The sequence below is a fragment of the Nicotiana tabacum genome, chromosome 1, assembly GCF_000715075.1.
Source record: "Nicotiana tabacum cultivar K326 chromosome 1, ASM71507v2, whole genome shotgun sequence".
NCBI lineage: Eukaryota > Viridiplantae > Streptophyta > Magnoliopsida > Solanales > Solanaceae > Nicotiana > Nicotiana tabacum.
Genome location: NC_134080.1, coordinates 46,253,096 through 46,325,184, shown reverse-complemented (window position 1 = coordinate 46,325,184; position 72,089 = coordinate 46,253,096). Strand labels below are relative to the sequence as shown.

Genomic DNA, 72,089 nt, shown 5'->3' with positions numbered 1-72,089 from the left:
ATATCAAAACAAGTAAAGAAAGGAAAAAGAAAAACAGACCTGAAATTAAAACTTCGATTAATGGAAATTTTCAGCAATTACACAAGCAACGTAAGCCAACTACTAACGCCGAAATTGGAGACGGACGGAGCTCGAACAAAACGACTTCGAATAGCACCCCAATCGATCGACCTCGGATCTTCAATGAACTCGGTTCAACAATGGCAACGAAAAAGAAACCCGCTGGATTTTTTAAAGGAGACAGGAAAATCCGAGATGAAGACCAGATCTGAAGGTTTTAAAAAGTGACGCTAGATCTGAAGATTTTGATACTGTTAGTCCCCATTTCAGGCGAGATTTACTATTTCCGGTGTGATTCCATTATCCTATCTACAAATCTCGACCGGAATCGACCTTGGCTAACTCAAAAACTCATTGAAAACACTGGTTCGCCGGATTTTATGCAGGTCTAAGGTTGTTCCGGCGATTTCATCGTTAGGGGTCTTCGATGGGTGTCGAAGAAGATGAAGTTGCAGGGGAATCGTTTGGTATTTTTTGTGTTCTCTGTTGTTTCTTTGTGCTTAGGGTGTATTCAGGAAGAAGGAACGTTAGGGAGTGTCATTTTTTGAGCAAAACCCATTTTCTTCCTTAGGCGTCTAGGTATTTTTTTTGTTCCCCTTCTTGATTGTAGGCGTTAGGTTTCTATTGTAAAGAAACGGTTGCTTGTGATATTCAGTGTATCTCCCTATGTTTAGGTGTTAGGTATTATTATACGGGTTAGGGATTAGGTTAGGGGTATGGGCCTAGGAATTATGGGCTAGGTCCAAAATTAGGCCTAAAAATGGGTTGCTCGAGCTCAAGTTTTATTCTTTCCCCGCAAACGAGACTAAAAATGCTGCCCTATTTATTAATTAATTTTACTTAAATAAAATAACTATTGAAATAAGACTAACCGTTAGAACAAAACTATTTTTCGTATTTTCCAAGATTAAAAATGACTACAAAATATTAATGAAACTATTTTTTGTAATTTTCGTTTTCTTGTAATAAAATAAAGTAAAAGAGTAAAAATGAGTTGAAATAGCTATATTAGGCCTAAATTAAATATTTACGTGCTAAAATATAAAAAATCTTGGGGAGGGTCAAAAATCACATGTCTACACTATGTTGCGCAATATTTCCTGCAAAGCTTAACAACGCTAAAAACAATTGTTAGGAAATAAGATGCAATATGTCATAAAAGTAATCTTATGAAAGTAATATTTAGGCATCAATTCATAAGAAATGCGAATTTAAAACATAAAAATATAATTTCATGGTGACATATTTCATGGTCGGCAACGGCACATGAAAATTAGTTTATAAAGGTAAATGCATTTGGCAATGATTTATGAAAGATATATTTTGGCAATGTTTATGCAAGCGGGACCACTCGGGTCGAAATAAATTAAATGTCCTTTTGAGGAAGGATTAACTTCAATATCCAATTTGAGGGCGTATTGACCTGATATATCCTATTTGAGGGCGGATAGACTCGATATATCCTATTTGAGGGCGGATAGACCCGATATATCCTATTTGAGGGCGGATTGACCCGATATATCCTATTCGAGGGCGGATGGACCCGATACATCCTATTTGAGGGCGGATGGACCCGATATATCCTATTCGAGGGTGGATAAACCCGATATATCCTATTATCATGTGGACAACCTTGTGTCCAATTAATCAGGCGGACAACCTAATGTCCTATTAATCAGGTGGACTACCTCATATCCTATTATCAGGCGGACTGCCTTATCTCCTATTATCAGGCGAACGACCTCATGTCCTATTAATTAGGAGGACTACCTCATGTCCTATTATCAGGTGGACAACCTCATGTCCAATTATCAGGCGAACGGCCGCATGTCCTATTAAGGCGGACTACCTCATGTCCTATTATCAGGCGGACGACCTCATGTCCTATTATCAGGTGGACAACCTCATGTCCTATTATCAGGCGGACTACCTTATGTCCGATTATCAGGTGGACAACCTCATGTCCTATTAATTAGGCGGACGACCTTTTGTCCTATTATTAGGTGGGCGAACCTAGATGCATGGCTCTTGATTTGCAATTTCAAATATTGGTGCGGTGCAGAAGCTTGGTGTGATGCTTCATTTGTAGTCTTGGAATTCGTAATGCGGTGTAAAGAGCTTGGTATAATTTCTTCGAAGTAACACATATTGATGGTGCAATGCAGAGGGATTGATGCGACGCTTTTGCAATAGCGAATGGTGCGGTCCAGAGCACTTGATGCAATGCCTTCGTAGTAAAGAAATTCCTGGTGCAATGCTAACAGTTGTTGGAGCTTCAAAATGAAGTTTTTCCATTAATAAAATTCCTCCGCTCAAAGAAAAATTATAAGTTTCAACGTTTGATTTGTGCTTGCTTGGCTTCATCCATTGTTTTGCATGAACTTTGCGACTTTTGACTTGACATTGAGCTTTGCGATAGCATGTAATGTTCGAGAATAGCTAAAATATGCCCCTGCATTACTCAAAGCAAATTCGTTAGTATAAAATAAAGCGGTTGCCTTGCATTGAACGTCAAAGTTTGGTTGTGAATCTGCAACTTGTTGCCATGTCATTCTAGAATTTGTTGTTGTGCTTGTAATAAATATGTAGATCGAGATTTCATTTTCTGCTTTGCCGAATGATGAGGATCCTTCTGCAAAATCTACCCCAGTTTGGCTTTTGGGGTAAATAGGATTTCTATTATGATGAGACCGAATCCATAGGGCTGCCTACGTATCCCCTCTTAAACGGGAATCAGGTCGAAACGTAGTTCGTTTACAAAAGCAAGGCATGATTACAAAAATAGTTATTCATATGATGATTGTGAGCACGTGATTTTTGCTTCACGAAAACTACTCCAAAAGAAATCAAAAAATAAAATAAATTGCCTTTGGGTACAATTTTGAGAATTTTGCGTGACATTTTGGATAATTATTTCTGTCTGTGAATGTTTACCTTGTTTTAATTAATTGAAAAATATCAAAATACCTGTTGCATGCATATTTAGGATTTAATTATGCATTCTTGAATTAATTGAACCATGTTTTGTTTTCAAGAGAAAGAAAATCACAAAATAATGTATTTTTTGCATTTTTAGCATTTCATGTCCAAGTTATGTGATTTTATTTAATTGTGTGTGTTAATTGTTATTAAAATTTAATTAGTACTTTTATAAATTAATCTAGTCCTATAAGTTAATTTAAGATTTTTGGAATTTTTAGTTTTATTAGTTTAAGGAAAAGAAAGGCAAAATAAAAGAGTGTTAAGTCATATTTGGGCCAAATTAATTTAAAGTCCATCATCCCAAATAATTTTTCTTCCCCTTTGAAATTGAAACCAGTCCAAGACAGCCCAAATACCCAGCCCATACCCCATCCCCGACCCGGTCTGCCCCATAGCCCAAACGGTCACCCCCCCACTTTTTCCATTTTCATTCTCATTTCCAATCCCTAACAAAAAAAACCTAAACTACCTGCCCCCTCTTCTCTTCATCTTCTCCAAACGACCCTTCCTTCTCCCTCGACATCCATGGCTGCCCTCCTTCTTCTTCTTCGAACCAACGACCACCGTCGACTCCATCAACCCGTCGACAACCTACAGCCCAACGACCCTCCAGTCGCGAGCCCCAGCCAAGTCAGCCCGTCGCTGCACTGCTGACCACTGGCCAGCCTTCTCCATCGACGTCCAACGACCACCGCAGACTCCATCACTCGTCGACAGCCCGCCTTACGCCCACCACGACCACGTCCAGCAGCCACTGCCAGCTTCTCCAAACGACCACCTCCCTTCACGCCAGCCCCACTACCAACGACCACCGTCGACTCCATCAGCTCGTCGACCACCTGAAACAACCTGCCTCACCTTCTCCATAGCCACCCTCTAGTCCAAAACGAGACCAGCCATCCGAGGTCGTGCTCAGACATACGTCGAGGTAGTGCATCGAGTTTCCGTCTGAGTCTGTGTTTGTTAGTCAAGCGTCGAAATAGTGTTGTGAACGAATCTGTGTTTCATCGGAAGTTCAGCATTGTTCGACGTCGGATCGTCAGTATAAAGGTCAGCCATAGCTCGTTCACGGATTTTTTGCTTTTTCTTTGGAGTTTCGTTTTCACTATGTGTAACGGAGCAAGAAAGTGCAGTAGTAAAGGTCATATCTTTTACCTCGAATCTATGCTATTCACGGATCTATTTGTGGTTTCGTTTTAATGTGGTTTCATTTTGATGAAGTTTTCGCATGAAGTATCCTACTGCATATTCGTTGAAATTATATGTGTATGCGTTTTGACGACTTTCCTACTGTTTTGAGTTCAATTGATGATTGTGTTTAGTGATTTGGATATACTTGTTTGTTCTGTTAAGTTTGTTCTGATATGAATCTGGCCTTGTTGAATTGTCCTAATGTTGTTGATTGGGAGTTAGTTTCATGTGTTTAATTAGTCAATTGTTAGGATTTCTCACTTAAGATTGGTTATAGCTGCTATAGTTGGGTTAATTGATTAGGAGGATTGGATATAGCTGATGAGGTAGAATGGTAATTTCAGTAGTTTCTGGGGTATTTTGGGATTTAAAGTTTCAGAAAATGATTAATTTGGGTGCTCTGTCCACTAAGCACTAATAATATTAAAATAAGGGCATTATTTAATACATAGTAGGGGACAAGACATTTGCTAATGGGGAACATAACATGATAGTATGGGAGTCAATAGGAATATTATAATAGCCCATAGTTTTGATTGAAACAATAGGGAACAAGGCATGCAAGTGTGGGGAACAAAATAACTTTAAACAAGAAGACATTAAGTAGTAGGATTCAAAGGGGGATGGGCAGTTAGAATCTGATGGTTTCAAGGCAGAGATAACAGGCCTGTTTTTGGGTTATAAAAAGGATCATTCAAGATAGAAAAGGGGCTGGTTTTTTGAAGGAAAAAACCAGTTCTCTTTCAGTTTTTTTTAGAGAGTCTAGGTTGGATTTTTAACATTTAAAAGTTCAGTAATTTGAAAGTAAAAAAGAGGGCTGGTTTTTTTAATCCTAAAAGGTTCAGTGTGTGAGAGCTAAGAAACTGAAAAGTGAGGTCTTTTCTTTCACTGCTGAATATCAGAACTAGTACTGTTGCTGTTTCATTGGTGTTGATGGTTGGTATTTCTGGAGTTTCAATTGGTTCTTCCTGAGTTTGCTATTGGTTATTTGCTACTATTTCATTGGGTGTTGCTGGAATTCTGTTGGTTCCTTTTTTTTTAATCTGTTACTGGGTTGTTCTGTCACTGTGTTGCTGTGTTATTACTGTTGCTGACTGCTCCTTCATCTTCTTGTATTTCCATTATCCAGGTACACGTTCTAAAGCTCTCAAATTTAATGGAAAGGAAGTAAAGAGTTGTTGGAATGGATTTCTGAACTTCCCCTTTTCTTTGTGTTTACTTTAATGTATAAGCAGTAGTTCACTTGATATTTAATAACATGTATTAGAATGACTTGGGAATGCATAAACTGGACTGATTGAATCTATTTCTACAAACATGTGAATATCAATTGTAATTAATCTTAGTTGGTGATTATTAGTTATGAAATATACTGTACTTAATTCTTCTTCAGTAGTCGTGAAATAGTTTCAAATAGTTTATGTCACAAAACAGGTTCAAATTGTTTATATGTTGGTTTAATAGGTCTAATTCTGAAATTTCGATTTCACTTGTGTAAATAACATCCTTTTAAATAGCAATGTAAATAATGTTAGTAACTAATGCTAGTTCTCAAACATTAGTGATTAATGTTAGCTTGATGTCAGTTTTTAGGCATTGATGCATTTTTCAACAAGTTGTAAAAAGAGTTCAAAAAATGGCTTTGTATTACACATAGTTAATTCCAATAGTCCAGTTCATATAATAAAGCTAGAGTTGAACGGGATCGAAATGATAGCTGGTTTGTTAATATTTACAACAGCATGCGGCGAATCTTAAGTTAGGTAGTGGGTTCAAACTAGAAGGTGTTTCCTTTTGTTTGGACCCGGACTTGAACTTGAAGCCCGAACTTTTAATACTAATTGATTAGGATTTTCCTTTATTCATAGATACAAATAAATAGAAAATCATAGTCGCTTTAGGATATTCTTGAATAAAAATGAGATGAGCTTCGCCAAATAAAACGCATAGATTGCGGGGCCCTCACAAATGTACGTATTAATTACTTAGAACTCGGGATCGGCCGCTTAGCGAACTTCACGGCCATTTCCCAAAATAACCCCGTAGTCTCTTTAGGCGCATACTTTAAATAACATTACCTTCTTATACCCGGGTGCACATTTATGTGACCCAAATCCAAATCTCAACGAAGTCGAAATGTGTCGTTAATCACGGGTACATTGATTGTGACGTGGTTCGAGATGCATTTCCACAACGTTGCAAATTCCTTTTAAAAATAATGAATGAGACGAGCCTCGACAAACAGAAATACACAAGATGCGGGGCCCTCTATACGTGTTGGTAAAATTACTTAGACCTCGGGATGGGCCATTTAGCAAAAGTTCACGGCCTTACCCAAAATAATGATACGCTAGTCGCTTTAGGCGCGCCTTTAATAATTTACTTTCTCAAACTCGAGTGCACATTTATGTGACCCAAATCCAAATCTCAACAGAGTTGAAATGTGTCAATAACCACGGGTGCATTGATGTGACGTGGTTCAAGATGTATTTTCACGACGTTGCAATGCTCGTTAAAAATAATAATAATAAAAGCAGTAAATAGTTAAAATTTCCGCATAGGTTCAACATGTATAAAAATTAGATAAATAAGCCGAATACGACAGTTGAGCGACCGTGCTAGAACCACGGAACTCGGGAATGCCTAACACCTTCTCCCGGGTTAACAGAATTCCCTATCCGGATTTCTTGTTCGCAGACTGTAATATAGAGTCAATTTTTTCCTCGATTCAGGATTCAACCGGTGACTTGGGACACCATAAATCTCCTAAGTGGCGACTCTGAATCTTTAAATAAAATCCAATTTCGATTGTCCTTTAATTGGAAAAAACTCTCCTACGCCCCTGCGGGCGCGGGCCAAAAGGAGGTGTGATAGCTCTGGCGACTCTGCTGGGGAGAGAACCCAGAATCTCTGGTTCAGGGTTCAGAATTCGAGCTTAGATGAATTGATATATTTGGCTTTATTTATTATCTGATTTTATTACATGTTTTGTCCTAATGTGCTAAAATGTTGCTTTTACCGCTTTGATATTATCTGAACTGTATATATAAACTGCTACGAAATCCCTCTCTTCTCTCTCTTGAGGAGTGCACGTTGGTCGTGACTTCTTTCTGTTAGTGTCATATCCCAAAATAGAACGAGGATTCGGAGGAGTTGCAAAACCGGATGATCTTTTGGTTACCGGTACGCAGTTCCCATCCTCGGCTCGAGTGGTCCGCTCGGGTAAGCCAGGTCTAGAACAAACACCCAGGATAAACCTAGTATAACAAAACCTCATGTCGGATCCCTAGTATGAACGCTTATTTGCATCATGTGCACTTGACTTAGGGGACTCAACACAGGGGTTGGGTCCGTCTAGGACAAGCAACCTGAAATGAAAAAGACCATCCTGCTGCATCATGTTTGTTTTACGCATTTATTTGTTGCAGACTTGCATGCTGACCGGCTTCTGAAAATACTGGAATATCGGGGAAAAAAAGAAAAAAAAAGAAAAAAAATGAAAAAGATGTTTTTTAGTGTAATTTATTTAAACAAGTCTTGTTTTCAGAATTAGGTTATTTTCGTTGTCCGAACTGCGCTAGTTTGATTCTCACCGGATGTGAGATACGTAGGCAGCCCTCATCGGGTCCAACCTCCCTTTTTGCAAAAATAGCCAAAAATGTCAAATTTTCAAATCTTTCATCATAAATAAGTCGGGTGATTCCATTCTTGTAAAAAATAGCCGAATGTCCCTGAAAAGACGCCGGAAGGCTATTTTTGCGAGAACAACCATTGTTGGTCATTTTCAAGGTTTTTGTCCGGTTGGTAAAACACAGCCTTTAAATCTTCTTCGAAGTGCTGAAAGGCCATATTGACAAGACTGGAGTTTTATTTAAATGTGTGTCAATTTTAGTTTATTCTTTCTTTGAGTCCAATGAGTTTTAATCACCCCAAACAAACATGCAGAATGAGCACGGGTCCAAGTTTGTCGGTAACAGTTAGGAGCAAGATCCCTTTGGAGTTACGCTTGTGGTGGGAGGATTTGGAAAAGTCAGAGCGAGATAAGATCAAACCACATCTAGGAGGTCTCACCAAAATGTTGAACGTCAGACCCAGATGTGACATCATAAAAGCTTTGGTTACATTTTGGGACCCGTCCCACAGCGTATTCCACTTCTCAGATTTTGAACTCACCCCAACCTTAGAAGAGGTAGCAGGTTATATGGACCTTACTAATGGGCTAAGGCACAAATATATGATTGCTCCAAGAGTCGTCAATTTGCACAAGTTCATGGATCTACTGAAGATAAGCAAGGGAGTCCCGTACTCTGAGTTGGATAGGGGTTTTTCTACTCTGCAGTTCATATACCAGAGGTATGGGCACATAGGAGGGTTCTACAATCTGGAAAGCGGGGTTTGCAGCAGAGGGAATCGGACAAAATGGGATGAACATAGGCGGTTCGCCTTCATGGTAGCATTCTTGGGCATTGTGGTGTTTCCTCGGAAAGACAAAAATATTGATTTGAAGGTGGTTGGAGTCGTCAGGGTCCTGATTACCAACAACAAAAGCACGCAATAGTGTCCGAGATATACGAGCTCTCACAGCCTGTAAAGTTGGGGCAGATTTTTTTGAAGGATGCAATTTGTTATTACAGATGTGGATGATCGAGCACTTGTGTCATCATTCTCAGTATATGAGCTATAGATCTACAAACGAAGGCTGCATTGAAGGATATAACACGAGGGTTTCAGGGCTCAAATTGCCAGAAGGGTCTGAAGACTGGGTATCTTGCCTTCGCGCCATCACTGCAGAACAAATAGGGTGGACCTTGGGTTGGCTTCCTGTTGAAGAAATTGTGTATATGCCCGCCACTGGGCCTTACTTCCTCTTAATAGGACTCCGAGGTATTCAACCTTATGCGCCCTACCGGGTGATGAGACAGTTAGGAAGGTGTCAGGTGGTACACCCAGATGAAGATCTCAGTGTTTATACAGTCGAGATAAGCACCGACGGCCAATTTCATGAAGAAACCGTCCGTTATATATGGAATGAATGTCAGTATTTGACGGTAAACACTTGAGTGCGCGACCTATCCAGAGGCGAAGTCTCACCAGCTTATCTCGCATAGAAAGAAGGGCATTATAAGAGACGAACCAGAACGGCCAACCAAAAAACCTCACATTTAAGAGTTCGTTGAGGCGTCACAAGAACCGTGGGACTGGTTGGCCAAAGAGCGCGAATACCAGGCCGAAGTAGGCAAGCTGAGGCAAAAGTTGATGACGATCGGGGAGAAAAGAGAAAATTGGCCCAAGAAAATGAGGCGCTGAAAGCCCAAATCCGACAAATGAGGAGAGATGCTGACAAATAACAAAGGAGTCGGTCGGATGAGCGGTTAATAAAAGGGTTGAAAAAGGAAATCGGTGAGTGCCGGGATGATTTGAAGAAATCTGAGGATACCATAGCACAACTCCGGGCACAATGGGCAAAGAGAACGAAAGAGCGCACACAGTACTTACAGCAGACAAGGAAAGATCATGAAAAGACCATTGTCAGTCTAAAAAGGAAGGTGACCACCCTAGAGAGCGAGGCGGCTAAACAAGCCAAGGCTTTTGAAACCGAGAGTAAACACTGCTATAATCTGATGGCCTCGATGGAAGATGAAATACAGCAGTTACGAAAATAACATCTGCATGATTCTCGGGTTTTGAAGGCTAGAGGGGATCAAATAGAACGCCTACTCCTAGGGAAAGACCGAACCAGGAACAAGATTTTGACTATTGCTCGTGCTATTACCAGGAAATGTCGGGAGTGTGAAAACATGACTCGTACTACCTTCTTCTCGGCGGTGATGATATTTGTGAAGCAAATCATGTATGAATTGGAACAGCTAGAAAGGAACCTTACACCTAAACCCGCGGCGAGGCCGAATGACGCCCCCCGGGCACCCAAATTTAAAACTTTAATGTGTTCATAGTTTGAATTTGCATTTTCTTTTTCTTAGAGTCTGTTGACTTTTAGAGTCTGTCTTTATTTCGCATCAGAGTATGTTAGTAGTTATTGAGTTCGTACTTGGTTGGGTTTCGACTCTGTTATTTTCCTTTCCAAAAAGCGTCTGGTTTGTAATAGAATGTTTAATAATGAAAAATCGAAAATTTCCAAAAATTATCTATTTGCTTTTCGCACTTATAGCACAGAACTACGCGCGGTCTGATTCATGCGGGGACATCATACGCAGGCAATCCACATAATATTCTACCACCACTAAAAAGAAAAAGAGAAAGGCAAAGTGAACATAAGAAAGGAAAAGAAAGAAATAAAAAGAGAGATAAAGAAAATTTCAGAAACACTTAAACGAGGCACAAACAAAGTAAGCCGAAATGACGCATGCGGTCGAAGCAAAGACATGTTAGAAATGGTTAAACTGCCTAGGAACATTGCATCCCCCAACGTGAAATTGCAATATGTGTTAAAGTCTAACGCTAACAAGTTTGTTGTCCTTCCAGAGATTCGAACCAGTTAGTTTGTTAGAACGTTCTGGCAGATTACCATTACCAAACAAGATCCAAAGGGCCCATACTAAAAGGCATGAATAGTTCAGACCAAAGTGTCGAGGATGAAAGGACGGAGAATCAAATGCTGAAGGAGGAAATGGATAAGATGAGACAGGAGATGAAAGAAATGCAGCTGGCCTTAGCTAGGGTACAAAAAGTGCCTAACCCTCCCGTTACTCCCACTCTCCCACCAGGGCACTCACTGGAATACCCTCCCCCCGGACCATCGACAAGCTTCCCCAGTCACCAATACTATCAGGGAAGAAATGCCTATGATCCCCAAGCTTCACAACCCAATCAAAACCCTCCTCTACCAAATGTTCCTGTTTTCGTGGCACCCCCACCAGCCACGCTGCAAAGATCATCCAGTGAGCCGTTGTTTCAGGCTCACGATAACCAATATTACCCTCCTGAACCAACCTTCAAAGCATCCGAGCCTCATATTTATAATACTCACTTCGAGATCCCGGTAGAGACTAAAAAGCCGGCTAAGAGCCCAGAGCAAGACGAAGTGCTTCGAAAGTTTAAAAGCCTGGAGCAGTCCTTTAAGAATATCCATGGGTTAGGCAACCAAGTCAGTGTGGCCTAGAAAGATCTGTGCCCATTCCCCGACATTCAATTGCCGGTAGGATTTAAGATGCCAAAGTTTAATCTATACGAGGGGCACGGTGACCCAACGACACATCTGCGAGGTTTTTGCAGTAAGATGAGAGGGGCCGGGGGAAAAGACGAGCTGTTGATAGCTCATTTTGGTCAAAGTCTAAGCGGGTCTGCACTGGAATGGTACACAAGACAGGATCCTAGCAGGTGGTACACCTGGGACGATCTGGCACAAGCCTTTGCAGGCCACTTCCAGTACAACCTTGAGATCGTCCCTCACCATCTGACATTGCTGAAACTTGAGAAGAAGCCCGGGGAAAGCTTCCGAGAATTTGGGTTCCGCTGGAGAGAGCAGGCGGCAAGAGTTGATCCTCCGATGAGAGAGGGGGAAATGGTGAACTATTTTCTGCAAACTCTGGAGCCAACTTACTTCGGTCACTTGGTGACGTCAGTTGGCAAATCTTTCAACGAAGTAGTAAAAATGGGCGGTATAATTGAAAAGGGACTTAAGTCCAACAAAATCCTGAGCTATTCGGCGATTAAAGCAACCACTCAGGCCATCCAGAGCGGCACGGGAGGTGCGCTCGGAAAGAAGAAAAGGGAAGATGTTGCAACAGTCGAGACAGGTACTTGGTCCAGATCTAGAGGTCACCCCCCCTCACTACCAACCTAGACCCCATCACTCAAATTACCCACACATTCCATACGTCCCTCCACAACCCTACTACCTACCACAAAAGCCACATTTCTCTGTCCATCACGCCTAAACTTACACCCAGCCTCCGGCTCGCCCGCAATGGCGTGCGCTAGCTCCCCAGAATACATATCCACCTTCACAAAACACATATCCACCTCCACAAAACACATATCCACCACCGCAAAACACATATCCACCACCAAGGGCCTACAGGATTCCTTCGGGACCAGGTTTTCGTGGGAATCAGACTTTCAAGAATGAAAGGGCGTAGAGACAGAGAACATTCACTCCGCTGGGAGAAACCTATACTACTCTGTTCCACAAATTGAGGCAGTTAGGCTTATTGAGTCCTGTGGAGCCCAAATTGCCAAATCCCCTTCCCAAAAATCTGGACCACTCGGTAAGCTGTGAATATTGCTCGGGGGCTCCCGGGCATGATAGTGAGAAGTGTTGGAAGTTAAAGACTGCCGTACAAGATCTTATTGACACAAATAGGATCGAGATCCAGGAGCCAGAGGCACCTAACATCAATCAGAACCCGTTGTCGGCACACCATGCAACCCACATGATCGAACTAGTGCACGAAGGAGGGAAGCTCAAGAATCCCTCACAAACGGTAATGATGATCCGTGCCAGTCCGAAAGAAAAGTCGATCAGTGGAAAAGCGGTAGTACAGTCGGAAAGGGTAGAAGGCAAGCCAGTGGTGGTGATGGGGAAGAGTTCGTCTGATGTTGCCAAGAATCCAGAGCCAGTCAAAGTAACGGTGCAAGGGATATCAAGCAAGCCAGTAGCCGTAAAGGGGGCATGCACAGGGCCAGTTGTTATCAGGCCAGTAATGCAGTTACCAATAATCAGCGAGAAAGTTGTGCCATAGAGTTACAGTCAAGTAATGGTAATGCATAAGGGGAAGGAAGTTGTGGAGGAAATATGTGAGGCACAGGGGTTAACTCGTTCGGGAAGGTGTTTTGCTCCCGCAAAGTTAAGAAGGGCCAATCCAGTAGCGACAAAGAATACAGTTACCGAGGAAGAGGCGGAAGAATTTTTAAAGAAAATGAAGGCGCAAGACTACTCCATTGTGGAGCAGTTGAGGAAGACCCCGACACAGATCTCATTGTTATCATTGTTAATCCATTCAGACGAGCACCGCCGGGTATTGATGAAAATTCTGAATGAAGCCCATGTTCCGGATAAGATCTCTATGAACCATCTGGAGAAAATAGCAAACAAGATTTTCGAGGTCAACAGGGTCACTTTTTCAGACGATGAGTTTCCCGTGGAGGGTACAGAACATAATAGAGCCCTTTATTTGACTGTGAAGTGTGAAGACTCGGTAGTCACTCGAGTACTGATTGATAATGGGTCCAGTGCCAATATCTGTCCTTTGGCCACATTGAACAAACTAAAGGTCGATTGTGACAGAATTCACAAGAACAACATCTATGTTCGAGGATTTGATAGGGGTGGTACAGACACAGTGGGTGACATCATACTTGAATTAACAATTGGTCCGGTTGAGTTCACTATGGAGTTTCAAGTGTTAGATGTGGCAGTGTCATATAATTTTCTGTTGGGGCGACCTTGGATCCACGCCGCCAAAGCAGTGCCTTATACATTACATCAGATGGTCAAATTCGAGTGGGATAGGCAAGAGATGGTAGTACATGGGGAAGACAATGCAAGCGCTGTAAGTGATGCCATCATACCCTTCATAGAGACTGATGATGATAAGGGGTCGTGGGTTTACCAGGTTTTCGAAGCGGTTTTAGTAGACAAAGTTCCCGAAGGTGAAAGCATCCCACTTCCCAAAATAGCAGCTGCAACTATCATGGTAGCCTTGGAGATGTTGAAGAACAGGTTTGTGCCAGGCAAAGGTTTAGGGGTTGATCTTCAGAGTATTGTTCAGCCGGTTTCTTTGCCCAAAAATCTGGATACCTTTGGGTTGGGGTTCAAGCCTACAGCAGCGGATGTGAGACGGGCCCGCAAGTTGAAGAAAAGAGTCTGGGTCCTTCCCAAGCCAATCCCGCGCCTATCCAGATCATTTGCCAGGGCAGGTATAAGAAAGTTGTCAGTCCCGAAAGTTCTCGGACCACTGATTGGCTAGATGGAGATTTGAATGAGGGCTTTGAAAGGCTGTTCGCCGATGTCAACATGATAGAAGCTGGAGAAGGGTCCAGTAGGTTAGATGTACAGTTTGTGGGGCCTAGGGCAAATATAAACAATTGGATGGCTACTCCCTTTCCTACCCGGAGGGAGTCTTGGTAGTGGGCTCTGATTTTTCTTTCTTGTCCTTTTGGATTATTCCAGGGTTGTAATCCAATTTTGTTTTGTATTCGGCAAAGTGTGAAACTTTGTTATCCCGCAGTTTAATAAAGTGAAAGTTTTCTCTCTTTATTTTGTTTTAATTCTATTTTCTTCTTTTCTCTTTCTGAACAGTTCCCTTCATACTGGTTCTAATGACATGGCATGCACAATGGATCTTCAACCTAGTCTAAAAAATTAATCTGATTCCGAACTAATTGTACAAGAGGTCGATTATGATGATGAATCGGAATACGATGAGGATGAAGCCTTTGAAGAGATAAACATAGAATTAAGCCAGTTCGAAGAGAAACCCAAGCCCAACTTAAATGACACAGAAGCCATCAATTTAGGGGATACAGACGATATCAGGGAAACTAAAATAAGCATCCACATTGAACCAAATTTCAGGGAAGAACTAGTCAAAGCACTCATTGAATTCAAAGACGTTTTTGCATGGTTGTACGATAACATGCCGGGATTAAGCACTGATTTAGTGGTTCATAAATTGCCCACTGACCCGGCATGCCCTCCCGTCAAGCAGAAATTGAGGAAGTTGAAAACAGATATGAGTGTGAAGATTAAAGAAGAAGTAACCAAGCAGCTGCAGGCAAAGGTTATTCGGGTCACTCGATATCCAGATTGGTTGGCTAATGTGGTGCCAGTGCCGAAGAAAGATGGTAAGATCAGGGTATGTGTTGATTACCGCAATCTAAACAGGGCAAGCCCAAAGGATAACTTTCTATTACCCAACATCCATAACTTGATCGATAATTGTGTCGGACGTGAGATCGGGTCTTTTGTGGATTGCTATGCTGGGTATCATCAGATTCTGATGGATGAAGAAGATGCGGAAAAGACGGCTTTCATTACGCCGTGGGGGACTTATTGCTACCGGGTAATGCCATTTGGTTTGAAGAATGCTGGGGAAACGTACATGAGAGCAATGACTACTGTGTTTCATGACATGATACACAAAGAGATTGAGGTATACGTGGACGATATGATCATAAAATCCAAGCATCAGGAAGACCACGTAGCAAACCTGAGGAAGTTTTTCCAAAGACTTCGAAGGTAAGATATTAAGCTCAACCCGACCAAATGTGCATTTGGTGTTCCATCTGGAAAATTATTGGGATTCATCGTCAGTCGGCGAGGCATTGAGTTGGACCCGTCAATGATCAAATCCATCCAAGATTTTCCACCGCCAAAGAACAAGATAGAAGTAATAAGTCTATTGGGAAGGTTGAATTATATCAGCAGGTTTATTGCTCAACTCACAGCAACTTGTGAACCTATTTTTCAGCTACTGAAGAAATATGTTGCGGTAGAATGTACGGCAGAATGTCAGGAAGCATTTGACCAAATCAAAAGATATTTATCAAATCCACCTGTGTTGGTTCCACCTGAGCCAGGAAGACCGTTATTTCTTTATCTAACGGTCCTGGAGAATTCGCTTGGCTGCGTACTGGTGCAACACGACATTACGGAAAGGAAGGAGCAAGCCATCTATTATCTCAGCAAGAATTTTACATGCTATGAGGTTAAGTACACTCAACTCGAGAAGATATGTTGCGCCCTAACTTGGGTGGCCCAGAAATTGAAGCATTATTTGTCATCATATACTACTTATCTCATTTCCCGCTTGGATCCACTGAAGTATATTTTCCAGAAGCCTATGCCCACAGGGAGATTGGCGAAATGGCAGATATTACTCACATAATTCGACATCGTCTATGTGATGAGGATGGCCATGAAGGCGCAAGCATTGGCTGATCACTTGGCTGAGAATCCTGTTGATGAAGAATACGAGCCCTTGAGGACGTATTTTCCCGATGAAGAAGTGATACATATAGATGAGTTGGAAATGACTAAGGAACCAGGATGGAAGCTTTTTTCGATGGAGCTACAAATGCGAAGGGAGTTGGAATAGGAGCGGTACTTATTTCTGAAACAGGACATCATTATCCTGTTACGGCTCAGTTGCGTTTCTATTGTACCAACAACATGGCTGAGTATGAGGCATGCATTTTGGGTCTATGGCTAGCTGCAGACATGGATGTCCAGGACGTCTTGGTCTTGGGAGACTCGGACCTCCTGGTGCATCAGATTCAGGGTGAATGGGAAACGAGGGATTTGAAGCTCATACCATATCGACAATGTTTGCACGATCTGAGCAAGCAATTTCGATCAGTGGAGTTCAGACACATCCCAAGAGTTCATAATGAGATTGTCGATGCTTTGGCCACCTTAGCATCAATATTGCACCACCCAGACAAAATTCATGTTGACCTGTTGCATATCTAGGTTCGTGATCAGCATGCTTATTGCAACATGTTGGAGGAAGAATTGGATGGTGAACCATGGTTCTATGGTGTCAAGGAATACCTCAGGATGGGGATATACCCGGAGCAGGCCACCGGAGATCAAAAGAGAGCCATTCGGCGACTGGCAAATGGATTTTTCCTCAGTGGAGGAGTGTTGTACAAAAGAACACCAGATTTGGGATTGCTGAGATATATAGATGCTAGTCAAGCCACAATAGTTATGACAGAGGTACACGCTGGAGTTTGTGGGCCACATATGAGCGGATATGTATTGGCGAAGAAGATTCTTCGATCAGGGTACTATTGGCTCACTATGGAGCGTGATTGTATCAGTTTCGTGTGGAAATGCCATCAGTGTCAGCTACACGGAGCTCTGATTCATTCTCCGCCGACAGAATTGCATACGATGTCAGCACCATGGCCATTTGTTGCCTGGGGAATGGATATCATTGGACCTATTGAGCCGGCGGCTACCAACGGTCATAGGTTCATTCTGGTGACCATCGATTATTTCACTAAGTGGGTTAAAGCTAAAACTTTCAAGTCAGTAACTAAGAAAGCAGTGGTCGATTTTGTTTACTCAAATGTCATCTGTCGATTTGGAATCCCAAAGGTTATCATCACGGATAATGGTGCTAATCTTAACAGCAATATGATGAAAGAGGTATGTCAACAGTTTAAGATTACACACCGCAATTCCACCCCATATCGTCCCAAGGCGAATGGAGCAGTTGAGGCAGCCAACAAAAACATAAAGAAGATATTTCGGAAGATGGTAGAAGGGTCGATACAATGGCATGAGAAGTTACCATTGGCATTGTTGGGTTATCGCACTACTGTTCGTACTTCAGTAGGTGCAACTCCTTATTTGTTGGTATACGGAACTGAAGCAGTAATACCGGCGAAAGTTGAAATCCCGTCCCTTCGGATTGTCGTTGAGGCTGAGATTGATGATGACGAGTGGGTCAAAACCCGTTTGGAGCAGTTGAGCTTGATTGATGAAAAGAGATTGGCTGCAGTATGCCATGGCCAGTTGTATCAAAAGAGGATGGAAAGAGCATATAATAAGAAGGTGTGTCCCAGGAAATTTGAAGTAGGACAGCAGGTGCTGAAACGAATCCTGCCACATCAGGCCGAAACAAAGGGCAAGTTCGCCCCGAATTGGCAAGGGCCATTCATTGTAACCAGAGTGTTGTCCAATGGCGCTTTATATTTAACAGATATCGAAAGGAAATGCGTCGACATGGCTATCAATTCTGACGCAGTTAAGAGATATTATGTATGATTTCTTTTAATTGTAATTGTTGTTTGTTTGCACTTGGCATGGTTTCGGAGAGTGAAATGACGGAGGCAATTTGTTCTTCCATCCAAACACTTCAACCTTTGCTTCCGCTTTTGAGCCTTATTTATTCTTTTATACCCCTCTTTTGGAATCAGTAATGGAAAAGAAAAAAAAGAAAGAAAGAAAAAATAATGATGATAATTAAGACAAAAGAAAAATCGCAAGAAAAAAACAAAGGAATTGGGAACTACGTTTGACCTGATTCCTCAAAAAGGATATGTAGGCGCCTCACGGCTCGGTCATAGTGTAACAAAAATAAAAATCCTCAAGCAAGAAACTGGGGCAGAAGTTGTGTTTGTAATTTTGGGAAGGAAGTTTGATTCCAAGATTTGTAATGTTTACCCATAAAAATTATTTTGAACCTTTTGACACCCCTTTTCTTTTAGCCATACACAAAAACCCATATTGATGTCCAAAAAAGACCTCCCGATCAGTATCCGAGAAGTGCCAAGTCATGCAAACGGAAGTCGGGAATAACACTCTGATCTCCAGCAGAGAAGAGGATCATAAGCTGGAAATGAATTGGTAGCCGAAAGAATCCCCAGCAGAGAGAATCATATCGGTAACACTCCAATCCCCAGCTGAAAAAAATAAAATAAAATGAGAGAGTCTTATCGGTGAAAACCTCCACAGGCACCATAAGGCGACGTAAGTTGAGAGAAATAAAACGAGAGAGTTTTATCGGTGAAAACCTTCACAGGAACCATAAGGCGACGGGAGTTGAGAGAAATGAGAGAGTCTTATTAGTGAAAACCCCTCGAAGGGCACTATGAGGCGACAAGACAAGATTGGCGGAAAGGATCCGCATTTGGCAAAGAGTTGAGTGCCTGTTTATCCCCAGCAAGAGGAGGCCGTCCACAAGATTGATTGATATAAGTAGACTGGGTTGATTAATCCAGAATGCACGACATGATCGTTGGGATCGGTTATATAATTCAGATAAGTTCTTTTCTTTCTTTTTCCCCAGTATTTGTTCAGAAAGACTTCTTCTTTTTTCTATCTTTTGAAATCATCACTTTTTATTTCTTGGTTTAAAGTCTTTATCTCCCTAGCAGTTTGTTTTTGAAAAGGATTTTCAGAGCTTATTACCAGTTGCCAAGATGGTGCAAAAACACAATGTGGATAGGACGGGCCAAAGATAATGCAATGGAACGAGAAAGACGTTCGTTGCAAGACCAAATAATGGATTGGTCTAGGATTTCGGGGAGGGTATGGAGAAAAGTGGAAAGCAAAAATTGGTGAATAAAGAATCGTCAAGAAACAAGAGCATCCCTGGAAGATTATCGACCAAATCCCAAGAGGGTCGGACAACACGGAGCAGGGAAAGAAGAGGGGGAAAACCATCCCTAGCAGGAATATGACCGCCAGCATGAATATCATCCCCAATAAATAATCTCATCCCCAGCAAGCTTTGGTAATGTAATGGAACACAAAGCTAGTAAAGGAGAAAGAGAAAACCATCCCCAGTAGGAGTGACACGACCATTCACCACGTTTTAAACTAACAAAATTTTTGTCTTTGATTTGAAGCAGGGACAGGAAATGTTATAGATGATGAAAAGACATCATGATACAGGAAAGATTGTCAAATTGGGGCAGAAAATTTTCTTTCATTTTGAAAATTTTCTGGAAGTCCGGTACCCACTTGGGGAAGAAGCAAGATAACACAAGTTTGGGGGAAAATGGTATCCCCAGCAGTTTTCGGAAGAAGGCCAAACAAGTTTTAAAGGAAGCAATTTCAGAAGGAAGATAACACAAGTCTTAAGGGAAGTAGTTCCAGTGGAAGGAAAGCACCAGCTTTAAGGGAAGTAGTCTTTGAATGAGGAAAATAACATATTTTTGAATAAAACACTGGTGTTATCCCCAACAGTTTTCAGAGGAATGAAACACCAATTTTGAGGGAAGCAGTTTTGAAAGAAGATAATTTCAAGTTAGAAGGAAAATGGTCCAGGAGGCAGGAAGGAGCAACAGCAATAAAATGCATTTTTTAAGAAGTTGTTGAAGTTAGGAGCCCGCCTGGAGAATGGAGGTATTATCTTTGAGTTGTTGTTGAAGTCAGGAGCCCGCCTGGAGAATGGAGGTGTTGTATCTTTAAGTTGTTGAAGTCAGGAGCCCGCCTGGAGAATAGAGGTGTTATATTTTTAAGAAGAAGTTGAAGTTAGGAACCCGCCTGGAGAATGGAGGTTTTATATTTTTTAAGTCATAATTGAAGTCAGAAGCCCGCCTGAAAAATAGAGGTGTTATATTTCTTGAGAAGGTTGAAGTCAGGAGCCCGCCTGGAGAATGGAGGTATTATGTTTTTAAGAAATTGTCGAAGTCAGGAGCCCGCCTGGAAAATGGAGGTATTATCTCTAAATTGTTTATTGAAGTCAGGAGCCCGCCTGGAGAATGGAGGTATTATATTTTTAAGAAGTTGTTGAAGTCAGGAGCCCGCCTGGAGAATGGAGGTGTTATGTCTTTAAGAAATAGTCGATGTCAAGAGCCCGCCTGAAAAATGGAGGTGTTATATTTCTTGAGAAGGTTGAAGTCAGGAGCCCGCCTGGAGAATGGAGGTATTATGTTTTTAAGAAATTGTCGAAGTCAGGAGCCCGCCTGGAAAATGGAGGTATTATCTCTAAATTGTTTATTGAAGTCAGGAGCCTGCCTGGAGAATGGAGGTATTATATTTTTAAGAAGTTGTTGAAGTCAGGAGCCCTCCTGGAGAATGGAGGTGTTATGTCTTTAAGAAATAGTCGATGTCAGGAGCCCGCCTGAAACATGGAGGTGTTATATTTTTGAGTTGTAGTCGAAGACAGGAGCCCGCCTGGAGAATGGAGGTGCTATATTTTAAGAAGTAGTTGAAGTCAGGAGCCCGCCTGGAGAATGGAGGTATTATGTTTTGGGAAGTAGTGAAGTCAGGAGCCCGCCTGGAGAATGGAGGTATTACATTCTGAGTTGTAGTTGAAGTCAGGAGCCCGCCTGTAGAACGGAGGTTGTTATATTTTAAGTTGAAGAAGTCAGGAGCCCGACTGTTAGAACGGAGGTTGTTATATTTGAAGTTGATGAAGTCAGGAGCCCGCCTAGAGAATGGAGGTGTTATATTTTTAAGTCATTGTTGAAGTCTGGAGCCCGCCGGGAGAATGGAGGTGTTATATTTTTAAGTTGTGTTGGAAGTCAGGAGCCCGCCTGAAGAATGGAGGTTGTTATCATTACAAGTTGCAGACGAAGTCAGGAGCCCGCCTGGAGAATGGAGGTATTATATTTTTAAGAAGTAGCTGAAGTCAGGAGCCCGCCTGTAGAACGGAGGTTGTCATATTTTAAGTTGAAGGAGTCAGGAGCCCGCCTGTTAGAGCGGAGGTTGTTATATTTGAAGTTGATAAAGTCAGGAGCCCGCCTGTAGAACGGAGGTTGTCATATTTTAAGTTGAAGGGGTCAGGAGCCCGCCTGTAGAATGGAGGTGTTTACTTTAAAGTTGTTGTTGAAGTCAGGAGCCCGCCTGGAGAATAGAGGCTGATTTATTTGCAAAGTCGCTATTGGAGTCAGGAGCCCGCCTGCAGAACAGAGGAATACATTTCAAGATCAAGTCAGAAGTCAGTAATGCGGAGGGTTACAACAAAAATACCCCTAGCATGAATCTCATTTCAGAAATCAGAAAGAAGACTACAAGAGCAAGTCGAAGATAGATAAGATTTTGTAATTCCTAGTTTAAGTCTAGCTTCTTATTTTCTTTTGGCACGGTGTAATAAGGAAATCGAAAAGCAGTAGTAACAGCATGCAATAGCAGTAACAGCAACGTTGCAGTCCCATGGTAGTCCCAGCTACCAAAACTTCCTGAACTACATTAACCTGATTCCCTTTTAGCCAGGGATATGTAGGAAACCTGTGAAGCAAAGGTTCGGTTAAATCTTTTAAAAAATGCTTCACATGGAGTATTCCAACGGGCAAAAATCGCTCGTATCCGCTCACTTTATCTTTGCACGAAAACTCTTTGTGCTTTCGGACAAAGAGGGGCAACTGTGAGCACGTGATTTTTGTTTCACGAAAACTACTCCAAAAGAAATCGAAAAATAAAACAAATAGCCTTTGTGTACAATTTTGAGAATTTTGCGTGACATTTTGGATAATTATTTCTATCTGTGAATGTTTACCTTATTTTAATTAATTGAAAAATACCAAAATACCTGTTGCATGCATATTTAGGATTTAATTATGCATTCTTGAATTAATTGAACCATGTTTTGTTTTCAAGAGAAAGAAAATCACAAAATAATGTATTTTTTGCATTTTTAGCATTTCATGTCCAAGTTATGTGATTTTATTTAATTGTGTGTGTTAATTGTTATTAAAATTTAATTAGTACTTTTATAAATTAATCTAGTCCTATAAGTTAATTTAAGATTTTTGAAATTTTTAGTTTTATTAGTTTAAGGAAAAGAAAGGCAAAATAAAAGAGTGTTAAGTCATATTTGGGCCAAATTAATTTAAAGTCCATCATCCCAAACAATTTTTCTTCCCCTTTGAAATTGAAACCCATCCAAGATAGCCCAGATACCCACCCCATACCCCATACCCGACCCGGTCTGCCCCATAGCCCAAACGACCCCCCCCCCCTTTTTCCATTTTCATTCTCATTTCCAATCCCTAACAAAAAAAACCTAAACCACCCGCCCCCTCTTCTCTTCATCTTCTCCAAACGACCCCTCCTTTTCCCTCAACATCAATGGCTGCCCTTCTTCTTCTTCGAACCAACGACCACCGTCGACTCCATCAGCCCAACGACCCTCCAGTCGCGAGCCCCAGCCAAGTCCGCTCGTCGTTGCACTGCTGACCACTGGCCAGCTTTCTCCATCGACGTCCAACGACCACCGGCGACTCCATCACTCGTCGACAGCCCGCCTCACGCCCACCACGACCACGTCCAGCAACCACCGCCAGCTTCTCCAAACGACCACCTCCCTTCACGCCAGCCCCACTACCAACGACCACCGTCGACCACCTGAAACAGCCCGCCTCACCTTCTCCATAGCCACCCTCTAGTCCAAAACGAGACCAGCCACCCTCCAGTCCAAAATGAAACCAGCCATCTGAGGTCGTGCTCAGTCGTACGTCGAGGCAGTGTGTCGAGGTTCCGTCCGAGTCCGTGTTTGTTAGTCAAGCGTCGAAACAGTGTTGTGAATGAAGCTGTGTTTCATCGGAAGTTCAGCATTGTTCGACGTCGGATCGTCAGCATACAGGTCAGCCATAGCCCGTTCACGGATTTTTTGCTTTTTCTTTGGAGTTTCGTTTTCACTGTGCGTAATAGAGCAAGAAAGTGCAGTAGTAAATGTCATATCTTTTACCTCGAATCTATGCTATTCACGGATCTATTTGTGGTTTCGTTTTAATGTGGTTTCATATTGATAAAGTTTTCGCATGAAGTATCCTACTGCATATTCGTTGAAATTATATGTGTATGCGTTTTGACGACTTTCCTACTGTTTTGAGTTCAATTGATGATTGTGTTTAGTGATTGGATATACTTGTTTGTTCTGTTAAGTTTGTTCTAATATGAATCTGGCCTTGTTGAATTGTCCTAATGTTGTTGATTGGGAGTTAGTTTCATGTGTTTAATTAGTCAATTGTTAGGATTTCTCACTTAAGATTGGTTATAGCTGCTATAGTTTGGTTAATTGATTAGGAAGATTGGATATAGCTGATGAGGTAGAATGGTAATTTCAGTAGTTTCAGGGGTATTTTGGGATTTAAAGTTTCAAAAAATGATTAATTTGTGTGCTTTGTATACTAAGCACTAATAATATTAAAATAAGACATTGTTTAATACATAGTGGGGGACAAGACATTTGTTAATGGGGAACATAACATGATAGTATGGGAGTCAATAGGAATATTATAATAACCCATAGTTTTGATTGAAACAATAGGGAACAAGGCATGCAAGTGTGGGGAACAAAATAACTTTAAACAAGAAGACATTAAGTAGTGAGATTCAAAGGGGAATGGGCAGTTAGAATCTGATGGTTTCAAGGCAGAGATAACAGGCCTATTTTTGGGTTATAAATAGGGTCATTCAAGACAGAAAAAGGGCTGGTTTTTTGAAGGAAAAAATTAGTTCTCTTTCAGTTTTTTTTAGAGAGTCTAGGCTGGATTTTTAACATTTAAAAGTTCAGTAATTTGAAAGTAAAAAAGAGGCTGGTTTTTTTTTAATCCTAAAAGGTTCAGTGTGTGAGAGCTAAGAAACTGAAAAGTGAGGTCTTTTCTTTCACTGCTGAATATCAGAACTAGTACTGTTGCTGTTTCATTGGTGTTGCTGGTTGGTATTTCTGGAGTTTCAATTGGTTCTTCCTGAGTTTGCTATTGGTTATTTGCTACTGTTTCATTGGGTGTTGCTGGAATTCTGCTGGTTCCTTTTTTTTTAATCTGTTACTGGGTTGTTCTGTCACTGTGTTGCTGTGTTATTACTGTTGCTGACTGCTCCTTCATCTTCTTGTATTTCCATTATCCAGGTACACGTTCTAAAGCTCTCAAATTTAATGGAAAGGAAGTAAAGAGTTGTTGGAATGGATTTCTGAACTTTCCCTTTTCTTTGTTTTTACTTTAATGTATAAGCAGTAGTTCACTTGATATTTAATAGCATGTATTAGAATGACTTGGGAATACATAAACTGGACTGATTAAATCTATTTCTACAAACATGTGAATATCAATTGTAATTAATCTTAGTTGGCTATTATTAGTTATGAAATATATTGTACTTAATTTTTCTTCAGTAGTCGTGAAATAGTTTCAAATAGTTTATGTCACAAAAGAGGTTCAAATAGTTTATATGTTGGTTTAAAAGGTCTAATTCTGAAATTGCGAGTTCACTTGAGTAAATAACATCCTTTTAAATAGCAATGTAAATAATTTTAGTAACTAATGCTAGTTCTCAAACGTTAGTGATTAATGTTAGCTTGATGTCAGTTTTTAGGCATTGATGCATTTTTCAACAAGTTGCAAAAAGAGTTCAAAAAATGGCTTTGTTATTACACATAGTTAATTCCAATAGTCCAGTTCATATAATAAAGCTAGAGTTGAACGGGAACGAAATGGTAGCTGGTTTGTTAATATTTACAATGGCAGGCGGCGGATCTTAAGTTAGGTAGCAGGTTCAAACTAGAAGGTGTTTCCTTTTGTTTGGACCCGGACTTGAACTTGAAGCCCGAACTTTTAATACTAATTGATTAGGATTTTCCTTTATTCATAGAGACAAATAAATAGAAAATCATAGTCGCTTTAGGATATCCTTGAATAAAAATGAGATGAGCTTCGCCAAATAAAACACATAGATTGCGGGGCCCTCACAAATGTATGTATTAATTACTTAGAACTCGGGATCGGCCGCTTAGCGAACTTCACGACCATTTCCCAAAATAACCCCGCGTTAGTCTCTTTAGGCGCGTACTTTAAATAACATTACCTTCTTAAACCCGGGTGCACATTTATGTGACCCAAATCCAAATCTCAATGAAGTCGAAATGTGTCGCTAATCACAGGTATATTGATTGTGACGTGGTTCGAGATGCATTTTCACAACGTTGCAAATTCCTTTTAAAAATAATGAATGAGACGAGCCTCGACGTGTTGGTAAAATTACTTAGACCTCGGGATGGGCCGTTTAGCAAAAGTTCACGGCCTTACCCAAAATAATGATACGCTAGTCGCTTTAGGCGCGCCTTTAATAATTTACTTTCTCAAACTCGGGTGAACATTTATGTGACCCAAATCCAAATCTCAATAGAGTTGAAATGTGTCAATAACCACCGGGTGCATTGATGTGACGTGGTTCAAGATGTATTTTCACGACGTTGCAATGCTTGTTACAAATAATAATAATAAAAGCAGTAAACAGTTAAAATTTGTGCATAGGTTCAACATGTATAAAAATCAGATAAATAAGCCGAGTACGACAGTTGAGCGGCCGTGCTAGAACTACGGAACTCGGGAATGCCTAACACCTTCTCCCGGGTTAACAGAATTCCCTATCCGGATTTCTGGTTCGCAGAATGTAATATAGAGTCAATTTTTTTCTTGATTCGGGATTCAACCGGTGACTTGGGACACCATAAATCTCCTAAGTGGCGACTCTGAATCTTTAAATAAAATCCCATTTCGATTGTCTTTTTATTGGAAAAAAACTCCCCTACGCCCCTGCAGGCGCGGGCCAAAAGGAGGTGTGACAATGATAGTTGCAAAATGACAATGCCGACAATGCAAGGTGAACTAGTCCAAACGACGTATCTTCTTCGGACGCCCAACCACGCTCGGTATATTGCTTGTGCTGCGGCTAATTGCATTTGAGATATTTGTTCCAACTGGTAGGTGCACTTGCAGTTTGTTAGCATCAATTAAATTTTGAATCTTATGTTTTAATGCTAGGCATTCTTTTGTATCATGACCTTGAGAGTTTGAATGATAAGCACAATACTTTGACGGGTCGAATAATGGATGCGAAAGGTCAAAAATCCTTCCTTTTCTTGGTTGCATAATTCCTGAGACATTCAATCGAGCGAATATGCTAGAGATTGGTTCACTCAGAGGTGTGAAGTTGTGAGGCTTTCTTTTCTTTGATTGGTGATAAACGACTTGTGCTTGATGATGTTGATGTTGATGTTGAATGCTTTGTTGACGAGGAGGCTGGAGATGCATGTTACGGGCATTAGAGATGGCATGATTTTGTAGGAGCTGGTGATCATGATGGCATTGCGGTTGATGCAGAGTCATGGAAACTATGGCATTTTTCTTCTCTTTGCCTTTCCAATTTTCTAACATATCAAATTGTAAAGCATGATTGATAGTTTGCATGATAACCTTTCCTTCTTTGATGCCGCTTTCTAGGAAGTCCCCGACTCTAATCAAGTCTGAGAAATTGCGTACGTTTGCAGTAGCCAGCTTTTCATAATATATGTCATTTTGAATGTCAATGAAGATTGAAATTAATTCTTTCTTGGATAGCGGAGGGTGCACCTTTGAAGCTTCAACTCTCCACCGGATTGCATAATCCTGAAAAAATTCATGTGGCATTTTCTCTATTTTGTACAACTATGCATGTCTGGATCGACTCCAAAGTTGAACTCATATTGCTTTACAAAATCATGAGACATATCATCCCACGTGTGCCATTTGCTAAATCTTGTTTTGTGTACCAAATAAGTGCAGGTCCTGATAAGCTTTGGATAAATAACTTCATTCGAATGGCCTCATTGTGCCCAATACCAAGTAACCTGCTACAATAGTCCTTTAAATAAGCGATGGGATTTCCTTTCTCACTGAAAGTATTGAACTTTGGTAGTTGATACCCTAGTGCCAGTTTAATATCTGTCTGCAAGCACAAGTCTTCATATCGTAGACTTTGATAATTTCTCGACTGCAATTCTTCTCCAATGACTTTCTTCAAATTATGGAGTTCATTCTCTAATTTTTTGCGGCAAATCTGCTGGGTTAATTTTTCAGGTCTCTTATACGGGCATATTGCTAGTCGTTTTTGCTTGTCCTCCTTAAATGGAGTTGTGGTTATAGGAAGTTGGGTATTAGGAATCATCATGACTTGATTGGGATTGCAGGTTATTGGCATTTGTGGAGAGATTGTATAAGTAGGAGTTGGGTAAGGAGATATGGTTAAGCAAATATTTTGGATGGAGCTGGAGGTGGAGGTTGTATTTGGAAGAAGGTTGAAAGTACTTCCCAAACTAACCAATACTTTTATTTGCACCACATTCGCCTTGGTGTCATCATTCTGTGATTGCAATAGTCCCATACCGGTACTGAATTCTTCAAAATGATCTGCCATTATAGCCCGTCCTTTATGCAGATTCGCAGCCAAAATAGTGTTCAATGATAGGCAACCTTTAAAGGAAAAATAAAACTTTACAAAATAAAAGTAAAGTGTTAGCATATTTTTCAGAATCAAATAAATGCACAAAGTAATAAAGTATGTAATTAGATAGATTAATTCATGATATGGTTAAGCAGGAGCCCTAAACGGGAAATGATGACCTAAGTTGCAAAATGGATGGACGAGAATGAATTGTAATCTAGGGGCTCTAATGCTCGAAACTTGTTGACATGGAAGCGAGTTAATTTGAAATTTTTGTGAAAGGTTGACTCATGTCGAACATCAAAGTTTTAGCTCTAGCATAGGTCCTTGTCCTTGCATGGCTCTGGAATTTTCAAAAATTGCCCCAATCTTTGGGAAGGTTTTGATTATTATTCCATGTCATGATGTCCCTTTCGAGCACGCTCAACCTGCGTGCCAATATTTGCCCCAGTTTCTTTGCTATAATGAAGCTAACCCTTACATAGGTTGCATGCGCATCCTAAATAAGGGAAGGTGGGTGGGGAATAATAATCTTTCAAATTTTGTGATCTTTTTAATCATGCTTCTTCTACATAAATATTGTTGGCAGCTTAGCACCCTTTCTAGCAAGAAAGAGTGCAGATTTGAAAAAATTAGGCATTACACTCATAAGTGGTAGATGCAGTTGTATGAAATGGAGAGTAGCCTTTTTCGTTGAACGAGTTCTTAATATCAGCTATCACTTCCTTGACGCCATCAATTTCTTGCTCAATTTGCCACTTTTGCTTCAAGCTTAGCAATCTTATCTTGCTTTGATTTAGATTGCTTGTACTCAAACTCATCCGCATCTAGGTCAATCACTGCGATTTCGTTGGCCATATTGTCAAGTCAACCTCTTTGGAAAAAAGGATATATCTTTCACGATGGAGCAAATATTAAAAGCTAAGGGTAGAATATTTGGGAATGAGTGCTTAAGAAACTGACGAGATTGGGTCTTGTAATATTACAATGTTTAAGAGGGGCCAAAGATGAGTCATTTTGATATTAGAAAATAATTCGTTGTTATTTGGATATAGACAAGCTCAGGATCAAAATAATGATAAGGATATGGTAGTCAATGAAAAGAATTTTTTTCCTTTTTTAGCTTTGGCAAATTGTAAAGTTGGTGAGGCCTAAAATTCGGTATCAACCATTTTGAGACTTGTGGGATAGTACCTCGACTCATGTGCCAAAACTTAGAATTAACGGATGCGTGAAGATTAATCTCGACGACCCGAAATAAGACGATGCAGACACTTGAATTTAATAGGTAAAAATATTGGAAATAATTTGACGATGCAAATTGACCAAATAGTGGCCTCCTATTCTTGGTAGATTGTGCAAGTTTGGACATCTATCCACTTGTAAATGAGAATTGGCACGAAGGTTGAAAGTCTAAGATTACGAAATAAGACAAGATTACGAAATTAAAAAATTCTGTGAGGCACGAATGGCAATATTTAAAAAATATGTAACTATATTTTATGAAAAGAACGCGAATAAAATTAATGCATGGATTATATGGGAGAAATATATTATGCCAGTTTTAATGAAATCTTATTATACACCTTGTTGTTTAAAGAAATTTTTAAAGGCTAGTTGAACGCACGAATATCGAGGGATTTCATGAAGAAATGAGCCTATTGAAGAGTTTATGGGAAAGACGTCGTGCTTTATAAAAATAGAAGATACCGAGAGACTAAAGATATCTTAATTAGACTCTAAGAATTGGAGTAGACCTAAAAGAAGTTTGAGCCTAAGTAAATATAAAAATGGCGCACTAGAGTCGCGCGGAATAATTCGAAAAGATGATATAAAAAAATAAGTAACAAAAATATATGAACAAATATAATAATATTAGCAAGTTGGATAGTCTATTTTTTTTTTCTTCTGAAAAACAACAAATGATGTTAGTAAAAATAATAAAGTCAAGTAAGCAAATAAGCAGGCAAGCATGTTACAAATTTTAAAGTATAGCAAATAATTGCGCGTCCTAATATGTAAGGGACCTCTTTGTGCCAGAGGTAGGTCTAACGTGTATTTGAAAGATAAATATGCCATTATATTTCATTCCATTAATGTAAATTAATTAAATATTTCTATTTTTTGAAAAACAATAAATAGTAAAGTATAACTACTGTAACCTTTTCTTTTTTGGTCAAAAGGAAGTATATTTCATCAATAGTTTAAAAGAAAGTAAAATATATTTTGTCATAATCATTTGAAAATTTTTATACATATCATAGAAAGTAAGTCATGCTCATATACGTGATAAGGTGTCATGATTGGCACCTTATCACATGGTCCACATGATTGGCATGTTCAGCCTTCAAATAATGCACATATACGTGATAAGGTGTCACTTGGAGTTGAAAACCCACTTGGACATTTAGGTAAGGTTAACTAATGGATTTAATACACCTCGGATATTAAATCACCTAAGACTAAAATGATGCATGCTCTTAAAAGAGTTTTGGTTTAGTTCTATCTTAGGCCGATTAAGAGTGGGTTTTTCTAGACTGGTCTTCTCCCAAGCAGACAACTTGAGAGTGAAAAGCACGTGACTGTCGACTGCACCGCTAATCGACTTACCCACGAACTTTCCCCTAAAAGGTATTTTTTTGAAAAGTGCACGGCCGCAAACCACGTAACCGCTAGGTGTGTGCATAGAGTGAGTTTTCCAAAAGTGGAGGAAGTGAAACGGGATGACAATTTATATGAAGCAATAAGAACAAATAAACAATTCATACAATACAGTTTATCATATAAAGACAATTCAAATAAGCATCATGACAATAAAAAACACACAAATTAATTTTTATTATTAACCTAAGTTTGTTGTGGTTTAGAGCCTAGAATCCCCAGCAGAGTCGTCATGCTGTTATACCCCATTTTAACACGGGTCAAACTAGAGTATAACATATTGGTTAATTTTGAAGGTTTAAGTAATTAAGAGAGTCGTCACTTAATTATTTTAAAGGTGAATTAGAACACATATTTACTAAATAATGGTTAAAGTAACTTTGTTTTATATAGTATGCTTAGTTCTAGAAATTCTAGGTAAGGTTCAAAGGAAGGGGTAAGGCACCTTTTAAGATCCATTAAAAATGATTAACCGGCAAAACTTAAGTTAATTATTTAAAACTTGTTGAAACAATGCATTTTGACATGGTTTAAGGGAAGACAACCTATTAATACGTGATTCAACTTTAAAATACTTTAAGTGAATGGACAATTGTTGAAACATTGCTTTTTGGCATGGTTTTAGGGAAGACAACCTATTATTAATACGTGATTCAACTTTAAAATACTTTAAGTGAATGGACAAAAGTTTATAACTAATGAATATGATCACTATAACATTGACGTTATAAATGGAGCTTCAAAGACTACTTTTGTTTTCCAAGAAAGTGACTTGATGGAATCACTAAAAAACAACAACAACAACATCACAGTATAATTCCACAAGTGAGGTCTGGGGAGGGTAGTATGTACGCAGACCTTATCCCTACCCGAGGGGCAGAGAGGCTGTTTCAACTCAAAGACCTTTGTTTTTAAAACTGTGTTTCAATTTGTCCTGATGTGATTAAAAAGAAATAGTTTTTCCTTGAGGTCTCAAAGACGGCATCCTCACCACGCTAGGTGATAAAGCTTTAAAGTCCTTAATCAACAAAATGCCTTACTAAAATTAGAGTTGTAATCCCTCATGAAAAGATTAATCATCAGTTATAGATAAAAACAAAACCAAGCCACCAAAAGTTAACAAATATATTTAGACAGAATGAGTAAAGAATAATGAAAGCCGCCATAAGCGACCCCAAGCAAATTTGCTTGTTTTCTTGTTATTCGGTGACTCTATAAGAACATTGGATGTGATGATTCCGTGCTCGGGTATGGAGAGTCTTGCATTAAGACTCCATGTTAGCTTCAAGTGCACATGCAAAAGAGAGAACAAAACATGAATTAGAATGAACTTAATTTCCGAGCAAACATAGGATAAAGACATTACGAATCATACTATAAACTTATAAGCTTACAACATAGCAGACACATTCATCAGGTTAGAATGTTATACTATCAGATTCATAACACTGATTCAAGAACATCCTCTAACGAAGTATTCAAGCAGATGTTTTCTATTATTCTCATTTAGAACTTAAGATGGGGCAATTAAAAGTTAAGCAGGGTACCTAAGGCATGCTGTACTAAGTAAGCAAATAAATCTTATATGATGAGAAAATGAGTGAATAAATCTTAGATGCAGTATGTATGTCATTATCATAATGCAAATAAGCATCTCTACTTCATTGTGACAGAGAAGGCATCAAGGATAGTATAGCTTGCTTAGTTTGGTCTAGCTATTAATACATAAAAATGTATCTTAGGGATGGAATTCTATACCATAGTTCTTACAAAGAGCTTAACTTTCTAAGTGAGCTTGGGTAGAAGAACTATCTATAAGGCCTCTATAGGCATGCTAAATAGCGAGTGTAACCTACTCATTTACGGGACATTCTTAGCTAAATACTGCCAAAGGATATCTGAAGCTAATTATTTCATTAAAACCCATGCTCGTGATATTGTGCATTTAAAAATAAGAAGAAAGGCCTAAACATGGTGCTTATTATAAAGCAATATACTTCCATTAACAGAGAGAGGCCAAAAAGAGCATAAGTTAAGGTCTCAGGTTTATGGGGAGACCATCAAGTTTTCTGCTATTGTTTTAACCGAAGGAGTTTACATAGATTTAAAGCTATTCAGTACTTAAGAAATGCAGCCATCAACAAGACTGTATAAGCATGCTATTTATGAATAATGTAAATCCACAAATTACTCGCAACATATTCGATTAACTTTTGCAATAACCTTATATTTGTCATGATTATCTGGACATGAAAGAACCTAAGCTCCTATTGTTGGAAGGTATACAGGATACACCAACACTCTTACAGAATGCACTCTCTTATCTTTTCTTTTTTTAACCTTTGACAGATAAATAGTAATCTGTCCACAAATATTACACTCCCAAATTCTTGAGTTAAAAGATTACTCATTTTTACTCATAAACGCTATTGAAGTTCATAAGAAAGAAGGAGCTTTTTCACATAATACGTTTATCCTTAACAAGAAATTAGAAATGAAACATCAGCTGAGCATGGCATTTACAAAAGAACAACGTTGATCATGTATTAACAACATAAAACACACAAAATAGTTGTATAGGCAATTTATCAAGCATTTATTAATGGGTTTCTAGACAAACACGACTGGAATACAATTTCCCTATAAACATGACTTTTATGTGTACAAAATGAGTCCTAAATCATGATCTCTACATAGGAAGCGAACTACTAATTTTCAAACAGAAATAACTATTTGCCTTTAACATAAAAAAATAATAATAACAGAAAGAGGAACTTAATGTTAGAGGTCACTGACCTTTTGCAGGGCAGTAAACTGGGGTTTGCCAATGACTACTCGAATCTCCGCTTCAAACCTCCTTCACGACCCAAGCGACACAATCAGACCGACAAATCTTTGTCACGGCTGAAGGCCAACAAAGATCTGAGAGGGGAGAAGATGAGCAATGAAACACGATTTAAAGCTATATTTATGGAGGATATGTATGAAGTAGAAGGTATTTCGAAAGTTTGGAGGGGAGTAGCGGCGACTATGAGCTGGTCCGAAATTAAGGCCAAATGCAGGTATTTATAACAGCAGATTATATCTAGGGCTTCTTGAGCGGGAATTTTTCAGATTTGATTTTGAAAAGTAGCCGTTTGAAATTGAATCTCTGCCTTGGTGATTCTCCCACAGAGATTTCAAACGTAATTTTGGTCTTTTATGTTGACCAAATTGAAGGAGATCACAGAACGACATGGATCTTGAAAAGATAAAGCAAGAGAGACAGAGATTTACCCGAATATGGTACGACAATACTCTACCATGGCTGAAGAATAGTTGAATTGTTAGCCAAAAATGGTCATGGAGATGGGGAAAGGCTCTGCCATGGAAAGAGGGGGAGAGAGCGAGAGAGAACTGTAACGTTAGTTGTGGTAAACGAGGGGGTGGGGTACCACAGGTCAAACGTCACTAGAATTGAAATAAAAAATTCAATGTAATTAAATGTATTATTTTTTGGAATCCAATGGGAGAGATATTTTATGCCGAGGAGAAATTCAAAAATAGCCAGATTTACAATTGGTCAGTTCAAAAATAGCTAAGTTTCAAAAGTAATTAAAATTTAGCCACTTTTCATATAAAGATAAATCTTACCGAAAACAATGTTCAAAACCCGAAAAATACGATAGTATAATATACTGGAGTTCCAGCATAAGTATGCTGGAACTCCAACATATTATACTAGAACTCCAGCATAATATACTGGAGTTCCAGCAAGTATAATTGTCCAGTATAATATACTGGAGTTTGGAGCACCGGTGCTCTAGTCTCCAGTATATTATACTGGAGTCAGCAAAGTATATCGATCCAGCATAATATGCTGGAGTTCATACACAGGTGCACCGAACTCCAGTATATTATGCTAGACCGGTCTCTATTGCAGCAAAATAGTGGCTATTTTTCATTGACTTCGTAAATGTTGGCTATTTTTGAATGACCAATCCGAAAACTGGTTATACCATGCTATTTTTACTTTATGTAGCCTAGGTCTTTTAGAAGAATTTTGAATCAGGCATGGGCTAATGTTTGGTCTGCTTTAAGGAATTATTGTTTGGAGTGATTTGGGCCGGTAGAATTAGAAGAAAAATATTGGGCTACTAACAAGGTCGAATTTCCTTTTTTCTTTTCAAATTCTTTTGGCTTTTAATAATCAACAATAATATTAATATAAAAAAATAAGCAAGTAACTAACTTATTTATTAGCCTAATCATAATTACTAATGTTTAAATAAAATACCGTAAGATACGACAAGATTCATTAAATTTCATTTCGTAATATTTTAAGAAAAATTATTGCAAAAATGTTTTCTCTTAGTGAGATAAAAGAAATAAAAATATTTTCGTGAAAGGTAATAATATTAAGGTATGAATGATAATAATAATAATAATAATAATAATAATAATAATAATAATAATAATAATAATAATAATAATAATAATAATAATAATAATAATAATAATAATAATAACAACAACAACAACAACAACAACAACAACAACAACAACAACAACAACAATAATAATTAGGTCTAGTTTGTGCTAAAAATGGTAAAATAAATATTCTTACATTATTAGTGATATTAGAAGCTTAAAGAAATAGTTTGGAAGAAAGGAGGGACAAAATTGGATGTCAACAGGGGTTAAGGAATTGGGTTGATGCCTTGTTTAGTCGAATTGGGCCAAAAATTGCCCATAAATTCTAGCCCAGGACCCGTGTCATGACCCAAAATCTCACCTGTCGTGATGGCGCCTATCGTGGTACTAAGCAAGCCTCAACTCAACATCTCAACACAGTAGAACTTTTTAAATAAAGGCAGAAGCAGTTAATATTAAATAAAATCTTTTAGAACAAAATATCACTCCAAAAGTACTAAACAATCCATCCCCAAAACCTGGTATCACTGAGTGCATGAGCATCTAAATGATAACAACATCCGACTGATAAAACACTATCTGAAGTATAGAACAGTACAACATGAAAGGAAATGAGAGTCATGGTCAACGAATGCTATGCAGCTACCTCAATAGTCTCCTCAGTCTGACTCCTCAATCAACAACCTCCGTGACCAGAAGTGCCTGGATTTGTACACGAGGTACAGGGGGTAACGTGAGTACACCAACTCAGTAAGTAACAGAAATAAATAAGGAAATGAGAAGTAGTGACGATCTATGCAAATACAGTTATCTCAATAACTTTCAATAAGAATAGCCATACTTTCAATTTAACAGTTTAAGTCTCATCAGTGCGTACTCAAATAAGCCAGATATCAAATACTCCATAAATATGTACGACAAGGATAAATAACAGCTAAGTGGAGCAATTAACTGAAAACAAATACAGCCTCTCAAGGCAACAGTCACTCAGCTCATCTCATAACTTAAAAATCTCAGTGGAAATAACAAAACCAAATCAGTAATTTAATTCCAAACATCTCGTAAAAACTCCAGTTTCAATGAAAGTTGTTCAAAACATATTTTTGACGTTTTTAATAGAGGCTCAGTATAAAGATGAGTGAAGACACTAATTTCACAAAACAAGCCCCTCGGGCAAAGCATCACTCGTATGTAAGTATATATAGCCCCTCGGGCAAGCCTCCCAGTCCCTCATGGCTCAACTCTCATCAATCATCACTCACACTCAGTAGGTACCTTATAATAACTGTTGCGGCGTGCAGCCCGATCCATATATATAGTCGACTGCGCTCACTGGGGGTGTGCAGACTCCGGAGGGGCTCCTTCAGCCCAAGCGCTACAAACTGCACGGACAACTCACGTGCTGTACGGACAACTCACATGCTATAATAATATCTGAAGCCTCACGGACAACTCCCGTGCTATAATATAATATATGGATCCGGACAACTCACGTGCTATAATAATATCTGGATCCGCACGGACAACTCACGTGCTGCACGGACAACTCACGTGCTATAATAATATCTTGATCCGGACGGACAACTCACATGCTATAGTATCAATAACCTCACATTTAGGCCCTCGGCCTCACTCAGTCATCAATCTCTCCAGTCTCTCGAGCTCTTAGAAATCATATAAACAGCCCAAACAGAAGTAATATCATATATCAACAAAGAACAGCAGGAGACGGAGGCATAACAAGCAAGAAAAGCTATGACTAAGTACAAAACAACAATTAGCAGCTAATTCAGCAAGTACACGACCTCGCAGGTCTCAATAGTGATCACATAAGGCCTAAACATGATTTCAAACATGAAATACTGTCAATTTCTATGAAAACAGAGGGAACATATATTAAACAGTAGGCTAATTAATTCCATAGTCTCGCGGGATGGACCAAGTCACAATCCTTACGGTGCACGCCCACATGCCCGTTACCTAGCATGTGCGTCACCTCCAAAATAGTCATACGACATAATGTCCGGTGTTTCATACCCTCAGGACAAGATTTATTACCTTAATCCGAGCAAAAATCCTACTCCGTAATGCCTTTGCCGCTCAAATCGACCTCAGAATGCCTCGAATCTAGCCACAATAATTTGATTCAGTCAATAAAAATTATAGGAATTAATTCCATATGAAATTCTACATTTTCCATTAAAAATCCGAAATTGCACTAAAATTTTGCTCATGGGGCCCACATCTCGGAATCCGACAAAAATTACGGAATATGAACCCCCATCCAACCACAAGTTCAACCATATAAATTTTACCAAAATCCGACAAAAATTCGGCCTCCAAATAATCAAATCTTATTTTCAAATCCCTAGGCCCAAATTTCCGATTTACACCTCAAAAAAAAGTAATTTAGCCGGAATATTCAATGATAATTCAATAATATTGACTAACAACGATCACAAGGGACTTACCTCAAAGAATTCCCGTGATTTCTCACTCAAAATTGCCCCAAATCCGAGATTGAAACTCAAAAAAATGAGAAACAAAATGGGTTGTTCGCCCTTTTTCTGTCTAGAATTTTCGGGTACTGTTCACGCATTTTTACTATTCACATTACTGTTCAAGGATACTATTCACGCATGTGCGGTCACTGTTCACACGTGCGAAAAATGCAGAAGCTGCCCAGAAAATTTCAGCAGCTAAATTCAAGTCCGAATTGATCCGTTAACCTTCTGAAATCCACCTGAGGCCCTCGGGACCTCAACAAAATATACCAACAAGTCCTAAAACATTATACGAACTTAGTCAAAATCTCAAATCACATCAAATAACACTAAAACCGCGAATCACACCCCAATTCAAGCCTAATGAAACTAGGAAATTCCAACTTCTATATTCAATGCAAAAACTCAAATCAAATCCGATTGACTTCCAATTTTTCACACAAGTCATAAATAACATAATGAAGCTATGAAAATTTTCAAAACTGGATTTCGACCCCGATATCAAAAAGTCAAATCTCCGGTCAAACTTAAGAAATCTTTAACCTTAGATTTCTAGATTCCATTAAATGGCGATAATTTGATCTAGGGACCTCCGAATTCGATTTCGGGCATATGACCAAGTCCCAAATCACGATATGGAACTACCGCAATGGTCAAAACTTTTATCCGGGTTCGTTTGCTCAAAATGTTGACCGAAGTCAACTCAGTTGAGTTTTAAAGCTCTAGTTCACAATTTAATCCATTTTTCACATAAAAATCTTCCGAAAAATTATACGGACTACGCACGCAAGTCGAGAAATTATTGATAGCGCTTTTCAAGGTCTTAAAACACCAAGAAGATTATTTAATTTAAAGATGACATTTTGGGTCATCACAACCCGGTCCGGACCGTTAGTTTGAAAGACGCCCAAAATGACATCATTTTGATAAGTGAACCAAGATAAAATCCCATCCCTTCATCTCTCCCTCATCCATCGACCATCGTTTGGTCTCTCTTCTAGGTATTTAAGACCTAGAGAGGCCAAAATTTTGCCCTATTTTTCCTTTATTCTTTCCTTCTTCCTCTCTCTTCACTCTCCCTTCTCTCTTCTGTCGCCGCCCCTTGAACCCTAGCGCCGCCGACCGAAAATCGCCTTACAGCGGTGGCGCACCTCCAATCAACCCCAAAATTTCACCATCTCCTCTCCTCTTCCTCCTCTTTCTGCCTATCCCACTCAAAACCTTTAAATCCCTCTCAATCTCACTAAATCTAAGCCTAACTATAATCCTAGCCTCCACCTACCGTCGTTCACCACCTCCAATCCCCACCAAAATCGCACCATCTCCTCCTCTTCTCATCCTCTCTCCATATCTCCAACTCAAGTCCTCAAAAGCCTCACCACCGTTGAACTCCACCCTTACTGTCGTGACAACCCTACTTCAACACCCAACCAACCCTTGTGAATCGTCTTCTATCTTTAAATGCGACTCCATAGTGCTTTTTTTCGTTGGCATAAATTGGAATTAATTTCGGTGGTCCGGAATTCTTTTTCCAGCACATGCCATCGAGAAAACTACGCTCGAGGAGTCGATTTTCTATGATTCGCATTGTCTTTGAGACTCGAGGACAACCTGATTTGGCCCGTCCGATATAACCCCTAACCTTTTTTTTCTTTTTTTCTCTTCTGTTAGTTTCTAATTTTTTTATTCTAGTTCTGGTTTTATTTGTCTTGTTTTGATCGATTACTGCTAATTAGAGTTTCTGTTTAGCTATTTGTGTTGATTAGTAGATTGTTGGATGATTATAGATCAATCGTGATCTTTAGTATAGTTAAATCGTTTGCTTAGTTAGTCGATTATTTAGTTGTTGAACGTCATCGTTTGATTGTTAACAATGCTCATCTAATTTCTGTTTTGAGCATTAGCTTGTGAATTCAGTTGTTGTTCTATGTTAGTTGCACAAATCGAATTCATTCCAATCTTGTTTGTTTGAATACTTAGTTCGATTGCATTTTGAGTCTTTTTTCTGCTTTGCTAATTTGTAGTTGGTTTGAATTTGAGAGTATAAGCTTAATTTCAGTCATGTGTGGATAAAAGTTGAGTACTTGAGTTTAAAGTACATGGTCGTTGGGTATTTTACTGTTTAAGCATGCTCCAAAATACTACTTCTTTGCTTTGTGTCAGAATTTGGTGAAAAGAGGACTGTTTTGGCACACAAAAGTTAGTCCTTTTGGACAAATTTTTGGTGAACCAAAATCTGTCCAAAAGTACTTATTTTTCCTATTTAAAGAGCTCATTCTCACCCACTATCTGAAACTTAAACATCATCTTTACGCACACTAGACACTTAGACATCTTTGACCCTCAAATAATACCACATATCTTTAAGAGAAATCAGTAGCTGCATACATATAGTAAGCTCAAATTTCAGAGCTTTGCAAGTATTATTTTGGTGCAAATTTCTTTGTGAAAACAGAAAGATCTCTTAAGTAATTTTCGGGGTTATTAGTTATTTGTTCAAGTGTTTTCTTTCTTGGTTTTCTGGGGTATTCTTGGGGTGTGTTACTGTTGTTGCTGTCCGTTTGGTGTTGTTGTTGGTGCTGTGAAGTTCTGCTGCTCAGAGTAACTCAGAACTCTCCTTTGCTGCTTTTTGAAAAGTTTTTTCTATACTAGATAACTTCACTACCTCTGTAGCTTAGTTTTTAGTTACATAAAGCTATAATGATGATGTGTTGGATATGTTTTGACTAATTACATGGTTCTTTGAATGAAAGGATTGATTTTGAATGTTGGTTCGAGTCTGCTCATAAATTTTAATTCGGTCTTTCTGGTTATTTATGGTCGTTTGACACGCTACACCCATAGATGATAAAAATATGTCTTAGAATAAGTTTTCAGCACTATGTGTTTGATTTAAGTGTTTGAGGTTCCTGTAAAAGTGAGACAACATCTGTATTTGCTACCATTTGTGATTTAAGTACGGGTGCGTTTAAAAGTTTCATCAGTTTAATAGAATTTTTGTTTGAAGAATTCAAGAAATTATTTTTAAATTTTTTCGAAGATGGTAATGATGGCTAATATTTGTTAGAAGACAATAAAACATTTTTATCCATGGGATTCGAGTGACTTAGTGAATAAGGTTTAAAGAATAACAGTTTATTTGTTTCTATTGAACATTGCTGCCATTAACATGGATTGACTAAAAGGTTGTCAAATTTTATTTCCATACTAGTGTTAGGCTTAGTGTACATACATCAGATTTAAATATGGGTGACTGTATATATTCATGTTGAAGCACGCATGAACCGTAGTATAAGTCGAAATAACATTTTTTTTGTTCTTTTTCTTTTCTGTTATTGCTTTTTTAATCATTGGAAATTGTTTGGCAATGTTGTTAATTAAAGTTTCAAGTAAGTAGAAATGGGTTACAGCTGGTGGCTTAAAAGAAGTAAAAATTATATGGGGTAGCTATTTTTTAAAGTGGTATTTACTTTTTATCCAACATTTTTAATGCTTAGCAATAGTAGCCACTAGTCTATTAATATAATAAGATTGTATTACCATTTCTTCTATCTCTTTCGTGTTAGGGAGAAGAACTGTGAATAACTTATAAGTTCTTTGTTTTCGTTCCAATCTTTCGCTACATGAAGATCTATAAGTTCTTCGTTTAAATTTCTTGTGACATCCATTTCATATAGCTACAAACGTCCGCGAGCCTTGTCGTCTCATTCTATCTTTGCTCTTTCTGTTTTTACTTATTCAGAGACAGACTTGTGTATTTCCATTCAGACCTTATTTGTAGTATTCTTAGATAGTCCGTGACTTGTGACACTAAATTCTGTGTAGTATTATATTTTAGATTATTTAGCAAATGTTCGGTTAATGATTAAGTTTTCGTCTTCCGCATTTCTGGTTATTTAGTTTATTCCGCTGCTTAAATCACTTATTACTTTGAATTATTAAACATGCTTAATTAAAAGTGTAATGAATTTATAATACTTGGCTTGCCTAGCTTTCACGAGTAGGCGCCATCGCGTCTCTCGAGGGTGGAAAATTCAGGTTGTGACAAGTTGGTATCAGAGCTCTAGGTCACATAGGTCTTACAATTCACGAACAAGCTTAGTAGAGTCTGAGGGATCAGTATAGAGATGTCTGTATTTATCCCCCAGAGGCTACAGAATTAGGAAAAAACTTCACATTTATTTTTTTCTGTCGTGCGGTTTGGTTTCTCAATGCTAATTGAGTTTCTACTCTGTTCTTTCACAGATGGCGAGAACACGCGCTTCCTCATCCACTGATCAGCAGTCCGAGCCCCCAGTAATAGCTCCCACGAGGGGTAGAGGGTGAGATCGAGGTAGGGGCAGAGCTCAGCCCAGAGCAGCAGCACCAGCAGCGGAGCCTTAGGTTGAGTTTGATGATGAGGTTCCGGCCCAGGCAGTTCCGGTGGGCCCAGCTCAGGTCTCAGAGAGGTTCATTGCTACCCAGTACTCCAGGAGCTTTCGTCTGTCTAGTGGGCCTTATGGAGAATGTCACCCGGGTAGGCTTGCTTCATGTAGCACCAACCATCTCTCATGTTGGAGGAGGAGACCAGACTCATGCTAATCGCACTTCGGAGCAGATGGCTCCCCAGTTTCAGACTCTAGCAGCTCAGCCAGTTGGAGTAGTTCAGCCGGGTATGGTATCTCAGACCAGTGATGGAACAACTATATTTGTTGATGCCTTGTGGAGATTGGACTAGTTCACCAAGCTCTTCACTACCACTTTCAGCGGTGCATCTTCTGAAGATCCCCAGGATTATTTAGACAGTTGTCATGAGGTTCTCAAGAATATGGGGATAGTGGAGACCAATAGGGTCGACTTTGCTACTTTTTGCTTATCTGGATCCGCCAAAACTTGGTGGAGAGATTATTGTTTAGCTAGACCAGTTGGGTCACTAGCTTTGACTTGGAATCAGTTCTCTCAACTATTTCTAGAGAAGCTTCTTGCTATCACTCAGAGAGAGATCTATTTGAGGCAGTTTGAGCGTCTCTAGTAGGGTTCGATGATTATTACTCAGTATGAGACCAGATTCATTGACTTGGCTCGTCATGATCTTCTTATACTCCCCACTGAGAGAGAGAGAGAGGTTCATTTAGGGACTCATTCAGCCGATTCGACTTCAGATGGCTAAGGAGGTAGGGAGCGAGATTTCCTTTCAGGATGCGGCCAATGTGGCCAAGAGGGTTGAGATGGTTCTATCATAGGGAGGTGGTCAGGGGTCTGACAAGAGGCCTCGTCATTCAAGCATATTCAGTGGTGCCTTGTCTGGAGGCAGGGATTCTTTTGGTAGAGGCCATCCTCCTAGGCCTTTTCAATCAGCACTTCAGACTTCTCACGGTGCCCCAGGTGGTCGTGGTTCTCATATTCAGTATTCTGATCAGTAGTCCTACAGTGCATCACTAGCTCTTATCAGTGCACCTCCGCTTTAGAGTTTTCAAGGTCGTGAGCCCCAGCAGCCGATGGCTTGTTTTACTTGTGGTGACATGAGGCATATTTCTAGATTTTGTCCTCGAGCACCGAGCAGTTCTCAACACCAAGGTTCCCGTGCCATGGTTCAGGCACCGAGTGTTCCACCGCCCACCCAGCCAGCTAGAGGTGGAGGTATAGGTAGAGGTAGAGGTATTAGAGGTAGAGTCCAGCCAGTAGGAGGCTGTCCTAAAGATGTAGTACAGGGTGGTGGGGCCCAGCCCCGATGTTATGCTCTTCCAGCCAGGCCCGAGGCTAAGGCTTCCGATGCAGTTATCACATGTACTGTTCTGGTTTGCAGTGGGGATGCTTCAGTGCTATTTGATCCAGGGTCTACATACTCCTATGTGTCATCTTATTTTGCACCGTATTTGATCATGCTTAGTAATTCTTTGAGTGCCCATGTATATGTGTCTACACCGATGGGTGATTCTACTGTGGTAGATCATGTCCATCGTTCTTGTATAGTTGTGATTGGGGGTCTTGAGACCCGAATAAACTTATTACTTCTAGACATGGTTGATTCTGATATCATATTGGGGATGGACTAGTTATCACCTTACCACACGATCTTGGACTGTTATGCCAAGACTGTGACCTTAGCTTTGCCAGGGTTGCCTCGTTTAGAGTGGAGAGGCACTCTTGGTCATTCTACCCATAGTGTTATCTCATATATAAAGGCTCGGCGTACGGTCGAGAAGGGGTGTTTGGCCTATTTGGCATATGTACGTGATTCTAGTGCTGAGGTTCCTTCTATGGATTCTGTGCCTGTTGTTCGTGAGTTTCCTAAGGTATTTCCTTCAGATCTGTTGGGTATGCCACCCAACAGAGATATTGACTTATGCATTGATTTGGCTCCGGGCACTCAGCCTATTTCTATTCCGCCGTATCGTATGGCCCCGCCTGAGTTGAAAATATTGAAGGAGCAGTTGCAAGACTTGCTTGATAAGGGCTTTATTAGACCTAGTGTCTCGCCTTGGGATGCGCCAGTATTGTTTGTTAAGAAGAAGGACAGATCGATGAGAATGTGTATAGATTACCGACAGTTGAACAAGGTTACAATCAAGAACAAGTATCCATTGCCGAGGATTGATGATTTGTCTGATCAAATTCAAGGTGCCAAGGTATTTTCGAATATTGAATTGAGATCTGGCTATCATCAGTTGAGGATTAGGGCATCCTATGTCCCTAAAACAGCTTTCCGCACTTGGTACGAGCATTATGAGTTCTTGGTAATATCATTTGGGTTGACAAATGCCCCAACAGCTTTTATGGATTTGATGAACCGAGTGTTCAGGCCTTACTTGGATTCATTCGTGATAGTCTTCATTGATGATATTTTGATTTATTCCCGCAGCCGGGAGGAGCATGAGCAACATCTGAGAGTTGTTCTTCAGTCTTTGAGAGATAGTCAGTTGTATACTAAGTTTTCGAAGTGCGAGTTTTGGTTGAGGTCAGTTGCTTTCTTGGGTCATGTTGTTTTAGCAGAGGGTATTCAGGTAGATCCAAAGAAGATAGAGGCAGTCAAGGACTAGCGTAGACCCGCATCAGCTATAGAGATCCAGAGTTTCTTGGGTTTGACAGGCTATTATCGTCGGTTTGTGGAAGGTTTTTTATCTATTGCAGCCCCGATGACCAGGTTGACCCAGAAGGGTGCCCAGTTCAGGTGGTTGGACGAGTGTGAGGCGAGCTTTCAGAAGCTCAAGACAGCTTTGACTACGACGCCAGTGTTGGTTTTGCCCATATACAGTTTATTGTGATGCATCTCGTATTAGACTTGGTGCGGTATTGATGCAGGATGGCAAGGTTATTGCTTATACTTCGCGTCAGTTGAAGATTCATTAGAAGAACTATCCAGTCCATGATTTGGAGTTGGCAGTTATTGTTCACGCGTTGAAGATTTGGAGGCATTATCTGTATGGCGTGGCATGTGAGGTGTTCAAGGATCACAAGAGTCTACAGTATTTGTTCAAGCAGAAGGAGCTAAATTTGAGGCAGAGAAGGTATTTGGAGCTATTGAAGGACTATGATATCACCATCTTATATCATCCTAGAAATGCCAATGTGGTGGACGATGCTTTGAGTAGGAAGTTAGCCAGTATGGCAGTCTTGTGTATATTTCGGTCGGTGAGAGATCACTTGCTTTGGATGTTCAGGCTTTGGCCAATCAGTTCGTGAGGTTGGATGTTTCTGAGCCCAGCCGTGTATTAGCTTTCACGGTCGCTTGTTCTTCTTTATTGGAACGTATCCGAGATCGGCAGTATGATGATCCTCATTTGTGTGTCCTTAGAGACATGGTGCAGCACAGTGGTGCCAAGCAGGTTACATTAGGAGATGATGGGGTTTTGAGGCTTCAGGGCCAAATTTGTGTGCCTAATGTGGATGGACTCCAAGAGTTGATTTTATAGGAGGCCCATAGTTCCTGGTACTCTATTCATCCGGACGCCGCTAAGATGTATCAGGATTTGCGGCAGCTTTATTGGTGGAGAAGGATGTTGTTGCGTATGTGGCTCGGTGTTTGAATTGTGAGTAGGTAAAGTACAAGCATCAGAGACCTGGTGGTTTGTCTCAGAGGATTGAGCTTCCCGAGTGGAAGTGGGAACGTATCACTATGGACTTTGTGGTTGGACTCCCACGGACTCAGAGGAAGTTCGATGCAGTGTGGGTTATTGTCGATAGGTTGACCAAGTCAGCACATTTCATTCCTATGGCAGTCTCCTATTCTTCTGAGAGGTTAGCTGAGATCTATATCTGGGAGATTGTTCGTCTTTATTATGTGCCTGTGTCTATCATTTCGGACTGAGGTACGTAGTTTACCTCACATCTCTGTATTCAGCGTGAGTTGGGTACATGGGTTGAGTTGAGCACATCGTTTTATCCTCAGACAGACGGGCAGTCCGAGCGGACTATTCAGATTTTGGAGGATATGCTCCGAGCTTGTGTCATTGACTTTGGAGGCTCGTGGGATCAATTTTTGCCTTTAGCGGAGTTTGCCTACAACAACTACCAGTCGAGTATCCAAATGGCTCCTTATGAGGTTTTATATGGTAGGCGGTGTCGGTCGACGGTTGGATGGTTTGAGCCGGAAGAGTCTCGGTTGTTGGGTATGGATCTAGTGTAGGATGCCTTGGACAAGGTCAGGATCATTCAGGATAGGCTTCGTACAGCTCAGTCCAGGCAAAAGAGTTATACCGATCGTAAGGTCCGTGATGTGGCATTCATGGTTGGCGAGCGAGTGTTGCTTCGAGTGTCGCCTATGAAGGGCGTGATAAGATTTGGAAAGAAGGGCAAGCTTAGTCCTAGGTTCATTGGCTCGTTTGAGATTCTTGATCGAGTGGGAGAGGTGGCTTACAGACTTGCGTTGTCGCCGAGTTTATCAGCCGTGCATCCAGTGTTTCATGTGTCCATGCTTCGGAAGTATCACAACGATCCATCCCACATGTTAGACTTCAGAATTGTCCAATTGGACAAGGACTTGTCATATGAGGAGGAGCCGGTAACTATTCTAGACCGGCAGGTTTGTCAGTTAAAATCGAAGAGTTTCTCTGTTGTTCGTGTTCAGTGGAGAGGTCAGCCTGTTGAGGCATCGACCTAGGAGTCGGAGTCCGATATGCGGAGCCGTTATCCCCATCTTTTCTCCGACTCAGGTACTTTCTTCTTATGTTTGTTCGAGGACGAACGATTGTTTTAGAGGTAGAGGATGTGATGACCCGAAAGGTCATCACTTGTTTTAGAAACAAATTCTATGTTTCGAGGCCTTAAAACCTCCTTTTTACCTCACCTCGATTTGCATGCATGGTCCGGACGTATATCCGAAAAGTTTTTATGTGAGAGTATGAGAAATAGAAATTTCTAGAGTTAAAAATTTGATTTTGGTTGACTTTGGTCAACATTTTGAGCAAATGAACCCGGATCTGCGTTCCGACGATCCTGGGAGGTCCGCAGTAAAATATGAGACTTGGGCATATGTCCAAAAATGAAAAGGGTAAGGGGTAGGAATCAACTTTCTTAGGTGTTGCTCTACTAAAGTAGTCGGCCTAACCTTCCGAGGTCCCAAGCCTTAGAAATCAATTTTTGAAAAAAATTATTTTACTGAACTATTATGAAATAAAAAAAAGAATTAATGTGTGAAACCATTTTTATCGGGCCCTTATTTTTGTTTCAGAGCCCGGTACAAACTTGTTATAGTATTTAAATGATAACTGTGAAAGTTGGTGAAAATGGAGTTTATTTGACGTGATTTGGACATCCGGTTGAAAAGTTATGAACTTTAAGTGTTCTTGATGAAAATGATGAGTTTTGATGTTTAGTTCATAGTTTTACATGTTATTTTCATGATTTGATCATACGAGCAAGTCCGTAGGATATTTTTAGACTTGCGTGCATATTTTGTTTAGAGCCCCGAGGGCTCGAATGAGTTTCGGATAGGTCACGAGGTGTTTTTCACTTAAAGAGAGTTGCTGGTTTTCTGTTTGCTGGTGTCCAGGTCTTTGTGCTATGCGATCGCATAGGTAGGCTCGTGATTGCATATAGTAGTCTTAAGGGGGTCCTGTTTTGTGTATTGTGCGAACGCAGCCTTATGTATGCGATCGCGAAGGCTCCTGTAGGTTGTACTATGCGAACACATAACTCCCTCATGCGAACGCACAATGTAAAAATTGGCCTAGGGGAGGGGAACCCAATACACTATGCGAACACATACCCTGCCTCGCAATCGCAATGCCCAGCCCCCTTACCCTATGCGAAAGCATCCAATGGTGTGCGAACGCATAGGTTCCCTATCGAGTGATACAAATACTCTTTAAAAAACGGGCAAACCTTCTTCTTCACCATATTTTTGAGGTTTACAGCCCTAAGAACGATTTTCTTCAACAATTATCATCCCCAAGTCATAGGCAATCAATTCTAAACTTTGTCCTTTCAATTCCTTACTATTTTTCATCACTTTTAAAGCAAAAACTAAGAATTTTCATGGTAAAAAATGGGGATTTGAGTAGAGTTAGAGCTTTTTGAATAATTAAAATTTAGACCTCGTTTTGGGGTCGGATTCCGAAACTAATTACATATTCGGGCTCGTGGGTGAATGGGTGTCGGATTTCGGTCCGAACCTCGTGTTTTGACCAAGCGGGCCCGAGGTCGATTTTTGACTTTTTGGAAAAAATGATAGAAGATCTATAATTAAGCATTGTGTATGAATTCTTTAGCATTTATTGATGTTGTTAAATCAATTTGGACTAGATACGAGTAATTTGGAGGAGAATTCTAAAGAAAAAGCGGTGTTTGAGGTTTGAGTTGGCCGTGGAAGTTTGAGGTAAGTGTTTGGTCTAACCTTAACTTGAGAGATTAGGAGTTGTGTCTTATTTGCTATGTGTTAATTGTGGAGTACGACGTATAGTCATGGTGACTAGTATCTATACATCGGTGTCAAACATGCCCGTGAGTCTTGTATTGTAATTGCTGTGACTCCGTTGTGGTTTATTCGTGCTTCATATGAGGTTTATCATTATTGTTCCCTTGCCATGATGTTGTTGGGATATTATTGTTCCCTTGTCGGGATGTTGTTGTCATATTATTGTTCCCTTGCAGGGATATTGTTGTTATATTATTGTTCCCTTGCCGGAATCCTTGCCGGAATTCTCTTATGATTGGTGTTGATAAATGAAAAGGGAGCGGGTTGCACGTCTGCAATGGTATTATATGAAATGGGATCGGGTTGCACGCCTGCAACGGTATTACATGTGTACTTGTTTCTTATTTCCTTATCTTTTGCTGGTAATTGATTTATGGCGTTCCTTATATTTCTCTGCTGTTATTCTGTTGTTACCTGTTACTCCCCGCAGCATGTTTCCCCCGTCCAACTTTAGTTGTAATTATCTGCTTTTATTTCCGTTGTATATGATTTAATTGCACAGGTTTATTTGGTAGTCTGGTCCTAGCCTCGTCACTACTTCGCCGAGGTTAGGCTAGGCACTTACGAGCACATGGGTTCGGTTGTGCTGATACTACACTCTGCACTGTGTGCAGATACTGATACTGGAGCATTTGGACCACAATGAGGGTGTTGTCTTTAGTCCATTCAGGCGACCCGAGGTAGTCTTGCAGACGTCCGCGGGCCTTGTCGTCTCCTCCTATCTTTTCTCTTTTTGTTTCTACTTATGCAGAGACAGACTTGTGTATTTCCATTCAGACCTTATTTGTAGTATTCTTAGATAGTCCGTGACATGTGACACCAAATTCTGGATAGTATTGTATTTCAGATTATTTAGCAAATGTTCGGTTAATGATTAAGTTTTCGTCTTCCGCATTTCTGTTTATTTGGTTTATTCTGCTCCTTAAATCACTTATTACTTTGAATTATTGAACATGCTTAATAAAAAGGGTAATGAATTTATAATACTCGACTTGCCTAGCTTTCACGAGTAGGCGCCATTACGACTCCCAAGGGTGGAAAATCCTGGTCGTAACGAATATGCTAGAAGTTCATACACAGGTGCACCGATCTCTAGTATATTATGCTGAAACTTTCTGTGTTGCAACAAAATAGTGGCTATTTTTCAATGACTTTGCAAACGTTGGCTATTTTTAAAGGGGTTTTGACACAGTTACCCACAAAAATAAAACTATTTACCCTTATCTACCTATTTATTTTTGTACCCACAAGCTAATTACATTTCCTATCCATATTAATTTTTGTGGGGAATTTTTTCTTTATTCTCCAATTCTTTTTTATTTCTATGTTTCTTTTTTTTCCCCTTTTCTTTATTCTCGTTTTCTTCTTACTTTTTCTTTTTTCCTTTTCTAATTTCATTTAACTTCTTTTTTTATATTCATTTTTTCTTCATAATCTAATTTCATTTACTGTTATCACTATTTTTTATTATTCTTTTTTATACTATTACTAAAGAAAAATAAAATTGTGTACCAATTATATATAGCTAATACAATCAAAAAATAACTAACATATGATACTAGTATAGTATATAGCTATACCAACATGATATATAATTGTACGTAAAGAGGTAAAAAAAATTAAATTCAATTATCAAACTGAAATAATATCAGTTGTCAATAAAAATTTCAAAAAATTCTTAAAAGATCTAATTGTAAGAGTATACCGTTACATTATATAGCATACTATAATATATATTTTTTTTTTGCATTTTCAATTTGTCCCTCACGCTGGGTAAAAGCTTAAAGCAAATTAAAAGGAAAAAGGCAAGTGAATTTACGTGTAATAAGTATATTATTATAGTATATTGTATTAGTATATTGTATACTATTACAACATACTGTTATAGTATATTGCATATTATTACAAGTATACTATAACAATATATTGTATACTATAATATTATACTGTTGCAGTATAACTATATACTCCTATAGTATATTGTATACTGTAATGATATACTGTTAGGTAACTGTGTTCTTTTTCGATTATTACAATATATCATTGCAGTATATTGTAAACTATAATAGCATATTGTTGCAGTATAGCTATATACTCCCACAACATATTGTATACCGTAGCGGTATACTGTAGTTGTGTTATTCTTCGATTTTTAGCTGAAAATTTCAATCTCAGCCACCTCAAATTAGCTCCAAATGCTATCAAATTCCAGTATGAACTTCCAGAAAGTATTATAAGTAATATTTAACAGCACCCATTTTGAATCAAACAAGAAATCTTCAACTGCTATTTACAGCACACTAGTGGAGCTCACAACAGGAAAAAATTGAATTGAAAAAAAGAAAGAAAAAATAAATAAATTCTTGCTTGTTTAGTAGGAAAACAACTCCTAGTTTGTTATCCTACTTGCTCCTAGCACTAACGGTTATTATAGCCGGTGGCAACGCCACAAACATTATGTGGAGAGAGAACTTTTATGGTATCTCTCTTTTTTCCACAGAAGATGAAATGGTAGATGGATAATCTTTTCCCTCGTTAATGGTGTCCAAACTTTTTCTTAGTGGACCCTTAATTCACCACAGGGATAAACTTTTTCTTCTGTTGAGAACCTCATCTTAGCTAGGTGTTACCGTGAAAATAACCGGGTAAATAGTTTGGGTCCCTTGGGTAGGAATAGTAAATAGTTTGGACCTGAGTAAATAATTTAGAATTAATGGGTATAAAGTAAGATTTTTTCATTTTTAAATGACAAATTCGAAAACTAGCTAGCCCGTGCTATTTTTACGTAAAAATTTCAAAATAGAAGCAGACGGGCTGAATTGCTCGAGTCTAATAGCTCAGTGAAGTTGATCTTGAAACTAGGCCCATACTACAAGCCTAAAGGCATGATTGTGCATCTTTCTTTATTTCTTTTTCTTGTCAAAGAATGTTTACTTTATATTGTCTAGTGTTTGCAAAGCTAATTAACACGATCTAGTAGTAAAAATTTCCTCACTCATGAAAACTTATTTTTCTGTCACAAATATTAGTAGGAGACTCTTTCCATAAGACTTAGGGTATGTTTGATGTTTGATCCGGAGGAAAACATCATCGGGGAAATATTTGGAAAAATAACATTGTATAACCGCTCTCAAAATAATAGTCGAAAAAATGTATAATTTTTGTATAAATATATATTTTATATATTATATATAAAAATTATACAAATTTTATATACTTTTTCAGCTACCAGAATATAAAATAGTTTTTGATAGGGGCTAAAAGTGATAATATTCCAAATTTTTTTTCAATTTTCCATATTTGATTGGTCAAAATATTTTGAAAAATATCAGGCCCGATGAAATTTCTAAAAGCCCAATAGATGGTGAATTGAAGCCCAGCAAGCATGTTCAAAGACCATCATTACAGAAAGACATGTCGAGAGAGACAACTATAACTTTGTAGCAATCAATTGAATTTCCCTAAAATATATGATATAATAATAACAATCAACAGGCTGTCTAAATTAGCTCTGACAAATGTAAATAAATGCATTGACAAAAGTTGAATGTCTTCGAGTCAAGTGTGCTGAATTGTTTATTACTCCCTTCGGTCCAAAATAAATAATTTTTTTAGTTATTTTCACACAGATTTAAAAATTTACTTTTTAACATTAATTAGTAGTGAAATTGACCATATTAATCTTTACTATCTCTTCACATAAATATTCATAACACATACTCCAATACTATTTACTCTAAGGGCAATGTAGGAAAAAAATAATTAATTCATTCTTGAAATATGAAAAAATCACTTTTTTTGGACCACAAAATAAAAATCACTTATTTTGAACCACAAAAAAAATCAAAAAATCACTTATTTCGGAGGAAGTAATAATTACTTGAGAGAAGCATGTTACATATTCATGGATAACACGAAAGTTTTTAGCTTTTGACACTTGATGAATAAATAGGTTTTTTTTTTGTTATTATTTTTTGGTTTTTCCCTCTTATTCGACGCACAAGAAGTGACCTCCCTGTAATGCAGCAGCAACAATAACAACATATTGAGATTAAACAAAAAATTAATTCTTTTCTTATGAAATACCTCCCGTATGCTCGCATATCTATTTTTGCATCCTCATTTTTGCTACTTTCATCTTCTAGACATGAAAATTCTTAACTGACTAACACTCTACTTCATATAACATAGTCGGTCTAACTACTAATTTGTAGAACTTATCTTTAAGTTGAGACAGCACATTCTTATCACACAAAATACCGGATGCAAGCCTCCAATTCATCCATCCCGTTCCAATGCGATGTGTAACATCCTCGTCAATCTTTTTATTCCCTTGAATTATAGATCCAGAGGTATTTGAAATTTTCCTTCTTTTGGAGGACTTGGTTGTCAAGTGTCACTACCATTACCACGTCCACATCATAATTCTCCTTTAAAAAATTGTTTGGGAAAACTGTTTTATAGATTGTTTTCTAGTGTTTAATTGCGTATAAAAGTAGATATATAATAGTATATGATAATTGTCCGAGGTAGAGAATAGGTGAAAATGGTGTAAAGGGACCGAAGATGAGAATGTACAAAATATTAAAAGTTGGATTACAACTTCAGGGCTATTAGGCACCTTATAACACATAATATACAATGTCGGTAGCAAAGAGGAAATGAATGAGTATTAGAGTTTTGCACTAATGGATGTTGAGCTTTAACAGTCTATCCACTATCTTTGTTTTTATATTATAATAAATATATATACGTAGTACAAAATGCTTCGAACGTAAATTAATACTAAATTTGCATCTATTATCACAAAAAGGTTGTGAATACAGTAAATCCATTCATTGACCTAAAATTCATGAAAACAACTTCTAAATTACTAAACATCGGTATTGAGGGCTATCTCATTTGATGCGCTCTCGATCTTCCACGGTTGAAGTGAAGGGTTCAGACTCATCAGTAACATAATATTATTTTTTCCCGTCCCTCTCCTAATGTAATTTAAGTAATTACTAGACATCAAATGTATTTAGCAGCGTCCACTAGATGGCGTAACACCCCACTGTACATGTAGTAAGTTTTTTTCTCATTTGAGAGAGAGGTATGAGGGGTTTGGGGGGGGGGGGGGGGGGCGAGGGGACAAAATGAAGTTAATAACTGACCTAAAGCTGCAATCGGCATGTAAAGTGATCTCTAGCATAAGTCAGAAAAATAAGGAGCAATGTAGGGGAAATAACATTAATAAATTCATTCTTATTGAGTATTTCTGCAAGCAGTGTAGTCCTATAAAGTAACAGTACTGCAAAAACAAATGATTAATCATACGAAAAAACATCCTAAAGAAAATAAATAAGGGTTCTTTTTTTCTTCTCTATTTAATCAATTTTATTTTGTAAAGATGAGAAATGATTCTTTTCAACCTTATTGTATAAGTTGGTATAAGTTGGGATATAAGTAAACAAGTAGTCATTTGTCGGCCACTTTTATCTCAAACTGGGTTTTTACATTGTCAATGATTTGGGGGACCGCATGATCTAATTTATCACACGTTTCCACAGCCATTTGATTAGTATTTTTGTGGGTCCCCCATGTTAAGATGCCATTTTAATAATGTCATCATGTGAGTATTTGTATGTACAAGTTTTAGGTGCGCGTATAATCTATTTGAATGAATATAATTTTTAAGAGATTATATAAATAATCTGTTAAAACTTGTGTAGAGTTATAAAATTAAAATTAACAAAAGTGTAAGTTTCTAAACATTATTGATCCTAGTTAGCTAACTTTCAACGAAAGAAGAAATTCTTAGGACAAAAATATAATTATTCTATTTCAATGATCAATAAGAAATGTCATATGAATTATTTCCAACATATTAGAAAAGACTAAATTACTATTACAAAAGGTATTATTCAATTGCTATATTTTGATTAATCTACTCTTTCTTTGTTTTGGAGTGAGTGATCTTTCTTCGTTCAAGCACATAACCATATGCATCTGAATTTTTTCTTTTATGGAAGTAAGAGTAAAATTATATTGGAATTCCTGTAACGACTCGACCGGTCGTTTTGAGAGTTAGAGTCCCACTCCCCTATTAACAATTTTTTCCGTATCTATTTCTGCTATTGTGACTTGCCGATAGGTTTCATTTTGAGTTTTGGAATGTTTTGGGACACTTAGTGCCCAAATGGAGGTTTAAGCCTTAAGATTTGGACTGTAGTCGGAACGGTGTGAAGATGACTCCGGAATGGAGTTCCGTTGGGTGATTTTGGGTGTAGGGGCGTGTCCGGATAGTGTTTTGGAGGTTCGAAGCTCATTTAGGCTAGAAATGGCGAAAGTCGAATTTTTGGAGTTTTGGGTCGGTAATGAAATTTTTGATATTGGATCGTTATCTGATCCGGATGTTGGAGTAGATCCGTAATGTTGATTTTGACTTGTGTGAAAAATTTGGGGTCAATCGGACGTGGTTTGGTTGGTTTTGGCATCGGTTGTAGAATTTTGAAGTTTCAAGTTTATTAAGTATGGATTGGAGGGTGCTTTGTATTTTTAGCATTGTTTGATGTGATTTGAGGGCTCAACTAAGTCCATATGGTGTTTTAGGATTGGTTGGTATGCTTGGTTGAGGTCCTAGAGGCCTCGGGTGAGCTTCGGGTGCTCAACGGATCATTTTTAGACTTTTGAAGTTGGCAGATTTTTTGGTATTTTGTTGTAGAGTTTTTCTTCATCGCGTTCGCGAGGGAGTTCTCGCGTTCGCGTAAGGCATCTGGGAAGGGCAACTGGATTGTTCTTCGCGTTCGCAAAGTAGTTCCCGCGTTCGTGAAGGTATGGGATATTAAGGCTATGCGTTCGCGACCAGGACCTCGCGTTCGCGTAGAGTCAACGATCAGATGGAGTTTAGGCATTAAGCCTACGCGCTCGCAAAGAGGGTTCCGCGTTCGCGTAGGGGTCAGCCAGTGTAAGGTTCGCATTCGCGAGAGGTCCCTCGCATTCGCGAAGGAGAAATTTTTAGTCAACATCTTTTTTCAACGCGAGCGCGCGACGTTGATCACGTTCGCGAAGAAGAGAACACATGGGCAGATATAAATATTTCAAAATCGAAGGTTAGCAATTTTTATCAAAACTTGAGTTTGGGAGCTCGGATTTGGACGAGATTTTGAGGGATTTTCAGAGATATCAATTGGGTAACGATTCTTAACTTGATTTTGGTTATATCCCACTAATCTATCATTAATTTTATCATTTAATTTCGGATTTGAGGTGAAAATTGGAGAAATTTGAGAAAAATTCTTAGGCCAAAATTTGGGGTTTTGGTCGAGATTTTAGTGTCGGATTTGAGTAAATTTGGTATAGTTAGACTCGTGAGTGAATGGGTGTTCATATTTTGTAATTTTTACCTGGTTCCGAGACGTGGGCCCGGGGAGGCCTTTTGGGCATTTTTCTAATTTTTTGCCTTAGCTTTGATTTCATTAGCTAGATTAGTTAATTATAGCTATATTTATGTTATGTAATTGGTTTTGGCTAGATTCGGGACATCCGGAGCCGGATATTTGTAGAAGGAGCATTATTATGGATTGATTTGAGCTTGATTCGAGGTAAGTGGCTTGTCTAACGTTAACCTTGGTGGAGGAACTTCCCTTAAGATTTGGTACTGATTGATATATGAGCCGTGTACGTGAGGTGATGAGGACGTACACGGGCTATTTATTGTAAAACTCCATTTTTCACTAAGTCATAACATGTTTTCTCCTTGTTTGAATTACACTAGCATATGCACTATCCTGTTTAGATTAGAAAAGCATGCCAACGTGTTTTAACTACCTATTTGAACTCTGTGTAGCATGTTTAGTGAAATTACCTGGTTTTCTTTGATTTGAACTTAATCTAAACTGTAGATTTTCTTGTTGTGATTGTTATTTATATTGGTTGAGCTGCATATTTACTTAAGACTACGGAACGGTATTCTAGGAGATCCCCATATACTGCATATTTACTTTGGGACTACAGAACAGTATTCTGGGAGATCACCCAGCACTGCATATTTACTTTGGGACTACAAAACGGTATTTCGGGAGATCCCCCGAACATTTACATTTGGGACTATCCGACGGTATCCCGTGAGATCCCCTGTTGCTATTACTATGTTCTGAGCTGTTGGTTTCATTGAATTTTATTCCTGTTAGATTTTTGTATTTATTTTACTGTAATATTTCTTTCTATATTATTTCATTATATTTATACCAGTAGGGCCCTAACCTGATCTCGTCACTACTCGATCGAGGTTAGTCTCGGAACTTACTTGTACCGTTGTGGTGTACTTATGCCATTTTCTGTACATGTTTTCTGTGTGCAGATCCAGGTACTAACTATCAGCCTTGAGTCTAGTTGCATGGTTGCTGCCTCAAGAGACTTCAAGGTACATCTGCCCGCGTCCGCAGACCTCGAAGTCCCCTTCTATCCCCTCGTGTTAATTTCCCTTTTGTCTTCTTCAGTCATGAATGTATAGAGCAGTTAGAAACTCTTAGAAGCTTGTGACATTGTGACATTCTGGATTTTGGGAAAGATGATTATTGTATATGCCGAGTGGCACCATTTTCGCTTATTAATTATATTTGTTAGCTATTATCTTTGTGTTTTCATTTCATTGCCGCAATATTAGGCTTACATAGTCGTAGAGACTAGGTGCCGTCATGACACTTCACGGAGGGAGAAATTGGGTCGTGACAAGTTGGTATCAGAGCTCTAGGTTCATAGAAGTCGTGAGTCACAAGCCGGTTTATTAGAGTCTTGCGGATCAGTATGGAGACATCTGTACTTATCTTTGGGAGGCTATATAACTGTTAGGAAAATTTCACTTCATTTGATTCCTTGTCGTACGAGATTATTGACTTCGAAATTCTAAACTTCTGTCTTCTGTTCTATCACAGATGGTGAGGACATGTGCTACTGGAGATGACTAGGCACACGCACCCCCTGCTAAAGCCGCCAGAGCCCGGCATCGGGGTAGAGGCCGAGGACACACGCGTGGTGCAGCCAGAATACCCGCGCGAGCTGCTGTAGAGGAGCCACCAGTAGCTTTAATTGGAGACAGGCACCTGATACGCCTACTACTATTACTCCAGCTCTTCAGGAGACCCTTGCACAGTTCATGAGCATATATATCATTCTAGCTCAGGCAGGGTTGATTCCCCTTGCTGCAGCCACATCTCAAGTTGTGGGAAGAGCATAGACTCCTACTACTCGTACCCAGAGTAGCGGGTCCAGGTTGATCAGATCCTAGAGGTTATACTGGTACCGCATGTAGCCCCAGCTTAGCTCAAGGGTAGGGCAGTAGCTTCAGAGGATGAGCAACGGAGGCTCGAGAGGTACAAGAAGTATGACCCTCTTATATTTAGTGGGCTAGCATCAGAGTATGCGCAGGGATTTCTGGAGGAGTGCCACCGTATCCTCCGCACTATGGGTATAGTAGAGTCGAGTGGATTTTCTTTCATTGCTTTCCAGCTTCGAGGGGCAGCCTATCAGTGGTGGCGTACTTATGAGTTGGATAGTCCAGCTGAGGCAACTTCCCTTACATGGACTCAGTTCTCAGACATGTTTTTGAGAGAGTATGTCCTTCAGAGCCTTAGGGACACATGGCACGCGGAGTTTGAGCAGTTGTGCTAGGGTGCTATGATATTTTCAGAGTATGCATCCCATTTCAATGACTTGGCTAGACATGCACCAGCCTTGGCTTCTACAGTTCGAGAGAGGGTCCGTCGGTTTATTGAGGGACTCATTCCCAACATCCGGACTAGCATGGTCCAGAAGTTAGAGATGGATATCACATATCAGTAGGTGGTGAGTATTGCTAGGAGCGTGGAGGCCATGCTTTCTTAGGATAGGGAGAAGAGAGATGCCAAGAGGTCTTGAGAGTCGAACCATTATTTTGGTGACCGTGCCCCAGTTGCTGTTCGTCATGGTAGGGGTTATGTGAGTCACCCCGTTCATTTAGCTCTTCCAGCCGCCAGTGGCATTCCAGCTCCTCCTAGACCTCATGTGCCTTATTATGCACCTCCAGTATCTAGTGTGCATCCTGTATGGGGTACTATCAGCGATCAATACAGCAGACCTGGCCCGAGCCAGTCACAGCTGCCACATCCTACCAGAGCTTGTTTTGAGTGTGGTGACACTCATCATATGGTGAGGAATTGCCTTAGACTTAGGAGGGGTGCACCTCCACAGACTTCCCAACCACAACGTGCTCTACAGGGGTCTCATGCTATGATTACAGCACTATCTACCACCCCACCTGCTCAGCCAACTCGAGGTAGAGATTGCCTTAGAGGGGAAGGCCAGGCCAGATACTATGCCCTTCCTGCTCGTATAGAGACTGTTGCTTCCGATTCCATTATTACACATATCGTTCTGGTCTGTCATAGAGATGCATCGGTTCTATTCGATCCAGGCTCCACTTATTCTTATGTATCATCTTATTTCCCCCCCCCATTTGGGTGTATCTTGGGATTCTTTGAGTTCCCATGTTTATGTGTCTACTTTTGTGGGAGATTCTCTTATTGTGGACCGCGTATATCGGTCGTGTTTTATTACTCTAGTGGTTTTGAGACCAGAGCCGATTTATTATTGCTCAGCATGGTAGATTTTGATGTTATCTTGGGAATGGACTGGTTGACGCCCCATTATGCTATTCTTGAATCTCACGCCAAGACCGTTACGCTGGCTATGCCAGGTTTACCGTGATTAGAGTGGAGAGGTACCTAAGAGTATACTCCCGGCCGAGTCATTTCATTTCTTAAAGCTCAACAAATGGTTGAGAAGGGGTGTGACGTGTATCTAGCTTATGTGAGAGATATCAGTATTGATACCCCTACAGCTGAGTCAGTTCCAGTAGTGAGAGATTATCCTGATGTGTTTCCAGCTGATCTTCCAGGTATGTCGCCCGATAGAGATATTGATTTTGGCATTAATTTGTTGCCGGTCACTCAGCCCATCTCTATTCCTCCTTATCGTATGGCCCCTCCTGAGTTGAAGGATCAGTTACAGGAATTGCTTGATAAGGGATTCATTCAGCCCAGTTTGTCACCTTGGGGAGCTCTTGTCTTGTTTGCGAAGAAAAAGAATGGTTCCATGCATATGTGCATTGATTATTGTCAGTTGAACAAAGTTACAGTGAAGAACTGGTATCATTTGCCTCGTATTGATGACCTATTTGATCAGTTGTAGGGTGCCCGAGTGTTTTCCAAGAATGATCTACACTCGGGTTATCATCAATTGAAGATTCGGGAGCCAGATATCCCAAAGACTACTTTCAGGACTCGGTATATTCATTACGAGTTCCTTGTCGTATCATTTGGGCTGACTAATGCCCCAACAGCATTTATGCATTCGATGCATAGTGTATTTCAGCCTTATCTTGACTCATTCGTCATTGTCTTTATTGATGACATTCTAGTGTACTCCCAGAGTCGGTAAGATCATGAGCAACACCTGAGGACTGTGCTTTATACTTTGGGAGAGAAGAAATTATAAGCAAAGTTCTCAAAATGTGAATTCTGGTTGGATTCAGTGTCATTTTGGTTATGTGGCATCAAGTGAAGGGATCAAGGTGGATCCGAAGAAGGTAGAGGCAGTGCAGAGTTGGCCTAGACCGTCCTCAGCCACAGAGATCCTGAGCTTCCTAGGTTTGGCGGGATATTACCGTCGATTTGTTGAGGGGTTTTCGTCTATTGCAGTGCCTATGACCAGGCTGACCCAGAAGGGTGCTCCATTTAGATGGACAGAGGAGTGCGATGAGAGCTTTTAGAAGCTCAAGGTAGCTTTGACTACAGTGCCAGTACTGGTATTGCCTTCATGCTCGGGGTCTTACACAATTTATTGTAATGCGTCGCGAGTTAGCCTTGGCACGGTGTTGATGTAGGACTGTAGGGTGATTACCTACGCGTCCAGACAGATGAAGGTGCATGAAAAGAACTATCATGTCCACGACCTTGAGTTAGCTGCTATTGTTTATGTCTTGAGGATTTGGAGGCACTATTTGTACGGTGTCCCTTGTAAGATCTACACTAATCAACGGAGTTTGCAGCATCTGTTCAAGCAGAAGTATCTTAATTTGCGTTAGATGAGGTGATTAGAGCTGCTTAAGGATTATGATATCACCATTTTGTACCACCTGGGAAAGGACAATGTTGTGGACAATGCTTTGAGTCGCTGGGTATAGAGTTTGGGGAGTTTAGCTTATCTTCCAGCAGTAGAGAGGCCCATGGCGTTGGATGTTCAGGCCTTAGCTAGCCAGTTTGTGAGATTGGATATTTCTGAGCCGAGTCTGAGTATTGGTTTGTGTGGTCTCTCGGTCTTCTCTTTATGATCGTATCAGGGAGCGTTAGTATGATGACCCCCATATGCTTGTCCTTAGGGACACGGTCCAGACGGTGATGCTAAAGAGGTCACTATTGGGATGATGGTGTTTTGAGGATGCAGGGCAGGCTATGTGTGACTAATGTGGATGGTTTGTGTGAGTTGATTCTTTAGGAGGCTCATAGCTCGTGGTACTCTATTTATCCGGGTGTCGCGAAGATGTATCAGGACTTGAGACAACATTATTAGTGGCGTAGGATGAAGAAGGACAAAGTGGAGAATGTTGCTCGGTGCCTAAATTGCTAGCAGGTAAAGTATGAGCATCAGCGACCGGGTGGGTTGCTTCAGAAGTTAGTGATTCCGGAGTGGACGTCTGAGCATCAGTGAGTGCCTTATTTGTGACGTCTAGGCTCAGTTCTTGACTCATGGATAAGTACCTTAAAGTATTTGATTATTACTTTGCTTGACTGCTTTGACTAGAGAATCAGGATAGATCCGACCCTAAGTGAGGTATGTGCCAATGTGTGTGAGAGTTTTTTTTTGATATTCTGTGCATGTCGGTTGATGTTTAGAACTTACCCCGTGTGTTTGCAAAGCGAAATAGTAGTCTTGTTCAGTCTAGGAAGTGATATAGGCATTTCTTTGTTGAGCCGGATATATGATTTTACCCACCAATTTAATGTGTATCTTAGTTAGCCCCGTTGAGCCTGTAATTTTATTTCTTTGGCAACCACACTACAAGCTTGACCCCTTTATTGAATTGTCTATCTATTTGAACCTTTTTACCGATCTTGAGTACTTTATTTTGTTATGAGCTTGTAAAAGCTAAGTGAGGTATGGCCGGGTTTTGAGTGGAACTATAAATAAAGGAGAAAGGTACACTGTTTGAAAAATTGTGAGATCCACTTGTAGAGAATTGAAAAAAAAGAGTGTGATTGGGAAAAATCAGAACTTAGAAAGGAAAAAATGGATTCCATGCTAGTGGTAGTTCTCATCGTGTTTGTGCTTAAAGATATGGAGAGATTGATGCTATTATAAATGAAGGTTGGGGTTTGATTCAACATAAGTGTGAGGTTTTAATTGCTAATGTATATGTATTAAAGTTCTTAGGGAGGTGTAGTCACTATATCTCAAATCTATCCTACATGTCCCGCAGCCTACGTTACAACCAAATTAAGTCTTACTTGATCCTTGACTGAATGACCTCAATTAGTAGAGTATTATATTACGGGCAAGCCTATGGTACATCTTCTATGGCATATGAATACTATTTCTGAGAGTGAGTTAATTGTTTCTATCTTGAGTTCCTACTTGTTCTTGAAGTTATCGTGTGTGGAACTACTCTCTAATGTTTGTGTGAGGGCACATGATTTGCGAAGGTAAGGTGAATTCTTTGAACTCTATGTTAGAGTAAGTGAGCATGTTGTGAAAGTTGCTTGGTGCTCATGAGTCGAGTCTTGAGGCTAGGATGTTATGATAGGGTGCTTAGTCTATTTTAATTATTCTTGGCATGATGCGTTAGCTTAGTTGTCTGATAAGAAGGTCTTCTCTATATGAAGTGCATTTTGATTGCTCGAGGACGAGTAATGGTTTAAGTGTGGGGTGATGATGGTAGGCTAGAATCACATTTTTTAGTCATAGTTTGCACTCTATTTACTGCATTTTACTTGTGTTTGAGCTTGAATGTCAATGTATTACACTTATTATATATTTTATGCCTTATAGGAAGTGATTTCAAGCTAAAAAGATATTCGGGAGCTAAATTGACAAGTTGGAGCTTTGAAGTCTGAGTAAAAGCCTAAGGGATTAAAACGGGATCACGTTCGGGGGTCAAGAGCCGAGTCTCGATATCAAAAATTGACAAAACGGAAACACACTGGAAAACTTGTACTGCCATGTCACATGGGGTGGCGCAGTAGTACATTTTGTTGTTGTCTGTCAGAATTTTCTCTCTGAACTTCCCCACAAGCGCCTCGTATGAGGTAGCGCACCTCTGTAATTTTCTCAGAGTACTTTCCTATTTTAGCTTGGGAAAGGTAATTTCGCTTGGGCCCACTCCTACAGGGTATAAATACAATGAAAAGATATTTTTGAAGGGACTTTTGACCTTGGAAGCTTTGGGAGAGCATTGGCGGCTACAAGACACGGGATTTCATCATCCCTCCATCAATTCAATACGAGAGTCTGGACCGTAATGTTAGATTGATGTTTTCTCGTTCTTTAATTGCATTTGTGATGACTTCCTCCATGATTATGGAGTAGTTTACCTTAGGGTTTGACGGATATGGTTAATAAATATTTGTGGATTTTAACTCTAGTTCGTTCTTGAATTCGTTTGTAGAGTTTTGAATTGTTGCAACATTATTCATCAATTTATTTAATCGAAATAGGAATACCTTGGTGATTATCTTTGCATTATTTTGTTTGATTTAATTCATCGATTCTCTTAAGTAATCGGAAGAGCTAGTTGAATTGTTGATTAAATCAAGTTAGGAGAATATTCGAGAGATATTTTCCTAAAGACTAATCCATTAACGCATGCTTGCATACTTCACAATATTTATATTAGCTTACCTCGTAGAGTTAAGATTTAATCGAGAGAGGAGTATTTACTACACGTTTGAACTAATCATATAGTGAATTCCGTGAGAATCATTAGAACATTAGAGTGAGCTAAACTAGAGTTAAATCCCAAATAGTTATCTCGCACTTGCCCTGTCAAATCCTTATTCCTCATATTGATAAGAAACCACTCTGCGAATCTCCAATTCCTTGTTGTCAATTGCGTTATTTTAGTGGTAAACTTAGATCATAATCATTTAACTCAAGTGTTGATCCTCCTGAATATAAATTAAACCAGGAATTACTTGAATATTATTTAAATCCAATCCCCATGGAGATGATATTATACTATACTATCTTTGATTAGAGAGCATCAATTTCGTATTATGTCTTGCGCTCGTCGGTGTTATGAAAGAGTCTCAATGAAAGGCCCGAGTGAATAGCTTTGTTTTTAAACTCAACTCTTTGTATTCCCAACCCCCCCGGTTTTTAGGCTTGTTAACAATGTCCCAATCTACTAGATGCATTTTTTTTTCTTATTGGGTGTAGTACCCCAGATGAAATTTCTATGAATTTTATCAATTCTTTTGTGGTTTTTAAGGAGAGTTTGATGAATTGCATGACAGGACTTGGTATGCTATTAAGAGAGGCTTTTGTTAGGGTAGTTATCCCAGTCATGTTTAGAAAACTTGTATTCCAACCAGTCATTTTTGAGTGCATGTTGTCAATGATGAATTGGAAGTTACTGTTAACTGTCCTTTTATGGAATATAGGAAAACCCAGATATTTGCCAAAGGTAGGTAAGCCTTATATGGATAAGCTATTAGAGTTAGTCTCCATCTGGTGGGGTTGGCAATTGGAAGAAAAGAAGATTCTTGACTTTGTGAGGTTGATTTTTTGGCCTAAAGCCTGATTAAAAGAGTTTAAAATGTTGATGATTGTGGAGCAATTTGTTTGGTCAGCTCTGGCAAATAAATTTAGGTCGTCAGCAAAGAACAGATGAGAGATCTTTGGTCCAAACTTGCCGATGTTGATAAGGCACCACTCCTTATTCTGAACAGCTTCATCAATTTGTCTAGAAAGTCTTTCCATTCACATGCTGAACAAATAAGAGGGAAATGGGTCACCTTGTCTTATTTCTCTTGATGGTTTAAAAAGGGGATTTGGTCCCTATTCACCAGAATTGAGATGGAGGAGAAGCTTACACAAGACAGGATGAGATTAGTAATGACAGTGGGGAAGTTGAAAGAATGGAAGTGTCTCCGATAAAGGACCACTCAATCCTATCAAAAGCCTTTTTTCTGGCCAATCTTTAGGATCATGTGAGGTCTTTTGCCTCTCATTCTAATGTGTGATGTATTCCATGACAATAATAGTATTGTCAGAATCTTTCCTGTTTGACAGGAAGCTAGTCTAACCGGGACCAATTATATGGGTCAGGTAAGACTTGATTCTATTGACTAGGATTTTTGTCACAGTTTTGTAGACAATGTTGCAGAGACCTATTGGCAGAAGGTTTTAGCATGGAGTCCTGGGGGCATTTTGGTATGAGGCATCAGAGGATCTCATTCATTTTGGGGTGCATTATTTTGGATGATAAACAATCTTTGTAGAACTGGATAATATCTTTCCCCACAATGTTCCAGTATTTTTGGTAAAATAATGGGTGCAATTCATCAGGCCCTGGAGCTTTGAAGGTTTTGAAGGAAAATATTGCTTTTTTGATCTCACTGTCTCTGGGAGGAAGATTCAGGTTGGCCTTTTGAATTGTAGACAATGTATGACTCTGGGAGATTGGACTAGAGGTAGAGATAGGGGGTTAGGTGTGTGAAGAGGTGTACAGAGTATTGAAAAAACTAGTAATGGATTCTTTGATTTCATGTGGCTCATTTTGGCAGTTCCCAGCTCATCTTTGAGCGAGAGGATCCTATTTTTCCTCCTTTTATTTGGAGTAGAAGTGTGAAAAAATCTGGTATTAGCATCACCATGAAAGAGCCAGTTAATTCTAGCTTTCAACGTCTAGAAATACTCTTTAGTTTTAGGATTGAGTCTAATTCCTCGATTAAAGTATTTTCTAAATTCAGGAGGAATTGACTAAATTGGTAGTTTGGAGATTTTGGATGCCAACAATTCTGGACAACAATCTATTCTTTTTGTCAAATATGTTGCCAAAGGTGTGTTTGTTTCAATAAATGACATTAGTTTTGAACCTTTAAGACGAGGGGAGTAAGGCGGAGTATGGCGGGAAGGAGTCCTGAATGAGGCTAGGGAACGCAGGGTGACTACACCACATGGACTCAAATTTGAAAGGCCTAGTATTAACATTTTCGTGGCCATTTTTTAACTTAATTAGAAGGGGGCAGTGATCAGAGTGAGTCCTAGTAAGTGGGTTACAGAGGCTTCAGGGAATTTATTGATCCAACAATTATTAGCAAAACACCTATCAATTCTTTCTAGGATTAGGCTAGTCATGTTCATATATCTCTTGTTTGTTCAGGTGTATTTACTATCTTTGTTGCCTAGGTCAACTAATCTACACTGGTTGATGCAGTTCCAAAATAAGTTACTTCTGTTTGTGTTAATGCAGTTTCCATCAAACTTGTGTCTTGCTTTTAAAACTTCATTAAAATCCCACCAATAAACCAACTATCATTTATGCGATTAGAAATATCTATCAGATTTTTTCAAAGGATTTTCCTATCCTCTAGATAGTTACTTGCATAAATAGCGGAGAATAACCAAGGGGGTTAGAGGATAATACCTTGACCATTGCATGAATACCTTGGGGGTGTGACTAATACTTTATCTACATGGAGGACATTCTCTTTCCACATGATGACGATGCCCCCAGAGTGATCCACTGCTGGGAAGTCATATTGCAGTTCCTCTGTGAGCTTCTTATGGTCTGTCATCTTGGTCTCAAGAAACACCAGCATGGTCGGCTTGTGCATTTTGATCATCTCTGAGCAGTATCTCATGAACTCCACATTGTTTGCCCCTCTAACATTCCATATGATAGAATTCATTAAAGGGTTGTGGTTTGTTTGGGGAGCCATTGCCTGTGCCTTTTCCTTCCCCTAGGTAGGAATCATTTCCTTCCTCCTTGCTGCTGATGTCTGAGATCTCATGACTGGAGTCAATGTTAGCAGTAGTTTCAGCACTCCCTGACTCTGATGAGAACTCGGGCTTAGTCCACATCTAGCAAGTGTTTTGGGGCATAATAGTATTAGGGTCTTATTGTAGTCCATACTGAATTCCACTGCACTTACTGCCTCCAGCCATAGGGAGTCTGTTCTCAGTGGACAGTAGGAGATCTGATTTGCCACCTCCTTGTTAATTTTCTGTCCCTTGAGTATCTCTAGTTCTTTCATTATCTCTTTCGAGATATTCCTTAGTGGCGGTGATTGTTGTTTCTCCGATGTTGAAGACGAAGGGTCCTGCTGAGGCCATTGTTCCATCACTGAGAATTGTGATGTCGCTGCTGGGTCTGGTGTCGCTGGGTCTAGGAAGAAGGAGATCGAGTTGAAGATTTGTTGCATGAGGTTGTGCATTGATGGAGCCTCGTTGGTTGGCTGCAAAGGGTTGAAACTGCTCTATAGAATAACCGATTGCCAAAGTTGGGTTCCAAATGTCGCCAAACCCCTATTTAGGGCCTCCGTTGTAACCCTTGCTAGATGAGCCGAGTTTTGAATGATGAGTGTGATTGGCTGATTTTCCAGCTAAAAATTGTAGCACATGCCCTGATCGTGGAGTGTTGTCTCCAGCTAAGACGTCGGAGTATGGTCTGGTGGCAGAGGGGTGGAAGCCAGTGTATAACTAAATTGTGATACTCAAATAATTAATATTTATGAAAATTTGTATTAAGACCCACATAATGCACGATTTATTTTAAAGGAAACTTGTCATAGCAAATAATTATGGAAGCAAAGATTTATATGAAAGTGTCTGTGCAAGAAAAATAAATTAGTACGTTAGAATGGGGTCATTTACTAAATTCAACTAGCATTTACTATCAATTATTTTACTTTCTCTATTAGAAGAACGATAAACTAAGGGGTATAAATTAATAGAAAATTCAAGACAAACAACTTCTATGTTATAAAATAATAAAAGTAGAAGAACAATATTGCAGAGAAAGAGAGAGAGGAAATTCTTATTGAATTTTGGGATGATTTACAATGGGGTAAGACCCCTCTATTTATAGGGGAAAAATGACTTAGCCACAAAGTAAAACTTTCTACAAGATAGACATTCACTCTAAATAGAATTCTATTGATAATACTCCCCCTTGAATGTCTACTCGATAAGTAATGTGCCTCGTTAAAACCTTAACTAAAATAAAACCCAATGGGAAAAAATTCTAGAATAGGAAAAAGAGTACACATATCTAACTATACGCCCTTTGGTTGCCTCGTTAAAAACCTTGCAAAGAAAACCTAGTGGGACAAAAACTTGTAAGGGAAAAAGAGTGCAACGCGCATTAAACTCCCCCTGATGAGAGCATCATTTCACATCCTTGAGCCTTCGCATCCCAATCTTGTGTATTAGCTTCTTGAAGGCTGACGTTGGTGGAGACTTGGTGAACAAATCAGCCATATTATCACTTGAACAAATCTGTTGCACATTGATATCACCATTCTTTTGAAGATCATGTGTGAAAAATAACTTTGGTGAAATGTGCTTTGTCCTATCTCCTTTTATGAATCTTCCCTTCAATTGAGCTATACATGCTGCATTGTCTTCATACAAAATCGTGGGTAGTTTGTCACATTTCAAACCACATTTGTCTCGAATAAGATGTATTATAGATCTCAACCACATACACTCTCGACTTGCTTCATGAATAGCAATTATCTCGGCATGATTAGATGAAGTATCCACAATTGATTGCTTAGTCGATCGCCAAGATATGACAGTGCCTCCACAGGTAAACACATAACCTGTTTGAGATCGAGCCTTGTGTGGATCGGATAAATACCCAGCATCGGCATAACCAACAAGATCAGGACTGCAATTATTGCCATAAAATAAGCCCATATCGGTAGTCCCTTCTAGATACCACAATATGTGTTTGATTCCATTCCAGTGTCTCCTTGTGGGAGCAGAGCTATATATTGCTAAGACATTAACTGAAAAAGTTATGTCAGGCCTTGTAGTGTTAGCAAGATACATTAGTCCACCAATTGCACTAAGATATGGTACTTCAGGACCAAGTAGCTCTTCATTCTCTTCTTGAGGTTGGAATGGATCCTTATTCACATCAAGTGATCGAACAACCATCGGAGTACTTAATGGATGTGCTCCATCCATGTAAAACCGTTTCAATACCTTTTCTATATAGGCAGATTGATGAACAAAAATTCCGTTTGCCAAATGTTCGATTTGCAAACCAAGACATAATTTTGTCTTTCCTGAGATCTTTCATCTCGAATTCCTTCTTTAAATAATCAATTGCCTTTTGGAGTTCTATAGGAGTTCCAATAAGGTTTATGTCATCAACATATACGGCAAGTACAACAAATTCCGATGTTGTTTTCTTTATAAAAACACATGGGCAAATGACATCATTTATATAGCCTTCCTTTAATAAATACTCACTAAGACAATTATACCACATTCGTCCTGATTGCTTTAGACCATACAACGATCTTTGCAATTTGATTGAAAACATTTTCCGGGACTTTGAATTATTTGCTTTAGGCATTTTGAATCCCTCGGGAATTTTCATGTATGTCTCATTATCAAGTGAGCCATAAAGGTAGGCGGTAACCAATTAAATGCATGTCAAGCTTTTCATGGACATCAAAACTAATGAGATAACGAAACGTTATAGCATCCATAATGGATGAATATGTCTCTTCATAATCGACACCGGGACTTTGTGAAAATCCTCGCGCAAGAAGGCGTGCCTTATATCTTTGTACCTCGTTTTTCTCATTTCTCTTGCATACAAAGACCCATTTATAGCCAATAGGCTTAACACTATTAGGTGTTTGGACTATAGGACCAAAAATTTCACGTTTTGCAAGTGAATTCAATTCTGATTGGATTGCTTCTTACCATTTTGGCCAATCAACCCTTTGTCGACATTCTCCAACAGATTGAGGTTCAAGATCCTCACTTTTTTGCATAATTCTAGATGCAACATTATATGCAAAGACATAATCCACCACTATATCCACTTGATTCAAATTTGTCTCAATATCGATTGGATTTATTGATAGTTCCTTATTTTCTTGAGTCTCGGGCTCAGTGGTTTCCTCATGAATCTTAGAATTTATTAAATCGTGGATTTCTTCGTAAGATTCTTTCGTAATGTCATTTTGATCATTTGTTTTCCTTTTTCTAGGATTTCGATCCTTAGAACCTAATGGTCTACCACGTTTTAGGCGTGCTTTTGACTCATTAGCTATGACACTAGAAGATTGTCCAACATGAACATCAATACGGATTGGAACATTCTCTGCAGGGATATGTGATTTTGTTATCCTTTTCAAATCCATAAATGCATCTGGCATTTGATTTGCTATTCTCTGCAAATGGATAATCTTTTGCACCTCTTTTTCACAAATAGAGGCACGTGGATCAAGATGAGATAATGATGGATTTTCCACAAAATTTCCCGTTTGGTTTCACCAACTTCTCCCCCTAATTTTGGGAAAAGTGTCTAATTGAATCGACAGTTTGCAAATCGAGCAGTGAATAAATCCCCCATTAATGTTTCAAGATAGCGAATAATGGAGGGCGATTCAAACCCAACATATATTCCTAACCTTCTTTGCGGACCCATTTTGGTGCGATATGGCGGTGTTACAGGCACATATACTGCGCATCCAAAAATTCTTAAATGGGATATATTAGGTTCTTGACCCAAAACTAGTTGCAGCGGGGAATATTTATGATAATTTGTCGGTCTGAGACGAACTAGCATTGCTGCATACAAAATGGTGTGACCCCAAATAGAAGTGGGCAGCCTCGTTTTCATGATTAACAGTCTTGCTATCAATTGCAAATATTTAATTAAAGACTCTGCAAGACCATTTTGAGTATGAACATGAGCTACAGGATGTTCCACTTTTATCCCAATTGATAAGCAATAATCATTAAATGCTTGGGATGAAAACTTAGCAGCATTATCAAGTCTAATAGACTTAATTGGATTATCGGGAAATTGTGCCCGTAATCGAATTATTTGTGCCATTAATTTTGCAAACACGAGGTTGCGAGATGACAATAGGCACACATGGGACCATCTAGAAGATGCGTCTATTAAGACCATAAAATATCTAAACGACCCACTAGGTGGGTGAATAGGTCCACAAATGTCCCCTTGTATACGTTCTAAAAACGCAGGGGACTCAATTCCAACTTTTGTTGGTGATGGTCTAATAATTAACTTGTCTTGATAACAAGAAGTGCAAGAAAATTCATTATTTAAAAGAATCTTTAAATTTTTTAATGAATGCCCATTTGAGTTTTCAATAATTCGTCTCATCATAATTGATCCAGGGTGTCCCAATCGATCATGCCAAAGTACAAAAGTATTGGAATCAATAACCTTTTGGTTTATGGTAGAATGTGCCTCAATTGCACTAATTCTTGTCCAATACAGGCCACAAGATAAAGATTGGAACTTCTCAATAACCCACTTTTGGCTAGAGACATTCTTGGTAATGATGAGATATTCAAGATTATTCTCATCTATTGTCTCAATATGATATCCATTTCGACGGATATCTTTAAAACTCAACAAGTTCCTCTTGGACTTGGAGGAGAACATTGCATTCTCTATGATAAGTATTGTTCCCTTAGGAAGAGTTATAGTAGCTCTTCCAGAGCCTTCAATTAATTTACTACTACCAGAAATTGTAGTAACATCTGCCTTACACATACTTAAATGAGAGAAATATTTCTTCTCTTTGAATATTGTATGTGTCGTACATGAATCAACTAAACAAATATTTTTACAATTGGGCATTGATCCAAGTTTGCTTTGTGAGATATCCATATTTGCTTCCCATGGTTTGACATACAAAAGAAATATACGAATAAACATTAGTATATTCTTGTCGATTAAATATATTCATGAATTTGTTCGAGCATTTAACAAGGGAGCTAATAATGAGAAAGATAAGGACATTTATTAGAATTAAATACCATACATCTAAATAATACGATTAACACAGTGTGAAATTGCAATTGTGGAAGAAAAGAAAATAAACTAATTTAAAAATTAGTTTTCCGAGCACAAATTGTATAAAACAAATATTAAACAAAGAGAGAATTGGATAAGCTAACTGTCATTATACAATAACATGGAAACAAGGATAACCATATTTGCCTGTCCATTATTCTGACCACATGGGCGTGATCGCTCGTGACTTCAATCATATACATACATTGTCCAATTCAACTCTGAATTTTACTTTCTATTTTAACTCCACGTTAAGAAATCGATAGATGTGCAACAGAAGCAAATTTTCATGAAGAGAGTTTGTTAAAGCGAGACTACATATAAGAGTAAATACTTTAAAACTCTCAATTGATTCTATAAAACAAATATTAGAACTATATTTAATCAAAACAAACTAATACATTTCAAAAATTAAATAATACTAACTGATACTAATGACTACTACTCATGTAAAGAACTATAATTACATGATTTTTATTCATTAACTACTACGAACAGGCACAAATAAAAATTAAACTACTCAATCATCTTTAACCACGGATCCATCACCGATCAAGTGGTCTATTTTTCCATCAGGGCGCTCAAAGAAGTCTGCCACATCCAAGTGGGTGATGTCAAAATCATTGTCAGAGACAAAATTGGCTTCAGGGCCTTTATTCT

The 72,089-nt window shown here is 39.2% G+C and overlaps 2 long non-coding RNA genes across 2 annotated transcripts in view; both read right to left on the bottom strand.

The window, feature by feature from the left end:
- Positions 1-705, bottom strand: part of LOC142179596 (uncharacterized) — a 12,012-nt gene extending 11,307 nt beyond the window's left edge. The window contains exon 1 of the long non-coding RNA XR_012708142.1: positions 40-705. This is a non-coding gene — a long non-coding RNA (uncharacterized LOC142179596). The remainder of the gene's footprint in view (positions 1-39) is intronic.
- Positions 706-31,543: 30,838 nt separating this feature from the next.
- Positions 31,544-33,982, bottom strand: LOC107806083 (uncharacterized). Its single transcript, XR_001652579.2, has 2 exons — positions 33,317-33,982; positions 31,544-31,802 (listed from the first exon to the last, which is right to left on the bottom strand). It is a non-coding gene; the product is annotated as an uncharacterized LOC107806083 (long non-coding RNA).
- Between the last annotated feature and the right edge of the window lie 38,107 nt (positions 33,983-72,089).